This window comes from Pomacea canaliculata, linkage group LG4 (assembly GCF_003073045.1).
Source record: "Pomacea canaliculata isolate SZHN2017 linkage group LG4, ASM307304v1, whole genome shotgun sequence".
Lineage (NCBI taxonomy): Eukaryota > Metazoa > Mollusca > Gastropoda > Architaenioglossa > Ampullariidae > Pomacea > Pomacea canaliculata.
In genome coordinates, this window is record NC_037593.1 from 33673227 (window position 1) to 33745315 (window position 72089).

Below are 72089 nucleotides of genomic sequence, written 5' to 3' on the forward strand. Positions count from 1 at the left end.
GCTGTAGAACCCACACCTACTCGTGACGTGTGCAATACGAACAGATCCAATCACCCTGAGTTCCTGAGCGTTCACAAAACAGATCCTCAGGTGTGAAAAGTATCGCCAGACTAAAAGAGGTAGGTAAATATATTTGTGGCTATTTAAATATTCTTAAATGTTGACACATGCCCCCACACAATGTAGCAGTTACATATCGGGAACTATGTCACTGCCTGACTAACCCTTTTGTGTGGAAAATATCTGAGTATAAATTAGGGCGTGGATGTCTTTTCTAGTTTTCAGTCTCTCTTATATAGATATAGATATTAGATATAGATATAGATATAGATATAGATATAGATATAGATATAGATATAGATATACATAGCAATGAAATAAAGTGAATTTGAGCATTATTTGTACCATAAAGAAATGTTCTAGAACAGGGGTGGGCAATTAATTTTCCCAAGGGCCGCATGAGGAGTATTGGATGGTTTTAGAGGGCCGGACTAATATAGTTAACTCAGTTTTACCCAATACTGTATAATGTAGTATATATACTATCCTTCGCCAGCGGGCTGGCCGGTCAGAGACAGGAGGCGGGCCGATCCGGCCCACGGGCGGGCCTTTGCCCAGGTCTGTTCTAGAAGGTTGATAGGACAACATCATGTTACCATTGTTGGAACAAGACCAATTATCTATTAACATCTCTTACAAATCTTAGTGTCTACTAATGTACTAAAGTCTACATTACTGGTGTGGTGTGACGTGTTAGGTACTGGCGGGGGTGGGGTGTGGTGTGTGACGTGTACATGCTTGCGGGGGGTGGGTAGACCGCACAGTGAGGGGTTGTGAGGAGTCTCAGAAGCTGCAGCAGTGCGGGCGACTGCTCACCCTCCCGAGCCGTTACCTGTTCGTCCCCTGTAATCATAGCGCCTCTGACGTCAGTGTGACGTCAGTGTGATACTTTTGAAGTGTGCCGCTGGCAAGGTGGGAAAACCGCTGTTCCAAATATAGAAGGCTACCTGCGGACTTGCCGAGCTGACAAAGTCCACGGCCATTGGGCTCGCAGGTAAAAACGAAGTTTCACAGGTCAAGTCAGGTCACTTCCGCCCTCTTCCTCCACCATCCACCCGCCTCTCACGTGAACCTCTGGCAACTCACCTTGCACTCACATCCCCAAGACGCTGACCGTCATATTCTGTCCCCCCAAACCCCCACATCTCCCCACATCTCCCCACATGTCCCCATCACCTTCACACTTAGCAGCAGCTTCCCTCGCTCTCTGTGACCCGACTACCGGAGTGCAGCTGTTGACGTGGCACGAGGAGTGTTTGTTGTACACCGTCTACTCTCCTCCCTCCTTCCATCAAGTGTAGTCGCTACTGGCTACACGTGCACACAGCGCCTCTCGGCCTCAGTTGTGCGCAGCGCGTGCGAACCCTGGGCCCGGGGCTGGGCGCCACCAGCTGTGGGCGGGGCGGTGATGTTGTCTGGCAGTTGCTTGGCTGCTGACTTGTCTACACACGCGGTGGTGATGTCGTCAGCAAGCAGTCGCTCTCGCCACTCGCCTCATCAGCCCCCCCACCTGCCGCGGCCCCACCCCCACGTCCAGCTGTGCGCCCCATCCCGCCCACGTGTAAGGAGGGGGGGAAGCAAAAAATTGTGGCTTCACGTCCAACAGCCAACACTAGCCGATTCTCCGTCTCCAGGCGCTGAGCTGCGCCCGCCTGCACTCGACGCACCTTTCTCGGCCTGTGTATGTTTTGCTGTAGACTGCACGTGCGAGGATGTTTGCAAGTCGCACTGGGTGGGCTGCAGTAACTAAGCCGCCTCGCCACCCGACTGCCACGTATGGTGTCGTCAGTCGCTGGATTTGTTTTCACCTGTAGAGCTGCCGACTGTGAAATTCCACGAAGACGGTTGTGGTGGTGCTACTGCTGCACCTGTACCTGCAGCACCCTCTGTGAATGGTCCACAGGTGTTCACAATGAACGAGGCCGCCTGTCAGGTACGTGTGCTACCCAGCTTCTTTGCCTGCCTTACGTGCGTTCGTGTGTGTGTTTCTCTCTCTGTGTATGTATGTGTGTTCTATCTATGTGTACATGTACAGTGTGTATGTGTACAGTGTGTGTATAGTGTGTACAGTGTGTATGTGTACAGTGTGTGTATAGTGTGTACAGTGTGTATGTGTACAGTGTGTGTATAGTGTGTACAGTGTGTATGTGCAAGTGTGTTCTGTCTATGTGTGTACAGTGTGTATGTACAGTGTGTGTAAGTGTGTTCTGTCTATGTGTATGTGTGTAGTGTATGTACAAGTCTGTGTACAGTGTATACTGACTGTGTACATTGTGTACATGTACATTGTGTATACAGTGTGTGTACAGTGTGTATACAGTGTGTACGCGTGTGTGTGCTCTGTGTGTGTGTTTGTATGTGAGAGAGAGGCTGAGGCGATGTGTGTTCCAGTGTTACTCGCCTGAAAGCAGCGACGACAACTGAAAGCACGTGAGAACTCGGGGAACGACTACAAGAGTTTGTTTTCACGTGGATGCGACTGTCCACACAGTCGAGTTTGTTTGTTTGTTTGTTTGTTTGTTTGTTTGTTTGTTTGTTTGTCCTGCTGACAGCTGGCTGCACTAAGTACTTACAGTATCATGTGGTCGCCATGACGTCACCCACACACCTGCCGAGCTGACATCACAGACAGCTGACAGTGAAGTGACGCACGACGGTAGAATATTCTGGATGTGTGCACCCTGGATACACCAAGCTCTCCTCATTCCCACCTTCCAGTAGGTCTGCCTTCCCGAGATGCCGCCGTCATAATGCGCCCTCTGTCTTCACAACAACACGGGATGTGTGTATGTACAATAATAATGTCGGTCCTGTGACAGGCAAGTGAGGCACAAGAGGACATGACTGTCATGGCTTCCTGTCAAACAGGTTGACACATTTGTGTACAGTGTACACCGTTGTCATGCCAATGACCTGTGGGTTCACGCGATGCAGGCTATGACCGCGCAGTTTGCTGTGAGTGAGCAGTACAAGGGGACTGTGAGGTGTCACAAGGGGACTGTGAGGGTGTCACTAGGGGACTGTGAGGTGTCACTAGAGGACTATGAGGTGTCACTAGGGGACTGTGATGTGTCACTAGAGGACTGTGATGTGTCACTAGGGGACTGTGATGTGTCACTAGAGGACTGTGATGTGTCACTAGGGGACTGTGATGTGTCACTAGGGACTGTGAGGGTGTCATTAGAGGACTGTGAGGTGTCACAAGGGGACTGATGTGTCACAAGGGGACTGTGAGGATGTCACTAGGGGACTGTGAGGATGTCGCAACAAAGCATTGTACAGACGCAGGTGTCATCAGTCAATGAGGAGACAGCGCCATCTGTTGGACACGTGTGTTAACATATCACCAGCCCCCTTCATGCATACTCTCATAGGCGTAACCTTTCTCTGGAGGTCAGGGGTCAATGAATGCACCCAGCAGTGACACCATCATGGAGAGCATGCTTACAGTTGATTGTCTGTTGACTTTGCTTTGTAAAGTAGGAAAACAGCTTTTTCACTCCCTGCTTTCTTCCACAGACCTCAGTCGTCCTCTGTGTTTGTAGCCAGGTGGTGATGAGGTGAGGTGTGAGGTGTGAGGTGTGATACGTCACAGGTTACTGGCCACACGGTTTACAGTCGTCCGGTCACACTAACTCCTGCTCACTCGTTATTCTGAACTGTGAACTCTGGGGAGCAAGTCACCGAGCTTCAGTCTACAGATTATTTTCTTTTCTGCAAACGTAATGTACTACACATACACACACATAGTAAAGTAGTAAAGAGACTTAGTGGTATCATGAGTGGTTCACAGTGCCAAAAGCATATCAGGTGAATGCTAAAGTCCAGCCTCTCCTTTCGTGACTTCCCCTCTTACATACTTTCTTACATACACACAAACATCTGAGAGATGGACTATGCTGATTGAAAAGGTCAAGTTCCGCGACCCTACATCTCAGGTCAGGGTTTGTGAGGGCAGTGAGTGAGTGAGGGCAGTGAGTGAGTGAAGGCAGTGAGTGAGGGCAGTGAGTGAGTGAATGAGGGCAGTGAGTGAGGGCAGTGAGTGAGTGAGTGAGTGAGGGCAGTGAGTGAGGGCAGTGAGTGAGTGGAGGCAGTGAGTGAGTGAGGGCAGTGAGTGAGTGAAGGCAGTGAGTGAGGGCAGTGAGTGATGAGTGAGTGAGGGCAGTGAGTGAGTGAGTGAGGGCAGTGAGTGAGGGCTAGTGAGTGAGTGAGTGAGTGAGTGAGTGAGTGAGTGAGTGAGTGAGTGAGTGAGTGAGTGAGGGCAGTGAGGGCAGTGAGTGAGGGCAGTGAGTGAGGGCAGTGGTGAGGTGTGAGAGCCCCACTTACCTCGGGGCAGTGAGTGAGTGATGTGAGTGAGTGAGTGAGTGAGTGAGGGCAGTGAGTGAGGTGTCAGAGCCCCACTTACCTCGGGGCAGTGAGTGAGTGAGTGAGTGACGGCAGTGAGTGAGTGAGTGAGGTCAGTGGGTGAGTGAGTGAGTGAGGGCAGTAAGTGAGGTGTCAGAGCCTCACTTACCTCGCGGCAGTGAGTGAGTGAGTGAGAGTACACACAGGAATGCCGGGTGGCCGACCTGTGGCTCTCAGCCCCAAGAGGTGAAGACCCGAGCCATCAGCCACTTCCCTGTGCACCAGCAAACAAAACCGTTAAGTCAGACATGGCGGGTGGGGGATGGGAGCTGAGTGGGATGACTGCTCCTGACAGCAGCTCTTTGTGGCCTCACCAGGCTGTCACGTGCGCGGGCTTTATGGCTGATCGGATGGCTGATCGGACACGTGGGGGGAGATGGAGGAGGTTGCCTATCGACGGCGTGTGAAGGCCGCCGTTGTTGTGACTCACAGAAGTTGGGCAGACGCCGCTGTGGCTCCAGCAACAGTTGGCCTCCAAGCCGATGATGCTGAACTTTCACGACAGGACTCGCTGACGGCGGCCATGGCGGTAAACGCTGGTCCTGAACATCCCATGTCTGCTCACCTCCTGAGCTCGCATCACTGACCTGGTGGGGTGGGGGAGGTGAGTACAAAGGTGAGAGGTTGACTAGCCCCCCGTCTTCTGCCTCCTGTGTGCGCGCGCATGCCGACACTAGTGACGTGGCTACTAAATATAGCACCAAGGCCACTGACTGTAGTGTAGACCTTCGTCTACCCGCATATCCACCCTGTCGCAGCTTCTACTTTGGTGTGGGGATGTCAGGATAGTGTTGTCAACAACAGCAGGTGTGATGTGTGGAAGTCGTAGCGGTCTCAACGTGGCGCATCTGTGTGTTGTGAACCTGTGAACCCTGTGAACCTCTGACTCCGGAAATGATTCTGTGGAGCCTGGTGCATTTTATTCTGGCTAACAAAATTAGCGTTTATTCTGGGGTTGTACTGGTCTCTGTTTTCATATTTCTTTCTTCACATTTTTTTGTATGTAACAACACGCTTTTATGACAAACAACTGCAGTCACCTGTCACCTGAGTCCTGCCTTCCTCTCGTGCGCAAACAAACAAACAAACGAGAAACTTGTTGACTAACAAACAGCGGCTGGTCTGGTCGAACTGTATAGAGTGTAATAGGTCACGTGTGTGGTGGTACTGTATAGAGTGTGGTAAGGTCACGTGCTCCTTGTTGCAGGTCCCATGGTTGTGGGGAGGATGGAGCGAGCTGGGTGCGGGCGCTGTGGCGCTGTGTGTGATGTACTGGCTGCTGCTGTCCTACCCACTGACACTGGCTCTCACCTGCCTGGGCACGCTGCTCATCACCGTCCTCATCTACCTCAAGGTAAGACTTGTTGATTGTCCTCATCTACCTCAAGGTAACCCCCACCCTTCTATCATTGTCCTCACTGACCACAAAGTCAATGCTTCTCCTCGTCATTTCCTCTCCTTTGCTTGTCTTTGTTCCTTCATCTGCTTCTCTCTGTCTTCCTTCTGTTAGCACCCTTCTAGCTTCGTTACCACCCGATGTCTCCCTCCCCAGTCCTCAAGGAGAGCCGGCCACGCCCTCTAACCCCACGCCCTCTAACCCCACGCCCTCTAACCCCAGGTGTTGTGTCCACAGAGACTACTGCGGGCCCGCGAGTGTCCTGCGCGCCTCACCTGCCGAGACTCGGCGCTGGCCCGTCACGTGGGGGCCCACTGTCCCACCTTTCGCCGCATCCTGCGCCTGCCAGCCTGGGCCCGCAACTGTCACGTGCAGAGTTGTCTGGGCCTGCTTGCCTGCCGCCAGGGGGCGCACTTTGCGCGCGAGTACCTACAGCTGCACGACGGAGGGCTGCTGGCCCTGGACTGGGCGGTGGGCAGTCAGTACGTCTCGCCTGCTCACCCGCTGCTGCTGCTGCTGCCGGACCTGACAGGAAGTGCCGTGCAGCTGTCGGCGCTGTGCTGCCAGGCCTTGACCTTGGGGATGAGGGCAGTCGTGATCAACAGACGCGGACAGGCGGTAGCATTGTCAGCACCCCAAAGCTACCTGGTTATGGAGACACCTCTGACCTCCGTGAGGTCATTGGGTACTGCAACGCACCCACCAGAGAGCCGCCCTTTGCGCTGTCGGGGTGGGGACCGGGGAGACGCGCTTCTGTCTTACCTGGGGCAGTTCGGCTCCTCCGCCAGGCTGTCGGCCGCCGTGTGCATCTCCCCATCATACAACGCGGCTGACACGCTCCACGGCCTCCCACACCCTACCTGCAGCTCTACCTGTCCCACCTTGAAACAGGCGGTGCTCAGCAACGCCCCAGGTGTTCGGCCCCCTGGTGCAGCGGGCGCGAGGCGCGTGGTCCGTGAAGGAGTTCGACCAGAAAGTGGTCAGCACGTGCGCCGGTTACAATGACCTGGAGGACTTTGGGAGGACAACGAACCGCTGCGGGAGGCCGACGAGGTCAGCGCCCCCGTGCTGTGCGTGTCCAGCCTCGACGACCCGGTGTGTCGCCCCCAGCACATCCCCTACGACCTCTTTCCGCGCGCTGCCCAACTTCTTCTGCTGATCTGCCCCACGGGGGCCACGCGGGCTTCCGACAGGGGCTGGGCGGCCTGTCCTGGGCCGAAGCCGCCGCCATGGACTTTGTGCAGGCCATGCTCAGCTTTCAGCCATGCACGTGCTACGTGCCAACGGCGTTCACGTGGGCCACGCAGACCAACGACTTGCTGGACTGGACGCCGGACCCCTGACCCTCGACCTAATGACCTTAGAGCCTGAAGACACGAGTCGACTTCCTCGGACGCTGCCTGCGGAGTGGCACGGGTGACGTGCGTGCTGGTGACGTGAGGCTGTGTGACGTGACTGCTTCAGCAGCGTGAGTGACCTGCCTGTGACCTCACACTAACTTGGAGGGTAACGGAGGGTGAGTACCTGGAATGATTTGGGACTCCCCCCACCCTGAGTACGGTGCGCCATACCCTGAGAGACCTTCACCTGTGACCCCGACGCCCACCACCTGGACAAGAAGAGGGACAGGATGGACACGCAGGACCTGCCACATAGACTGCAGTGGTCACGTGACGGGACGCCAGGACCTTGACTGTGATGGCGACAAGCAAGTCATTGACCTCTGTGTCACTGTCATGTCACGAAGTTGAATGTCATATGTTAATTGGAGGTGTAGAGGATGTTGACAGACGACTTCCTACTTCTGGGAGGAGCCTGCTGCCTCGCTCTGGTGGTCAAGGTCGTCAGAAAGGTCTTGAGGTCAAGGTCGTCAACAGCGAGAAGGACGAGACGAATGAGAAAAGGTGTGACACTGTAGGGAGTCTGAGTGTGAGTGTCAGCTAGGATGTACTAGCCAGTGACTATGTCAGCTAGGATGTACTAGTCAGTGACTATGTCAGCTAGGATGTACTAGTCAGTGACTATGTCAGCTAGGACCTACTAGCCAGTGACTATGTCAGCTATGTCAGCTAGCATGTACTAGTCAGTGACTATGTCAGCTATAATGTACTAGTCAGTGACTATGTCAGCTAGGATGTACTAGTCAGTGACTATGTCAGCTAGGATGTACTAGTCAGTGACTATGTCAGCTAGGATGTACCAGTCAGTGACTATGTCAGCTAGGATGTACTAGTCAGTGACTATGTCAGCTAGGATGTACCAGTCAGTGACTATGTCAGCTAGGATGTACTAGCCAGTGACTATGTCAGCTAGGATGTACTAGTCAGTGACTATGTCAGCTAGGATGTACCAGTCAGTGACTATGTCAGCTAGGATGTACTAGTCAGTGACTATGTCAGCTAGGATGTACCAGTCAGTGACTATGTCAGCTAGGATGTACTAGTCAGTGACTATGTCAGCTAGGATGTACCAGTCAGTGACTATGTCAGCTAGGATGTACTAGTCAGTGACTATGTCAGCTAGGATGTACTAGTCAGTGACTATGTACTAGACAGTGTGTGGATGTACTAGCTCTCTGCTCGCCAGGATGTGTAGAGCCACTCGTGTGTCTGCTGCAGGATACACATTGTGTACAGACTAGGATCTCGTGCATCCCAAACAATAAATAACAACATAAATAAACTATTAACATCTTATCACAAGTACAACTCATGACTCGTCTGTTTGCTGTCCTCGTTATTGTCAATGTGCGAGTGACTGCGCATGTCTGCATACTCACTGACATGAGCTTTCGGCAGACACTGTGACATGAACGTCTGGCAGACACTGTGACATGACAGACACTGTGACATGAACGTCTGTTTGTTGTCAAAAAGCGCAAGAAATCAACTGTTTGCTGTGTCATACGGGTATGTACATCTCTTGTATGTGGGCGAGGTGGTGGGAGGGCGAAGTGGGGGACTGTGTGCGCATGCGCTGTGCAATGGAAACTTCCTGACGGAAGAGCTCTAGGGTCGTGACACTGTTATGAGCATGACATGGGGTTGCGTCGTCACGTGGTATGTGTCTCATGTCTGTCCTCGTCAGTCAGTTCTGGGCGTCACCCGCAAGTCAGCACGTCACCGTTGTTGACACGGTGATGACGTCTGTTGAGTACGTCACTCTAATGAACATGGCGGGTGTAACGTTGACACGTGTGTGGTCAACCTGTCTGTGCGTCACTCAACTCGATTCACTTGAATGCAGCACGTCACTACTGTGTCATAGCTTCACGAGACTGGAGCAGAGAGCTTAGAGAGAGAGAGGGTGCATTCCTTCTTTGTCCTTACTTGTTTGAAAAGTAGAGACGCAGTTGCGTCCCTTCGCTGCGTGATGCTACGCACAGTTGCTACTAGCAACCACTACTAAACAAAGTCGTCGCTAGCAGTGTTTATCTTTGGAGTAAATGTCTAGGTGTTTGCGATATGAAATGTCTTTTATCTGAGAACAGATTTTGTGTCTTTTATTGATGAGAATTGCTTAGATGAGGGTAGTTTGGGAGAGTTTTAATACATGTATGACAGCTGACTATATTTAGAAAGGATAACTTTTATAAATTCAAACAGCACATCCATGAGCACAAATTTGCATTTATTTAAAATCCATAAAATTCTAATTTATGAATATGAGAAAAGCAGTTAAATACAGACTTATACATAAATATACACATGCCACATTCAGAAGACTTGCTCACATACTGAGACATAGAGATTTCTGTTTACATACAAGCATGGGCAATAAATTCTCACACAAATCATAATAATCATAATTAATAACAAATCATGATACTGCTAATAATAATAATGTATATATTTATGTACATTCATATCCCTTATTGTAAGAACATTGGTTGACAATTTAAAGATAACAGCTATGCTTACTATGAAATATACAGCAAGCAGATACTCAAAAGGGATCATTCACACATGTACTTTAAATAAAGATTTATAACATTTTCTTTCACACTGTTTGAAAACAATTGTAAATTACTTTAGCTTAAAAGCTACAAATGATGAAACTTAAACATTTTCTGATTTCTTTTTGTTCCTTTTTCAAAAAAGACACAGAGCTATCTTTAAGAGAAGAATGAAGATGAACATTAATAAATTAATTAATCACTCTTCCTTTCAGATCACACGCACCATGTGGACAACAGAGGTCAATGCTTTTTAGCTCTTCCCACAGAAGTGGAATCAACTGAGATTTAACTTTTTTCCCAGGAATTAACTGGTCAATATTTTGACAATAGGCACACTCTAATATCTTAACTGTCTCTGAAGACTTTTTTGGGGGGTTGGACAGTTGTACTGACTTTCCTCGAAATGATCCGAGCAGAGAGAGTATCCTTGTCTATACACATCAGATGGTGTAAGATGGTCAACATCTTTCCTTCTCGTAAAGTTCATCCATATTTTCCACCTGTTGTAATAATTTTTTCCAATATTAATAACAAATATTTTTATAACACCAGTGACGAATGCCTTAAATGAAAATACTATAACAAATTTAAATAGGTTTGTAATCAGATAAGTGAGAATTCATCACACAGTTTCACAGTATAATCAGTAAAGTCCTTTTAATAATCACAGAAATCAAGCAAACATTTTGTAGTAGACTGCTCTCAACTACAGTACACTTATGGATCGTAATTTGAGAATAAATTTGTAGCTTACCTCTCTTCGTCCTTTGGGAAACTGTGGAAACGTTTTTCTTTTGAGGTTGATTTAAATCTGACATTCTGACAGTTTATTGCAGAACAATTTGGCCACCTTGCCTCAGACCATCGCCTTGTGCCAGTTGTTTCTTAGCATCACGTTACGAAAGATAACTCTAACCAACGGGTTTTCCCTGCGGTCACGAGTGAACCCTCTCTTTATCTAAGTTCTGTGACTGGAGTCGGGTCACGAACCGCGTGCGACTTAACTTCTGTCACGCATGCGCACACCATCTTGTAACCTGTCCTTTGATGGTGTTGAAGGAAAGTCTTAAGACTTTATTAACCGTGCGTACAATGGAGTACCCTTGAGGTTAACACCGGGGAGACGGACAATATGGCCGACGTGACATTTCTCCTGTGACATGTTGACGTCATTAACCGTCAAGGTTTGTTTGTTTATTGGTGTTTTATGCCGTGCCAGCAACTAGGGCTATATCACGGCAATAAAAGTAATTTTAAGTTTAAAGGTTTCGAGGTAAATCTTCTCCAGTCATTTATCTTTAAAAACAAACCAACATAGTGAGTGAACAGTGAACAAGATGTGAAAGAAAAATGAAGTGTAAGAAGGGTGGTGAAGCTTAAAAAGTCATGACCAACACACCAGAAATCAAGTGAGAAATATCAGAATGTAAAAACTTAAATTTGTTGAAATAGTCCTATCCTTTTTAAAAAGGCAAAGACTGCTGCCGATGGGACGGACCTAAATAAGAGAGATAGAGAATTTGCTGTAAGAAACTGTCGTCGGATGGTCCGGAGCTCTGGACAGATAATCAAAAGGTGTAATACATTAAAATTTCTCTTACACCAGGGGCAGCCTGGTGGTAGTTCACCTCGCAAGAGGTGTCCTTGCGTGGCATATGTGTGTCCTATCTTTAGTCTTGTAAGGACCACCTCCTCCCGCCTTGTGGTATGGCACAAGGGTGGGCTGTCAGAAAGACAGGGAAGAGTGGCGAATAATTTATTTTGACGGAGGGTGTTCCAGAGGTCTTGCCATAAAGTCAGTATGTAGCTTGAAAGTAAAGTTTTGCAGTCAGATGAGATGAGAAATTGTATTTTACCAGGGGACTGACATGCAGCCTTAGCAGCCTGGTCTGCTAGAACATTGCCTGGAATGCCAGAATGGCTAGGAGTCCAACTAAAGACAATGTCCTTATTTCGTTGGATAAGTGCTGCATGAATTTTATGAATCTTGACAAGGGGGTGGTCAGAATCATTTGAAATAAGAGCTTGGAGTGCAGAGAGGGAGTCTGAAATTATCAGAAAGTTGTGCTCCGAAGAGCGGTGAGCATGCTGCAAGGCAAGCAAGATGGCATAGAGTTCTGCTGTAGCGGCTTCTAAGCCGCAAACCTGTTTGGCAAAGTCCTTCCTGTAGTCCAGCGATACGTCACGACACCACAAGGCCTCGCGTGACGTCACGAGATCATGTGTAGGCTCACCCTGACTCTCACCACACCAGGAAGTCGATGACAGGGCAACACTTTAGTTTCTAGTGAAAGAAATAAAATATGTCAACGATGGAGGTTTTTGAGCCTGAGCACACGCACGTGACAAAGGTGTGACCTCTCATGACCTACATTTGTCATGTGACTTTCCGATGACGAGGAAGCCGCTGAAAGTGTTGAGGGGGATACAGCCCAGCGTCCTTCTGGGTAAAATAACTTTGAACGGCTGCCGTGGACAGACAGGTGTGGGCTTGTGGGACAGCAAGCTTCTGACAGACAATACCGCCCGACAGATGGCGCTTGCTGCACTGGGCGTGTGACGTCGACTGCTGAGGGTGGCGCTGCATGTGTGCCCCACACTTTGTCCTCAGGCTGTTAGCTGTCGAGGGACAGTATCTCACGGGACCAATGATTGTATAACTTTGCTACAGCCATTGTCAGCAGCTACACAGTTGGAATGTCAGACATGTTACAGCTGACGGCCTGCCTCACCTTGCTATACTCCTCCTCCCTGCAAGCTAGTCGCTGGTCACGTGACCAATGTCCATCAGCTGGGCGCCGGGCACTGAGCGGTCTAACATCAAGCCGTGGAGACCAACATTGGGACTGGCAGTAGGGTCCGAGTTGTTGCCCATTGCACGAGGCCCGTGCCAACAGCTGGGATTATATATGTATAAAGATTATACTGAGGCTGACCGGGTGACACACCTGCTGACTGTTGTGTGTTTACTGTCTGCAGCAACAGGTGATACAACATGCTGCTCGCTGCACGACTCTCACCACAAGTCCACAACTACTGACAACGTAGACGTGGTGACCACACCGCAGCCACTGTATGGCCATCAGCAGCAGCACCACAGTTTTACCTGTACCGGGCGGTCCGGTGACAAAGAGTGTGGGAGGCGCCGTGTGTAGCAGGTGAACTTGCTCCGGGAAGAGTGTGATGACAGCAGTATAGCACTCTCCTGTCCACCACACGGCCTGACCCAGGGTCTTGACACTCACACGTGGAGGACATGTGCATGGCACACTCACTGTTGTCGCCGGACCACACAATCTACTCAAATCAATAAAAAATGAAGTTCAGATTCTTCTTTAAGTCGTTAACATTGAAATAAAATCTTTGTGAGCACCTGTAGATAAGCAACCAGCTATAGAATGTATTGTGAAATCAATTACTCTTTCCTTTTTGCCTTTCTTTTTTATTGTTTCCACGAAACATTCGTCGTTGCTGTTTTAAAGATTTAAATTAAAGGGTTCTGTCGTCTTAATGACCCAAACTAAGATATACTGATACAGTTGTTTACAAGGACAGTAAGAGCTGTTGACATTTCAATACTTAGTCACTACAGCAAAGAGTACAACAACTCAGGATGAAACTTTGCACATTGTAGAATGTAAAATACATGCAAACAGCTGGCACTGTTAGGGTTACTAGAAGATAAATAATATAACCTGATAAAAGTGATAGAAATGATATTTTTATTACAGTGACATACATTAAAAATCATGTAACTGTGTTTAATTAAGCAACCAAGTCCTGTGCACCCTACACAAGACAGACCTCGGGACTGTTTGCAATGTTTACTGATATTCTACTGAACACGACAGACATGTAAGGTGCTTCCTTCACTTGAGGCTAAAGACACATCGACAGTCGACATTATCTTTTTCTCCTACTGTGTCAAGAACACCATGTTGTCAGGAGAATTAGAGTATCAAGTATTAAACTACAACTGACCATTGCGGGACACCACATCCCAAGACAAAGGCATGTAAGTATATTGCATTCACACACAGTCTGGGTTCGGTCCATGAGACAGGATCACTAGTAGGACAAAGCAACAGGAATACCAGAAGAGTGCTGAAGTCTGTGTGTAGGTATACAATAATCTACAGTATCAAATGCAGCTGACAAGTGTAACAACCAGAAATTGTTTTGCCGCCATATTAAAGATGAAGACAGTTTAGAAGGGTTTCGGGTATCTCTTGTGAAAACTACCCTGGGACTCCAGTGCATGTCTATGAGGGAGGTATGCAGTGTCTACACCGTCCAGTCTGGGGTTCACTCGTGTCTTAGAACTGGAACCGCAGTATGAGTGGCCTACCTGTGTTCTCATAAGGTGATTAACTTACCTGTAGACTTCCTTTGACTACTCGCACCGACAGACCAACATGGAGCGCATGTAGCCAGTCCTCTAGCCAATTAAACACACCTGGCAGTTCACATCTCAGTCACCATGTTTGTACATATTGTAATTTCTCTGTCTGCCTTTAATCGCTTGTTTCAAATTTATGTATTTTTTAAATTTCTGCCACGTAGTCCGAGAGCTCGATGTCAAACAACATAACTCTTGCTTTTTCTGTTGCCCTCATCAATAAAGATTGTCATTTATCTACACATGTAGGCTATAAATAGGACGATCTCAGTTATTGCAGTTTCCCGAAAATGGAGAAGAAATTGTCTTTCCTGTCTCCGGGCTCGTTTGCTGTTCAAGATAACTAAAGCAGTTCATTTTATTTGAAAGCAAAGGACAGTTGAAGAGGTTTTGCCTCTTAATTTGTAGAAATTGACTTTGTAAAGTGTGAAATACATGCATTCAGGTAAGATTTATTTGGTCAAGAGTATGTTTGGTAGTTGATTGTTGTATTTGTTGTTGTAAGCAACATGTTGCCGCCATTTGCCATGGGTAGGGCGCAGCTCCTTTATCTTTATCATTCTGATCACCGACACTTGTGAACAATGTCTGTAGGTTGTTGTCCCATTGACAGAAGCAGGACAACAAGGACTGCAAACCCTTCACGCTCATGACTTTCAGTCTCTCACAAGCTGCAGTGTTCAACCATCCACATGTTCCTACTTGAACATATCCCATAATAGTGCACGGTACTCGCTTTTTAATCATTATACGCTGCCTTATTATAACAAAAAATTATTACATTTAAAAAAATTCCTAAGGCAGATATGTTATTTCTGTTTGTTTTGGTTGTGCATTCTTTAGTAAACACTTTCCATTGTCTCTTAAGAAAGAACACCTGTCCATACAAACTAAAAGATAATTAGTGTTGTCTGCAATCGTTTCCTACTTTTAAGTTTCTTTTGTAAACTGAAGAAATTTAAAGACGGCCTACTAAGATGGAGTAGTTATGATTATTTGTTTGATCAGCAAGAGAAAAGTGTTTCTCTCTCTGTCTTGATATTTACAAAATATAGTCTGAAGTTTATGTTACATTTGTTCATCTGATTGTCTTGGTGTGTACACAATTATTATTATGTTACCGGTGTGTTTGTGTTTGTGTGTGTGTGTGTGCATACATTAGGTTAGCTTGTTTCATGTTAAGAACTTTATTATTTTATCTTGTTATGCTCTTTGCATTAGGACACATTAGTGATTTCTATTGGTTAGGTGTGTCGTACGCCGAGCGAGCTCTTGATTGTCTTTGTCACCCGGGGTAGAAATCTTTGAAGCATTGTGTTCCGGCCACTTGACGAGCTCCAGACACTTCAGCTCGTGTCTCTTCACCATCTGAGTTGCTATGGTAGCACCATTATATTCTGTGTAACATGCCAGGCCTCTTCCTCTTGCGATTGTCAGTAAGACGACACACCGTACATGTTATCAACCAGGTCAAAGGTTATCTGTCAGGGCCACACTTCAAAACTGCGAATGATAACCGAAGGTGGAACATGGAGTGCACGCTGGACAACTTCACTGATGTTTGAAATACTTTCCTTCAACTAAACACTAGTCCTCCCTGCTGTAGAACATTAGAGAATGTTCTTGTTCTAGAAATCCACAGTGATGTTGCTAAATGATGACAGGTGTGTTTATGAACTCCCCTATAATCTCAGTGAATGTTTACAAACATGTTTAATGAACTCTGATCAGTGTGTAAGGGAAGCTAAGTGATGGCAGATGTGTTTATTTAACTCGCCTATAATCTCAGTGAATGCTTACAAACATGTTTAATGGACTGTGATCAGTGTGTCAGGGAAGCGTGTGTACACGGCACGACACCCTGTCGAAGACTGTCCTTCCAGGCACCTTGGAGGGTGGCCGGCATCCGTTGGCCAGAGGAAGAACCGACTAACGAACCTCTGAGTTTCTTTCTTCCTGTGAATCAAAGTCACGTGTTTGTAGAGGAAGCAAGTAGAAGTGAGATAAACATGAAGACCAGTACAACAACTGCACACCTCAGTAAACTTCAGCAAAGGACGGGTTTGGTTGTACAGGTTACAGAAATATTCTTTACTTGAAAACTGTATAGTAAGAGTAAAGAGTGTGTGACGAGTGAAGAAAAAGATATAAAGGAATCAAAAGATGGAAAAAGTGAGTAAACACAGACAGACAGACAGACAGACAGACAGACAGACAGAGTGTCACGAACTTCCCGCGGACATGCGCACTCTTTCAAATAAACAACAGGAGATGGCTTCAGTTTAGGACAAATACTTATTAAGCAAAGCGTCACGTGACATTTTAGAATACAACACAGCGAGGCAGTGCAGGCAACAGTCCCTCCAGAGTTCAGTGGGGACAAAAAACTAGCAACCTCCCTCTTGAATATTGTAACAGAAAGTTTGTAGTGGAAGTTGCACACAGAGAATACACAGGTGTGTCACCAGGTGTGTGTCGCCATTTTGCTAGCGCCTTGAAGTTAGAGCTCTTCAGTGTGGAACAAATATTAAAATAGTTTATTTGTTTGTACAATTGAGTTATAGATGTGATGTATCAACTACCGTTATCATTAGTTTAAAGGGGAGATAACAGTGAGTACATAGTGATGTTATTACATTTAGTCAAAGCGGCAAATACCAACAATACTACTAATAATACTACTGATAATACTACTTATAATACTACTTATAATACTACTGATAATACTACTTATAATACTACTGATAATACTACTTATAATACTACTGATAATACTACTTATAATACTACTTATAATACTACTTATAATACTACTGATAATACTACTTATAATACTACTTATAATACTACTGATAATACTACTTATAATACTACTGATAATACTACTTATAATACTGCTGATAATACTACTGATAATACTACTGATAATACTACTGATAATACTACTATAATACTACTTATAATACTACTGATAATACTACTGATAATACTACTGATAATACTACTGATAATACTACTGATAATACTACTTATAATACTACTGATAATACTACTGATAATACTACTTATAATACTACTTATAATACTGCTTATAATACTACTGATAATACTACTGATAATACTGCTTATAATACTGCTTATAATACTAGTGATAATACTGCTTATAATACTAGTGATAATACTACTTATAATACTGCTTATAATACTACTTATAATACTACTGATAATACTACTTATAATACTGCTTATAATACTACTTATAATACTACTTAGAACACTACTTATAATACTACTGATAATACTACTGATAATACTACTTATAATACTGCTTATAATACTACTTATAATACTACTGATAATACTACTTATAATACTACTTCTTATAATACTACTTATAATACTACTGATAATACTACTGATAATACTAGTTATAATACTACTTATAATACTACTTATAATACTACTGATAATACTACTTATAATACTACTTATACTTTTAATTGCTTTTATGAAAATATCTGTTCATTCTTGGCAATAGTTTTATTTGTTTTTACGAAAAGTAAGCTTCGCTCATAAGTTTGTGAAAATGTCAATGTTCGTTTAAATAAAGCAAACTGCAGGACACGGTAATATACTCAAAGTAAACAATTACAGTACAGTAAGTAGTCTGCACTAGGGTCAGATGCTAGACTTTTGCGAGAGGTTAATGTACACTGAGCTCACATGGAACCTGTAGTGAACAGTGAACAGTGGACTGGCGGTGTAAGCAGTGAGTACAGGAGACAAGATGGTGTTAGTCCCGTGGCTTTATCTTCATCTCCGAGAACGTCACGCGGCCGATGTTAGCCCAGGTCATGAACCTTCTATCAGGGCTGTTGAGGTTAGCCTTGCTGCTACAGTCACTCTGATTGTACCACCAGCCGCCCTTAATAGATGTCTCACAGCTCTTCTTGTGTCCGTCATAGGTATAAAATAACTGTTTATCGCCAATCAACCCATCTCCTGTAAACACAAACACACACACTTGTATACTAGTAGACACACAAAGTCCTAAGCACAAATATATCATCACTACAACACATCTATACAAACTTTTGTTATTAAATGTGTTATTTCTGTGTTGTTCATCATAACAAAGCCAAACACCACGCAACACAAATACAAAAAGAGTTTTTTAAAAATTCCTAATGATGCTTCACCCAGCATATCATCAAGAGCATAAGAGATAAGAGAACAGTTGTTAAACAGAAGAATGTCTCAGCTAAAATATGTACAAATGAATGAGTATAACTAACTCTCCCCTGTGGGACCCCGGGGTATGCTTGCCTAGCAAGCATTGTAAGAATGGTACACGGACGTTTCGCCAACGTATGTTTCGTCGACGGAGGTTTCGGCGCGGGGCCCTCAGCCGACGGACGTTTTGTCGACGAATATTTCGACATTTCACACGGACCTTTAGCCGAAGTCAAGTGTGTGACGCCCCTTAGCTCACACAGTTCTCTCGTCATTGTATCAATGTATCAGTGAACTCTCTCTCACTATCCCTCCTCATGTGAACCGTTAGCTCACACATTTCTCTCGCCATTGTATCAAAGTTTTTTCTCAAAGCTGTTGCGCATAATGTGTGACAATCAAAGTGAACTGTCTGTGAAGTCTGTGTGTAAACTTTGTTTGAAATAAAGAATTGTTGTGTAATCTAGTAGTTACTTTCATTCTTTGAGAAGTAAGTAAGGTCTCTCTCTCTCTCTCTCTGACATAATGCGACGAAACGTCCGCACACAGTAAGAACAGGGTCCCTGCCGTCCAGCCAGGCATGTCGTAAGAGGCGACTAAGGTGGACACCTCACCTAGCGGTACAGTAGGTTGTAAAAAAATGTAAAAAAATCATGTTACAGAAACTAAAACCAGAGAAATCGTCACAGATGGCGGAGGTAATGAAGCACACCAGGAGACTGGACTAATGACGGACGACAGCCAAACCCGAAAGGGAGCTGGCGCCCCGACAGTGGATTTACTGAAGCCGAGGCAAAAGTTGAGGGTGGGGTGCTGGAACATCCAGACCTTGTACCAGACTGGCAGGATGCTCCAATTAGTCAAGGAGTTTGACAACTACAACTTGGACATCCTGGGAGTCAGTGAGGTCAGATGGACCGGCACGGGAAAGAGGAGACTAGCGTCAGGACATACCATCTTGTTCTCAGGAAGATCAGACGCTCAGCACTCTCAAGGAGTAGCTCTACTCCTCAACAAGAAAACGGAAAAGGCACTGCTGGAATGGAAGCCTTATGGACCCAGGCTTTTGAGAGCAAGATTCCATTCCAAGTACACCAAGCTGACAGTGCTAGCCTGCTATGCACCAACAGAAGACTCCGAGGCAGAAGACAAGGATGCTTTTTACGATCAGCTCCAGGCAGCCTCAGAAAGCGTTCCAGCCCACGACATGTTGCTCATCGTCGGCGATCTCAATGCCAAGGTGGGAAGTGACAACACCTGCAGGGAGCATGTCATGGGCAAGCATGGAATTGGTACCATCAATGACAACGGAGAGAGACTGGCAGACTTTTGTGAAGAAAACAACTTACTGATTGGAGGCAACTCTTCCAACACAAACACATCCACAAGGCAACGTGGACATCACGTGTTGTCACACCGCCACCTATACATGCAGGAAAAAACAAATGCCTTCTCAGAAACAACTGGAAACCTTGGCTTGAAGGTCAGCACACATAAAACTAACAGAATGAGAGTGAACGACAGAGTCCAAGACAGCATCAAACTAAATGGAGAAGAGATTGAGGAAGTTGACAGTTTCTCCTATCTTGGGTCCAAAATGTCAAACACCGGGGATGTGGAGGTGGAGATTCGAGCCCGACTGGCGAAAGCCAGCCAGGCCTTCGCCTCACTCAGGAGCACATGGAAGGCAACAAACATCAGCCAGAAGATCAAGCTGAGAATCTTCAAGTCAAATGTGATCAGCACCCTCCTTTACGGATCAGAATCTTGGAAGATGACCAAAACCATCAGTAACAAGCTTGATGTCTTCCAAAACAGATGCCTCAGGCGCATACTTAACATCTTTTGGCCAAACACCATCACCAACGAAGAACACCGAAGAACTGAACCGAGTCCATCACCACGCAGTTCAACGAAGGCGTTGGCGATGGATTGGAATGTGCTCCGCCAGCAGACAGCAGACCTCTCCACAGTCGCCCTACGATAGACTCCAGACGGCCGAAGAAAACGAGGCCGCACAAAGGAAACTTGGAGAAGAACAGTGGAAAGGGAGATGAAAGGAAAGGGCTGGACATGGGGTCACCTGGAGCAGGTTTCAGCCGATCGACATCGGTGGTGGACTCTGGTTGAGGCCTTGTGTGCAACCTGATGCACAAAGAGGAATAGAGAGATAGATAATTATCTCTAAAATGACTGTAAAGTTTACAATAGGATATAAAAAGTTCATCCTAACCTTTAGAATGAAAGTAAACAAGAAAGTATAGAGAGAAAGTATAGAGAGGAAAGTATAGAAGTAGACATGTTGATCCTAAGGTCATGGAGAATGTAGTAAGGTCATTTCCTTCCCATCATTACCCTCGGGTGGACTACTGCCAGCATCGTCCCTTCCTGTTCCTAGTTCACTTGTCTTCGTGACAACATCTGTCAGTAGCAATCAGCAAAACAACAGCAAAGTGTGGTGTCTGTTCTGTTTACCGACCACAAGATCCATAGAGTGAGGCTCGGCATGGGCCCTGACGATTGTCTTCAGATTATTAGCTTATCTGTTTCTTTTCATGTTTCATTTTCATTGCTTATATTTCTGGACCTGATGTTTATTGCCAAGTGTGACAAATGTACAAAGAAATCAACAAATAATGGATTTCAGACCAGAGGGTCCACACTAATCTCTTACTTAGTGTAAGCTACATAGAGTGCACACACTAAATTCTTACTTAATGTAAGCTACATAGAGTGCACACACTAATCTCGTACTTAGTGTAAGTTACATAGAGTGCACACAGTAATCTCTTACTTAGTGTAAGCTACATAGAGTGCACACACTACTAGTGTAGCTCTATGACACAGTAGTGTAAGCTAGCATAGAGTGCACACACTAATCTTTACTTAGTGTAAGCTACATAGAGTGCACACACTAATCTTTTACTTAGTGTAAGCTACATAGAGTGCACACACTAATCTCTTACTTAGTGTAAGCTACATACAGTGCACACACTAATCTCTTACTTAGTGTAAGCTACATACAGTGTAAGCCACACTAATCTCTTACTTAGTGTAACTATACAGTGCACACACTAATCTCTTACTTAGTGTAAGCTACATACAGTGCACACACTAATCTCTTACTTAGTGTAAGCTACATAGAGTGCACACACAATCTGTGTAAGTACACACACTAATCTCTTACTTAGTGTAAGCTACATACAGTGCACACACTAATCTCTTACTAGTGTAAGCTACATACAGTGCACACACTAATCTCGTACTTAGTGTAAGCTACATACAAGTGCACACTAAGTGTAAGCTACATACAGTGCACACACTAATCTCTACTTAGTGTAAGCTACATAGAGTGCACACACTAATCTCTTACTTATGTAAGCTACATACAGTGCACACACTAATCTCTTACTTAGTGTAAGCTACATACAGTGCACACACTAATCTCTTACTTAGTGTAAGCTACATACAGTGCACACACTAATCTCTTACTTAGTGTAAGCTACATACAGTGCACACACTAATCTCTTACTTAGTGTAAGCTACATAGAGTGCACACACTAATCTCTTACTTAGTGTAAGCTACATAGAGTGCACACACTAATCTCTTACTTAGTGTAAGCTACATAGAGTGCACACCACTAATCTCGTACTTAGTGTAAGTTACATACACTAGTGTAGTACATACAGTGCACACACTAATCTCTTACTTAGTGTAGCTACATAGAGTGCACACACTAATCTCTTACTTAGTGTAAGCTACATACAGTGCACACAATCTAATCTCTTACTTAGTGTAAGCTACATAGTGCACACACTAATCTGTACTCTAGTGTAAGCTACATACAGTGCACACACTAATTCTCTTACTTAGTGTAAGCTACATAGAGTGCACACACTAATCTCTTAAGTGTAAGCTACATACAGTGCACACACTAATCTCTTACTTAGTGTAAGGCTACATACAGTGCACACACTAATCTATTTACTTAGTGTACTACATACAGTGCACACCACTAATCTCTCGTACTTAGTGTAAGCTACATAGAGTGCACACACTAATCTCTTACTTAGTGTAAGCTACATAGAGTGCACACACTAATCTCTTACTTAGTGTAAGCTACATACAGTGCACACACTAATCTCTTACTTAGTGTAAGCTACATACAGTGCACACACTAATCTCTTACTTAGTGTAAGCTACATACAGTGCACACACTAATCTCGTACTTAGTGTAAGCTACATACAGTGCACACACTAATCTCTTACTTAGTGTAAGCTACATACAGTGCACACACTAATCTCTTACTTAGTGTAAGCTACATACAGTGCACACACTAATCTCTTACTTAAGTGTAAGCTACATCACAGTGCACACACTAATCTCTTACTTAGTGTAAGCTAATGCATACAGTGCACACACTAATCTCTTACTTAGTGTAAGCTACATACAGTGCACACACTAATCTCGTTTACTTAGTGTAAGCTACATAGAGTGGCACACACTAATCTCGTACTTAGTGTAAGTTAATCTCGCTGTAAGCTACATACAGTGCACACACTAATAATCTCTTACTTAGTGTAGCTACATAGAGTGCACACACTTAATCTACTTAGTGTAAGCTACATAGAGTGCACACACTAATCTCTTACTTAGTGTAAGCTACATACAGTGCACACACTAATCTCTTAGTGTAAGCTACATAGAGTGCACACACTAATCTCTTAGTGTAAGTTACATAGAGTGCACACACTAATCTCTTATTTAGTGTAAGCTACATACAGTGCACACACTAATCTCTTACTTAGTGTAAGCTACATACAGTGCACACACTAATCTCTTACTTAGTGTAAGCTACATACAGTGCACACACTAATCTCGTACTTAGTGTAAGCTACATAGAGTGTACACACACTAATCTCTTAGTGTAGCTTAGTGTAAAGCTACATAGAGTGCAGTGCACACACTAATCTCTTACTTAGTGTAAGCTACATACAGTGCACACACTAATCTCTTACTTAGTGTAAGCTACATAGAGTGCACACACTAATCTTACTTTAGTGTAAGCTACACAGTGCACACACTAATCTCTTACTTAGTGTAAGCTACATACAGTGCACACACAATCTTCTTATTAGTGTAAGCTACATATAGTGCTGGCTCGTGTAAGCTACATAGAGTGCACACACTAATGTCTTACTTAGTGTAAGCTACATAGAGTGCACACACTAATCTCTTATTAGTGTAAGCTACATACAGTGCACACACTAATCTCTTACTTTAGTGTACTACATATGCACACACTAATCTCTTACTTAGTGTAAGCTACATTAGAGTGCACACACTATCTCGTAGTGTAAGCTGTGTAAGCTACATAGAGATGCAGTGCACACACTAATCTCTATTAGTGTAGCTAATTCATAGAGTGCACACACTAATCTCTTACTTAGTGTAAGCTACATACAGTGACAACACTAATCTCACTTAGTGTAAGCTACAGAGTGCACACACTAATCTCTTACTTAGTGTAAGCTACATACAGTGCACACACTAATCTCTTACAGTGTAAGCTACATACAGTGCACACACTAATCTCTTACTTAGTGTAACTACATACAGTGCACACACTAATCTTTACTTAGTGTAAGCTACATAGAGTGCACACACTAATCTCTTACTTAGTGTAAGCTACATAGAGGCACACACTAATCTCTTACTTAGTGTAAGCTACATACAGTGCACACACTAATCTCTTAGATTGTAAAGCTGCACACACTAATCTCGTTACTTAGGTAAGCTACATACAGTGCACACACTAATCTCTACTTAGTGTAAGCTACATACAGTGCACACACTAATCTCTTACTTAGGTAAGACATAGAGTAGTCTGTACTTAGTAAGCTACATATGCACACACTAATCTCTTTGTCCGTGCACACAAGGTTTAGCACTATATGAGCATGACTTTGCTGAATGATGTGTTATACTAGACAATAATGTTTTATATCTGTGTTATTGCCATGGGCGTAACAACTGCATCAACATGCAAACATTTTCTTGGATGTATGTAGGTTTGTGTTTTACTTATGTTAGAGTTTTAATCACACTATAAGCCATGATAAGCCACGGGGGGTATAATTGTCACTCCCAACCGACCGTGTGACATCACGTGACAACACGAGCCCTCTCGTCAGCTAATCAGTTCTATTTTTTTTTTTTGTTGGTTGTTATTTGTTGGATGGAAGATATATCAGAATTTCTATTCCACCACGTGGTTTGCACCCAAGCCAAAGGTGAAAGGTCACACTGCCCTGGTAGGTCAAAGTGTGAGAAATTTCTTCCATATAGTTAGAACGGGACTGGTGTGGCATTGTGGGGCTGGACAGGTCAAAGGTCATGACTTGGGGAGACAACAAACGACATGGGACAATAATCTCTGCTACAGTGGGAGAGGATGCCAGAGACAGAGATGGATGATACAGTCGTGGTCCTCCTCGTGGGATAAAGATATTGTTGTAGCTGTCGTTACCAACGACTGCATGTCTCGGTGCACTCGCCATTCTCAGTCCTGTAGCGCTCAAATGATTTCAAAATTTCAGACACAAAAAATAAGTTTTCTAAAATGTAAAAGCCACACAAATGAAGTTGACAGTAGTGATACACATTTGCCACCTTGCCACGAAACGAGTCTCAAGTCGCACAGAGCAGATCGGTACTCCAGGTCTATTCCGGTCAACTGGAGTGCAGCCTGACTTCTTGAAAGTTTTGTCACTTGTCCTAGTATTTTGGTATGTCAGTGCCCGGACCATCTGCAGACATGACAGTTCTCTGCTTCATTTTGTTCTCATTTCCTACTTACAATCTAGTAGATAATGTTTGAGTATTGTGCTGTTGGTGAGTGTGCATGCTGAGTAGATTGCAGTAACAGTTGTTGTAACATTTCTGTTTAGTTTGCTAACAGGTCAAGGTTCTAATAGCACACACATATTCATGTCTATGTATTTTTATTACCTGAAATGATGTAGCTTGCCGTATGTTATCATCATGCAAACTTTAGCACAGTGTCAACAATTAAAGTATCCGATGCTAGGGAGACACATGGGTTTGCTGAAAATCTTTGAACCCGCTTTTGTCACTAAGGCGACCAGCGTACTTCCACATTTGTAATACATATAACTCAACTTTACGACGAGAAGAATAACTTTGTATCAAATAAAGAGCTAAACCCTGTACATTTGGAAAATATCCAATTTGTGAAATCTCAGATTTCCGACTTGACTCATTTCGTCGTGGCGGCTCACATTTGACAATAATTATTAATAATTTGAATGCAGTCAAAGCCTGACAGACTCAACACGGATTAAAAACAACACAATGAGTACAGCTCACTAAACACGATTGTACATAATGAAATTACTCTTTAAACAAGTCTGGTCACTACAGCCCTGAAGAAAACGGTCAGAAGCTCCTAAGAACACACACAAACACACACACACGCACACGCACACGCGCACAAACGCACGCGCGCACAAACGCACGGCGCCACAAAACGCACGCGCGCACAAACGCACTCGCACAAACGCACACACGCACACACACGCACGCACGCACGCACACACGCACACACGCACACAACACACACACACACAACACACACACACACACACACACACACACACACACACACACACACACACGACACACACACACACACACACACCACACCACAACACACACACACACACACACACACACACACACACACACACACACACACACACCACACACACACACACACACACACACACACACACACACACACACACACACACACACACACACACACACACACACACACACACAACATTTCCAGACAAGAAAGAAACCCGCGGAAATCTCTGTTCCTTTCTCCGTTTCCCTGATCATCACACCTGTTGTTTCAAGTTACATCAAAGGAAACGCAGGCGATAGGAGGCGCTGTCACCTCGCACACATGCACACAAAGCTACACACTCACAAATGTAGTCATCCACTTATTTTTTAAGCAGCCAGACAGGCAGCCTGCCAGCTAACGTGCGTCTCACTCTTTCTTACTGTTGAGTGGTCAGTACGTACCTGCGTCACCCGAGTAGTAGTACAAGCGATCATTAAGTCCGAATAATTCCTCAAAGCACAAAAAGAAATCCGTGTATTGTGCCCAGTAGCGTCTCCCGGACTCAGCCACCAGGTCCACTCTCAAGTTCGTAAGACCTCCACGCACTGACAGGTCGTCAATCGCGCCTAGGCCTGAGACAAGACAAGGCAATGACCTCATGTCAACAGACAAGTCCAGCAGTGAAATATTTGTGTTGATCTTGCTCAAGTTCTCATGAACACAGACATGTCGCTGGTCATTACCTGTCCTATGATGTTATAAACATGTTGACATTATTGCTAGACTTCAGATGATAAAAAGGTAAATCACAAACTGAGTTTTCAGCTCTGTTGTTATTACTACCAATAATAAAGTGTATTCTCCATGTAAGTACGAGGTCCATGCGCTGTATACAAACAATAACAAATGTACAGTCATCCTTACAGAAACAATGGGATAAACATCAGAAAGCTTACATCAACAGAAACTGTACAACAGATAACACTAGCACTGGGAGAAAAATTAATTACTGGGTAGAGCTGTACTCCTGATTTGAAAATATATTTCTGAAAGAGAAAGGTTTTAAGTAAGTATTTGAAGGCTTCAGATGTCGGCACAAGGCGAGGAGAGGGAGGACATGTCAAGTAGTGTGACCTGAGTAGGAAACTGAGAGTTTGCCGGTCTAGTGTAGGACACAGAGAAGAAGCAACACAGACTAGGTGGTAAGGTGTCAGTACAGACACACAGACTAGGTGGTAATGTGTCAGTACACACAGACACACAGACTAGGTGGTAAGGTGTCAGTACACAGACACACAGACTAGGTGGTAAGGTGTCAGTACACAGACATACAGACTAGGTGGTAAGGTGTCAGTACACACAGACTAGGTGGTAAGGTGTCAGTACACAGACATACAGACTAGGTGGTAAGGTGTCAGTACACAGACACACACAGGTGCAAAGTCAGATATATAGAGTTGTATTTACACACAAAGCGATATAGCTTTAAAATGGTATGAGACTATGGTCATGACACATATACACAGGTGGTTATAAGACCATTCTCACAGACTTAATGTAGACTAATATAGATAAATAGACAGGTTGACGGACATTTTTACACCCTATATCGATATCCTATAAACAACAACAAACCACATGATATGCCACAGTGATGTATTTCCTCGCAACCTTCGTGTTTCTTTCTATTTGAGACTTTGGCAACTGAGACACTACATGATCATCAGCCTTCCATTTATTCCATTACTAGCATCATCATTATCACAGCAAACAAAGCATGCTAGGAAACAGTACACAAAATAGTGAGCAATAAGCATCCTAGGACAAAATTATAATAGAACAACAGAAACAGCAACCTGTGTATTGACCAGTGTACATCACACAAACAACACAATAAAACACAATACTGACTACAGCCTGACTTTGAATGTAAAACAAATGTTGAGGTTACAGTTATGCAGGAGGAGGGATAATGCCAGAGAATGCAAGAGATATGTCAGCATCTTACCCAGCCAGAAGTCTCCAGAGATGTCACCAAAACCGTTTATATATTCTGTCCTGCTCCGGTTGAAGTCAACTGTGAAGTCGCGACGTCTCTGGAACACCTGCACGTGACACAAGTTCACAGGTCGTTACTATGGTAACAAAGCGCAGCATGTCGACAGGATTCAGCTCTAATTACAGTTTAATGAGTTGACAAAGGATGAGTGATAATTGATAAAATATAACAGCTTGTGACTTTATTAGCTGTGATCATGATTATAATGTCAACACTTGACGGTTACAATAGACTATGTGAACATGATGTAATAGTATATAGTGTAGTATATAGTGTAGTATACAGTGTAGTATATAGAGTAGTATAGAGTGTAGTATAGAGTGTAGTATATAGTGTAGTATAGAGTGTAGTATACAATGGAGTAGAAAGTGTAGTATATAGTGTAGTATAGAGTGTATTATATAGTGTGTGTAGTATATAGTGAGTGTAGTATACAGTGTAGTATATAGTGTAGTATAGAGTGTATTATATAGTGTGTGTAGTATATAGTGAGTGTAGTATACAGTGTAGTATATAGTGTAGTATAGAGTGTATTATATAGTGTGTGTAGTATATAGTGAGTGTAGTCTATAGTCTGTGTAGTCTATAGTGTAGTATACAGTGTAGTATATAGTGTAGAATATAGTGTAGTATATAGTGTAGTAGTATATAGTGAGTGTAGTATATAGTATACAGTGTAGTATATAGTGTACTATATAGTGTAGTATACAGTGTAGTATATAGTGTACTATATAGTGTAGTATACAGTGTAGTATGTAGTGTAGTATACAGTGTAGTATATAGTGTAGTATACAGTGTAGTATGTAGTGTACTATACAGTGTAGTATGTAGTGTAGTATACAGTGTAGTATGTAGTGTACTATACAGTGTAGTATGTAGTGTAGTATACAGTGTAGTATGTAGTGTAGTATACAGTGTAGTATGTAGTGTAGTATACAGTGTAGTATACAGTGTAGTATATAGTGACAGTCATGTGAACACAATGTACACTTTCCTGGCTGTAAATGTGTGACATCAAGTGGCTGTGATCAATTACATGGCAACATAATAAACATTACAAAAAGCATTTTTTCAACTCCTTATCAAACCTACATCGCTGACTCCTGAAGCAGGATGGATGCAAGGGTGTTAAAGGAATGCGACTACAAACAACCGACACACGCACACCAACACACTAGATGTAAGGTTGTCTACAACCACACTCAACAGCAACGGAGTCTACCAGCGAGATAGACAAACTGTTGGAAACAGAAGGTGGAGAAGATGCAACTCTCATCTGCTTCGTGTTTGAAAATGTTCAAGATATCAAGAGACAATTATTCGTGGATACTATGACTGTAAAGTATGTGACCCTGGGTATTATTGTGAGTGCGTGGTGTCGCACTGTTGTGAGCAGGAAGCTACAGTTGAGCAGTGAGAGAGGCTACTGAGTCGTACACACTGACAAACACGACCACACGTACCGTCCAGCCGCCGCCCGCAGTGTCCATATCACACCACACTGTGAGAGCTCCCTTGTAGTAATATCCATCTAGCTCAATGGTGTAGACACCACTCTTTGCTCCTTTCTCCTGCCAGTCTTTACAAGACCCTATTTGTACACAAACAAATCATTCAGCTCGTAAGTGATTGTTACAAAGGGCGAAGTGGAACTTGACACAGTGACGGAAACAATGGAAAACAAGTAGGGCAATAACCATGACAACTTCAATAGCTAATCACACAACAGTCAAGGTAAAGACTGAGTCCCTGGGCAAACAGTTTATATGTGATTACAGTACACAGTTCACACAGCACTGATACAAGACAGTGATACTTGCTGACCGCCGGTAACACTAGCCATCCCATAATTCTAGCTCTGTGTCTACGAGTATCTGACTGTCATGTGTACATATTTTATTCCTCCTCCTTAATGTCACTTCTGCTCCTGACATCTTCATAGCCACTTTCCTCCTCTAACCTTGGTACAATCAGTTTTGTTATCAAGTAAAGATAAGTGACAGTTAGTAACGACTTTCACTAGAGTAGACAACAAAGATATGGGGAGTGGCAGCTGTGATGTTCTTTCATCGACACATTCTCCCTCTGTGGTGGTCTAGTGCTTTAACCTTTAACCCAGTGTATCTGAGGTTCATTGCCATCTTACAATTATTAGAAAGGAAGAAAACCGTTAGCTCGTGGACATGAATAAACACTGAATGCTAAACTCTGTAAATCCCAAATATTATGTAAACATTGCGATGACAGTTGTTTGATGAAAATAATTACTGTAAACAACTAACTAGAGTATCTTTACTGTAAGAAACAGACAAACTGACGGTAGACAACATGTGTAGACAAGCTGAGTACTACTCATCCTTCTTACCTGCTTCTCACTACTTGCAACAACACAGCTTGCTTCTCGGGCTTCATTGAAGGTCAAAATGGCATATTGCACATCTGCCTTTGAAACAATCGCTGTGATGGGGCTCAGGGCAATCAACCCTGCTAGTCGCGACCACATCGTTTGCCATGATACGGTGTGAGGCAAAAAGTGGACTTGCAGGATCTCTGGCAGGGCATAGTGGGCTCCAGCCTCTGCTCCGCTTAGGAGAACCAGTTAGAGGAGACTGATGAGCGGTGACATTATGAAGCCGACACAGACCTCCACTGACTGGCACAGAAGGTAGAGAGACAGAGACATAACTGAACATGATGCAAAACATTTTGAACACAGAAGAGTGAAAGCAAGTTATGTGAACATTTCACTAAAGGTTATTGTGTTACTGAAAGGTTTTCAGCAAAAGGCGCGGTACGTAGTTGTTTATTTGTGATTGTTTACTGTTGTCTTGCTAGCCGCATGCCTGTCACACACTAGTTGTACAATAATTATAAAGTGGAATGTTTTCTCCATTCCTGCTGTGCTCCCCCAGTGTAGTCAGTCCATGGTCCTGATGCTAGAGTCCTGGATGTCTTGTTGTCAGTGTCAGAGCTGCAGGGCGAGCTGAGGAGGTCTGGCACTTATCTATCATTAGCGATGACAAGACATCTTCCACAGATGACAGTGTAGTTTCCTAGATAGCATTCTCTTGATAAATGTGAGATAAGTGTGACAAGATAACCACTATCCAAGTTATAAATATTTCTAGATCGTTGTACTTCAGCTAAAGATTTTAAAATAGTCACGATACTTGTTTGTTGTTTAGCTAAACCACTTGTCATTCAATGTTCATGCAACAACAACTGTATGCAAGGAGTAACAGATAGATAAAGGTTAGTTGCAAGGTGGCTTAAGTAACAATAAATAATAATAATAAATGTGTCATGTGCATAGTTCACACTCCTGCTCCTAAGTAGCCTGGTCTTAGCGATTGACAGAAGAAGGAGACACGGACAGCAAAGGAAGAGAAGGATGAAGACGACTGATGACTCATAAAACAAATGAAGGAAAGACGAGGAGAAATCAGAGAACAAGAACTAAGAATATCGGTAGTCAGCAGAGGAGGTAAGAAGCAATAAACGGAAAAAGTGGAGAAAGGAGTGGTTGAGAAAGGACAATCATGATGTGGACTGTGTGAGTATTGCTCAAGGTGAGGTGTGGCTTCAGTGCCAAGTGAACAGATTCCATGATGGACAGGTGCGGAGGTAGAATAGAAGAGTTGTATTGTGTAGCTGCTCACGAAGAAAACAAGTTCATTTGTGGACGATTGAGCTATTCTTCCATTTGTGACTTGTATTCAGTCGTAATGAAAGTGGAAGTGTGTAGTAAACACAGGAGTTTATCTCTGTCTATGTGGTGTAGTACATTGACACTCACTGCAGTAGTAACTAGATAGTCGTGGGTTCACTGTGATTCTACCTTTACACTTTCTTCCATGTCACGGATCAGTCCGTGCCTCCTTTGTTTTTCGGCAATCCCGTCTGAGTTTGGTGAAAGGAAGTAGAGGGGGGAGCGGGTAGACGTAGCCAGCCCTGTGTGTGTGTTGCCCCTCTGCCATGGACAGGCAACTGAGTAATTAGTTGACGGATGTAGAGGTCGTGAACCCACGTGAGTTTCGGACCTCACGTGCGGCAGGAAGAATGTGAGAAAAAGCATGCATGAGTGAGTGAAATGTTCACCAAATCGGTAGGGTTTGAGAAAAGTATTGAGTCGGGCATTCCCGTACGAGTTGTCAACTAAGACAGACGAATGTAATTTGAGATAAAGAGAGTGCGGAATCAGTATAATTCCTTGCCTAGACAAGGTATGTAAAGTGATGTTTTAATATCTTTGTCTACCTCCATGTGATGTAATAATATGTGGTTGTTGAGATATTAATTAGCCCCATATGAATATTTAAAAGAATATAAGCGTTTCAGGAATTACCGGCGAGGAGGAAGTGCCGGAAAGAGGAATTATCGATAAAGAGAGATTCCGAAAGCAGCCGCCAAGACGGGTGATACCGGTACATGTTGTTGTGTTATTGGTTTGTGGGTATTAGAGGTGGCATTCAACAAACTGTCCAGTTATACAACACACAAGAGACAGCTTCATGTCGGCTCCCGCCCAAGTATATTTTAAACTCAACCGGAACTAAACCTTTTACTGATTTGTACATTTTGGGAATAAGGCCAACTCTTGCCTTATGTCACATCTCCCTTTCTTTAAAATGGACATTGTTTCAATATAACTTAATTAACATTAATTTTAATATTCTTGAATTTCCTATTCAAGTCTATGTGCGTTTGATTCGAGTCAATCATTTACAAGTCAAGTCTCTGTGGGATCTTGATGGTGCGACCACTCTTGGTAGTCTTGACAGGCTGGTCTGGAGGAGCGATGACTTTGGACGCTGGCAACTTCCTGGCTGCGGCTCCTGGACATGGCTCTGGATTGGTAACAGGAACGTCTGGATCATCTGAGTGTGTATCAGACAAGGGGTCGGGATCCTCTTCGGACTTTGGGTTTGTTGGAATAAGGGACGACAGAGTCTTTGGGATAGGTCTGGGATTCTCGGGATTGGGATCTCTGGGAATCAAGAGACGGCGGTTGCGTCGTTGGCGACCGTAGGGAGTCTCTACCTCATATGACCTGTTGGGCAGAGACTTGATGATTGTCCCTGGTGTCTGGGTTGGCTTCACCCAAACTGGCTGACCTGGTTCCAACTCAGCGGCTGATCTGGCACGGTGTGCCTCTGTCGAAGTTCTGTTTATGTTTCAACTTCTGCATCTCGTCTTTCTTATGAAAGTCCTTCCTTTCTTTTTTCCTTTTCCTTTTTCTCGGAAAAACTGAGATGGTATTGTGGGGACCATGGTGCGTAGTCTTCTCCCGAACAACAGTTCTGCTGGACTGAGACCTTGCTGAAGTGGGCGTAGCGCGATATGTGAGAATCGCTAAATAAGGATCATCTGCCTTCTCAGGATTGATTTCACGGTTTGAACGGCGCGTTCGGCTTCGCCATTCGCTTGTGGATAGTACGGGCTGCTTGTTGTGTGAGTGAACTCGTAATGTTGAGCGAACGTTTGGAACTGCTTGCTGGAGAACTGCGGGCCGTTGTCTGAGATGACGATTTGTGGAATTCCATGGCGGGAAAATATGCTCTTAAACATGGTTGATGACTGTTTCCGCCGAAGTATTCTTTAGGTGTGCCAACTCAATATAACGTGAATAATAGTCCACCACCAGTAAGTACTGTTCTTTTTTTTAGTTCAAAGATGTCCATGCCAACTTTCTGCCAAGGGAATGCTGGTGTGACAGAGGGAATGAGTGGCTCAGGAGGAATTGGCCTCTCCTTGATGCAAATTGTGGCACTTCTGTACCATGGACTCTATCTGCTTAGAAAGCTTTGGCCACCAAAACGCTCTCTCTGGCCAAGGCACGACATTTTTACGATGCCTTGATGTCCAATGTGAAGTCTGTGGAGAATGTCTGTTCTCAGTACTTCAGGGATGATCAGTCTTGATCTGTAGAGAAGAAGTCCATCATGTTCTGTGACTTCTGAACGTACTGTCCAAAATGCTTTCAGTTCTTCATGTTCTGGACTAGAACGTGGCCATCCATTGTGGAGATAATACAGCACTGTCTTACAAACAGTATCTCTTGCAGTCTCGTTCTTGATTTCTTCAATGCGTTTTTCACTGGCTGGCAAGCTCTGAATCACTTGCTTGATGAAGATCTGTTCTTCTTCACTTCTCTCATCTGTCGGAGTGTTTCTTGCTGGGGCTCGTGAGAGTGTGTCAGCAGTCACGAGATTCTTGCCTTTTGTGTAGACAATGTTGTACTTGAACCTCATCAGGCGCATCCGGAATCTCTGAATTCTCGGAGGTAGATCTTCAAGGTTCTTTGTTTTCAGTAGAGCCAATAGTGGCTTGTGGTCAGTTTCGATTGTCAGATCACGAAGTCCTGTGATGTAGTCACAGAACTTTTCACACGCCCAAGTCACTGCGAGTGCTTCACGCTCAACTTGTGCGTACCTGCTCTCAGTTTCCGTCATACTTCTTGATGCGTAGAAAACTGGCTTGAGGTGACCATCTGACTGTTTCTGAAGTAATACTGCACCGAGACCGAAAGATGAAGCATCTGTTGAGACGACGGTCGTTTTGTCAGTACCATAGTGTGCCAACACTGGAGCTTCAGTCAGCTGTTTCTTAATTCTCTCAAACGAGGTTTCTTGAGCAGTGTCCCAACACCACTCTATGTTTTTCTTGAGCAGGTCACGTAGCGGTTTGCTGTCGTTTGCGAGGTTAGGGCCTGCAAACTTCGCAACGTGGTTAACCATTCCTAACAATCTTCTGAGATCAGAAATGTTCTCTGGCTTGGGAAAATTCTTCACAGCAGACAGTTTCTCTGGGTCGATGGCGATCCCCATCTTTCGAGATGATGTGCCCGAGAAAGGATATCTTCTCTTTGGCAAACTGGCACTTCTCATCGTTCAGGTAATGCCCGCTTCTTGAAGTGTCGACATCACTTTCTTCAAGTAACGATCATGTTCTTGCTTTTTCTTACCGAAAATGAGCAGGTCGTCAATGTCACAAATCACATTTTCATGGTTCGCCAGAAGTTGAGACATTCGTCGTTGAAATACTTCTGGCCCTGAACTTATCCGAAGGGTAAGCGTGTATAACAGTACCTTCCAAAAGGTGTAATGAAGGTTGTTAACTCCTGACTTCCTTCATCCAGTGGAAGTTGATGGAAACCCTTTTTGCAATCAAGCTTTGTGAACATTTTTGCTCCTGACAGCTGGGCTAACAGTTCATCTGTTGACGGCAACGGGTAGTTCTCTGCGAACTGCTTCATTTAGTTTGCTCAGATCGACGCAGATTCTGACTCTCTCGTCGCTCTTGGGCACCACTACTATTGGGGCGCACCAATCACTGGGCTTGGTGACTGTGCGAATCACTCCCTGTTCTTCAAGTTGATCCAATTCTGCCTTGACTTTCTGTTTCAAGGGCAAAGGTAAGCGTCTTGGAGCTGCTACTGCATATGGAACAGCTTGTTCTTTCAGACGAATCTTGTAAGGATCTTGTAGACTTCCTAGTCCTCTGAAGAGTTTTGGGAATTCTTCCTTGTACTGTTTTTCCTGATCGTCTATAACTGTGTTGATTCTCTCAATCAACTTCAACGCTGTAATGGCTGGTCGACCTAGCAATGGTTCTTCAAGTGTTTTTACGACATACACATCTTGCAGTGTAGAGACATTCTTGTATGTCAGTTTTGCCTTGAACATGCCTTCCACAGCTATCTCAACACGACCTGGACCATACAGTTTTTGCGCACTTTCTGCAATGGTCGCTTGGCTGCTGGAACTGCGGTCTGAGGTACGACGGTAACATCACTCCGGTGTCAAGCTTAAATACATTCTCTGTGTCTTCCACAGGAGACTGACTTTCCAAGGATCTGTTGTCACACTGCCCACAATCATACCCATGTAAGCTTCTTCGTCTTCTTCTTCCCTTCCACTGTGTGAATCTTAGAAGAACCTGAAGAAGCGACAGACTGCAGCGTAGTGACCAATCTTGGAACATTTTCTGCATTTAGCGTTCTTTGCAGGACACCATCTCTGTTGTGGGAACCTTTTCCGCATCGAGAGCATGGCTTAGTCTCTGGTTTTCCCCGAAGGCCTGGCTTCGTACCGCAACGAATTTTTTCGCTGACCTTTCTGAATCTTGTTGATGGTTTTCTCAACTGTACTCTCGCTGTTGCTTGCCAACATCGAGTGTGCTTGAGTCTTGGACGTCTCATGAGCTCTGCAAATTTCTATTGCTTCTGGAAGCTTGAGTGTTTTCTCTGCAACAATTTTTCACGCATAGTGTCATCTTGAACACCGATCACAAGTCTGTCACGAATCATGCGGTCAACATCCTTGAAATCACATCGATTTTGCTAACTTGCGTAAAACTGTGACGTAAGTATCAACTGACTCATCCTTGTTTTGGTTTCGGCTATGAAACTTGTAGCTCTCATACACCTCATGTGTGCTACCCAAACAAAAGTCGTTGAACTTGTCGATGACAGTCTCGATATCTTTGTCGTTCTCCCCTTCTGCAAAGGACAATCCTTCGTAGATTTCTTGTGCGTCCTCACCAATGCAAGCTAATAGAACTGCACAACGATAAGCTGAATCTTCTTTATCAAGGCGCGTAGCTACCTCATAGTTCTGCCACTGACGAAGAATTTTTTCCAATTTACTTCAATGTTAGAAAGACAAATCAGCTTTGAGGGAATCGGAACGTTGCAGTGAAGTGTTGTCTCTGATGTGTCTCTGCCATCTTGCGAGAAATGTCACTTTGCGAACTGACGGCGCAATATTTCAAAATGAGAAAAACGTGCCCACCTGAAAGTTTCTGGAGAAATCACACAGCTAGCACTTTGCTGCTCACTTCTGACACCATGTTGTGTTATTGGTTTGTGGGTATTAGAGGTGGCATTCAACAAACTGTCCAGTTATACAACACACAGGAGACAGCTTCATGTCGGCTCCCGCCCAAGTATATTTTAAACTCAACCGGAACTAAACCTTTTACTGATTTGTACATTTTGGGAATAAGGCCAACTCTTGCCTTATGTCACACATGTGTGAGTACAGACAACGGAATTGGTGCTGGGAGTTGCTTGCCAAGGAAAGGAGGTTATGTGGAGGGACGAGTAAGGAGGACCCGCCAAAACGGATCTCTAACGACCGGAGGGCCTGGGAGCCTGGTATCGTCTACCAGCATGTGTGTTATTTTTCATGAGATACGTCCAGTGTTGTGTGAGGGGAGTTGTTCGCAGGAGGAACATTCCTAACGCTGAGGATCGAGAGAGAGTATCTACATCAAGTGGCAGATGACAGGACTGGAAAGAGTAAGCTACACGAGGAGAAGTAAGTGAGGATGTTTACCAAAGGACAAACTAGTTGTGTATTCGCCAGTGACGTCTGCCACCTTCTCAGACAGTAAGTTGAACTATTTTGTTAACAGAAGGAGAGACTTGCGTCTACTTAAAAGGAACTTTAGAGAGATTATAAGTTACTCTTCGTGTGTGTGAAAGTGAAAGACTCTGTGACATTTTTGAATGTATTAACGTGCTTAGAAAAGTTGTAGTTGGATTTTGTTAGCAGTTTAAGAAACTGCAGAAGACCTGCCTGCGAGCGGTCTTGGATTAAGTTAACAGTTTCATTGAGTGTGCTGTGTTCATTGTAGTTGTGTGCGGTGTGTATGTTGGACGTTTTGTGTGTATATTAAACGGACGTCCTGAGCTGAGGTGATCTCGTATTGTTTTCGTATTCTTAAAGAATGCGCACGTCCGACATCAGTCGTGACATTTCCTACAGAACTAACAACTATCAAAGTAATTAGCACAATAGCAATGTTATAATCCATGTAATTTCACTCCTTTGTTGTATATCCTCACTAAATGTATTAATCAAGCTCTTTTGTATTCAAAATGTTTGTAGAAGGTATGGCGCTGTGAAGTTTGCTGTGAAAAAATGTGTTTGTAGTCTTATGTAGGCGACTAACAGATGGTAGAAATATACAGACAACATATTTTTCAACATTGTTGCCATTGTTTACGCGCGGTTTCGCGGGTATGATTTTGTTCATTGACAAGGGGATCGTGCTATGGAATTAACTAGAACCACAGCGCAGGACACGTGACGCAGACTTTTAGCAGTTGGTAGAGTTGCACAGTCGGCCTGCACATCTCTAACATCATGTTAGTATACCAATAACAAGTTTGTCAAGCTTTTCACATACAGACCTTTGAAAATCAAACGGTGAGGCAAAGCTTGTCAGTCAGTGTTTTGCAACCTGCCCGCCTTGCAGGCTTCCACAGTGAGTCCATCCTGGCTACCAATGAGTTTGCACGTAGAGCGCTGTTCAGGATAGTCTGTGAAGCTGTCCTGCATGTCGTCTGGGCTTACAAGCTATTGTAAACAACTGTGGTAAGCACTATTTACACACTGTTTAAGTTGAAGTTTATATTGTCTACATTTACACGCATTTTCCAACAACATCCATAATCAAGTGAATACATTGAAAATTTGTTTTCGGCCCACGTGTTGTCTTTCATCATTTCTTCCTTTATTCTCCCATCTAACATGCGGCTTATGTTGTTTTACAATTTATCTTTAAGAATGCGAAAAATCTTGTATAAAGCTCTTCCGTCCCTAACTGTAACAAGCCGACAACAAGTGGAGTTTTGTTGCTGTCAATCACATCCACAGAACCATTGTTGTACTCACTGTTTAGTACACGTGTCCTGTGTGGGTGTAGAAGTGCCCGGGTTCACAGCCGACACTTGCGCTTTAGCATGCGGCGTGGGTGCACATCGCAGTCGTCGATCTGTCGTGCAGCTTGTGTTTGCCACTTCTTAGCTCGCAGGGAAACCTACAAGACAGTCACACTTGCTGAACCGCCGGTAACACTAGCCATCCCATAATTCTAGCTCTAGTCTTACCAGTATCTGACTGCCACGTGTACATATCTTATTCCTCCTCCTTAAATGTCATACTTCTGCCTTTCACTTCATAGCCACTTCTCCTCTAACCTTTACAATCAGTGTTTGTTATAAAGTAATAAAGTGACAGTAACGACTTGTCACTAGAGTAGACAACAAAGATATGTGGTAGTGGCAGCTTGGAATGTTCTTCATCGACACATTCCCCTCTGTGGTGCTCTAGTGTATTAACCTTAAAGTGATTTTAATGTATCTGAGGTTAACTGCATCTTACAATTATTAGAAAGGAAGAAAACCGTTCGCTCCGTGACATGAATAAACACTGAATGCTAAAACTGTGTAAATCCGAAATATTATTGTAAACATTGAGATGACAGTTTTTGATTTAAAATAATTACTGATAAACAACTTACTAGAGTATCTTTTACTGTAAGAAACAGACAATACTGATGGGTCAGACAACGTGTGGGGACAAGCTGAGTACTACTCATGAGTACCTTCTACTGCCTTCTCACTTACTTGCAACAACATACACTCCTTCTTTGCGCCTTGATTGAACATGAATGGCCTGGACGGCATAAACATCGTCCTTGACAAACAATCGCTGTTTGTGTCAGGATCAAAGTTCGATCCTGCTTTTACACAAACATAGTTGTACCAGGTTTTACGTTGAGGCAAAAGTGGACTTGCAGGATTTCTCTGGTAGTGGGGTCCAGCCTTCACTCTGTGGTTAGGAGACCAGTCGGGTTTTGAGAATGACGAGATGATGACGGTGACCATGAAGCCGACACAGACCTCCACTGGCTGGCACAGAAGGTAGAGAGACAGAGACATAAGTGAAGCATGATGTAAAACATTTTGGAAACAAAGAAGAGTGAAAGCAAGTTATGTTGAACATTTCACTAAAGGTTATTCTGTTACTGTGAAAGATTTTCAGCAAAAGGGCGCGGTACGTAGTTGTTTATTTGTGATGTGTGTTACTGTTGTCTTGCTAGCAGCATGCCTGGTCACACACTAGTTTGACAATAAGTATAAAGTGGAATTGTTTTCTCCATTCCTGCTGTGCTCCCCCAGTGTTGTCAGTTCCATGGTCCTGATGCTAGAGTCTGGATGTCTTGTTTCAGTGTCAGAGCTGCAGGGCGAGCTAGGGAGGTCTGGCACTTATCTATCATTAGCGATGACAAGACATCTTCCACAGATGACAGAGTAGTTTCTAGATAGCATTCACTTTGAATAAATATGAGATAAGTGTGACATCGGATAAACCACTATCCAAGTTCTACATATTTTCTAGATCGTTGTATCTGAGCTAAAGACTTTAAAAATAGTCACGATACTTGTTTGTTGTTTACCTTATGAATCACTTGTCATTCAATGTTCATTTTGCAACAACATCTGTAATGCAATTAGTACCGCAGATAGATAAAGGTTAGTTTTGCAAGGTGGATTAAGTAACAATAAATAATTATAATAGGTTTAGCTGCACACAAAGACTGTAACATTGTTCTATTCCGGGACCTGAAGAAGTCAAAGTAAGTCACTGTGTGGGAGGGCTGAGTACCGACAGACTGTGCAGGTAGCGAATTGATATTAGAGCACGGTTCATACTTTTGTTATATTTATGTCTTTATGCCAGTTCACCTGCATACTGTTTGAGCATCATTTCAGGCCAGTACACCGAAGAAAACAAGTTCATTGTGGTAGCGATTGAGCTATTCTTCCATTTGTGACTTGTATTCAGTCGTAATGAAGTGGAAGTGTGTAGTAAACACAGGAGTTTATCTCTGTCTATGTGGTGTAGTATTCACTCACTGCAGTAGTAACTTTAGATATGTCGTGGTTCAGTGTGTATTCTACCTTTACACTTTCTTCCTACAGAAACTAACAACTATCAAAAGTTAATTAGCACATTAGCAATGTTATAATCATGTAATTTCACTCACTTTGTTGTATCCTAACTAAATGTATTAATCACCTTTTGTATTCAAAATGTTTGTAGATTATGGCGCGTGAAGTTTGCTGTGAAAATGTGTTTGTAGTCTTTATGTAGGCGACTACAGATGGTAGAAATACACAGACAACATATTTCAACAGTGTTGCCATTGTTTACAGGTTTCCGTTGATTTTGTTGACAAAGCGTGCTATTAATAGAACACAGCGCAGGACACGTGACGCAGACTTTAGCAGTTGTAGAGTGCACAGTCACCTGCCATCTCTAACACCATGTTAGTATACCAATGTTTCAAGCTTTTCCACATACAGACCTTTGAAATCAAAGGTGAGGCAACGCTTGTCAGTCTGGCACCTGTCCTTGCAGGCTTCCACAGTGAGTCCATCCGGGCTACCAATGAGGTTTGCACGTAGAGCGCTGTCAGGATAGTCTGTGAAGCTGTCCTGCATGTCGTCTGGGCTACAAGCTGATGTAAACAACTGTGGTCAGCAACTATTTACAGACTGTTTAAGTTGAAGTTAATTGTTCTACATTTACACGCATTTCCAACAACATCCATAATCAAGTGAATACATTGAAAATTTGTTTTCGTGTTTTCATTCATCCTTTCTTCCTTTTGTTCAGTCTATCTAAATGCGGCTATGTTGTTTTACAATTTATTTCTTTAAGAATGCGAAAATCATAGAAAAAGCTCTTCCGTCCCTGACTGTAACAAGCCGACACAAAGTGGAGTTTGTTGCTGTCAATCACACCACAGAACCATTGTCTACTCACTGTTAGTACCACGTGTCCTGTGTGGTGTAGAAATACCCGGGTTCACACCTACAGACACGTTTGTAGCACGTGACGTAGGGCGCATCGCAGTCGTCGTCAGTAGAGCATCCTACATTGTGCCAAGTCTTTGGCGGACATTCAGTGCCTTGGCAACTAGAATTTGTACTTTTGATAATTCTTAATAAATCATTGTTATTAATTATTTATTTTATATATATATTATTTATAGCACATCAGACATCACATGATACATCAAGTAAGACATTAAATGTTAACATACATAAAAACAAACAGAGAGACAGGGCGCTCCGGGAAGTGAAGCCAGCAGTGTGAGACAATAGACTATGGTGAAGCATGTCACTAAAACAACAATTCTTATTTAAATGTTTGTCATTATTTACATATTATTTAGACGACTAACAAACGATCAGTGTTTCAGTTTGTTATTGACTACATAAAAAGCTGATTGTTAAACCTTTGTCATGTATTGTAAGCCAAAAGTCAAGAAGAGTCAACACGGTTTACCTTCCTGTCGCCTTCGTGAACACGAAAGGAGCGAGTGAGAGTAGAAATATAAAGAATCGCAGCATGTATCCACCTGTTAAGCACATGCAACAACGAGAAGTTTCGTGAGTCTTTCTCGTGTAATATTTCTTTATTATATTAATTTAAATCAGAAAAATATTTACGACTTAGAATATAAAAAATTCATAATAAAATAATTTTCAAGTATCACTCGTACAAACATACACAAAAGGAAGCGATCCCTCAAAGCTTAAGACTAAAACTAGGTTAGTGTGTCTGGCATGCATGAAGACAGAAAGTACAAAAGACACAGTGTCAAAGGTGACAACAAATAGCAATCAACAAAGGTTTATAGGAAAGACAGCCTATTCAAGTGATAGGAAGCTAATAAATAAGAGAAAAGGTCAGTAATGTAACTTGTTACAACACAGTAGGTATGCTTCTCCCTTTGATACATTATTTCATAAAGAGTGTACAGACAAAAAGTGACTAGCAGTGTCTAAGAAAGTGTAGAAAGAAGAAAATACAGGAAGACAGAACAGCTTATAGCAGAGAAAGAAAAGCTGATAGAACTCTGCTAACAGTAAAGAAACAAACTACAAACCTTTAAAAATCAAGTCTCTAGAAAATGCAGTCAACAAACCAAAGGAGTTCTGGGAGGTGATGAGGAGATACAGAAGACAGCCTGTAGTGGACCAAATCAGTGAAGAGGGTGGGTAAAGCACTTCCAAACAATATTAAATAAAGGGATGATGGATGTGGATGGTCAAGATAACCCTTGTGAGAGTACCAGTAGTCCAATGCACCTGTATGTCCAACCTGTGGACAATCAGATCACAGAAAAGGTCAAAGAGGCAATTAGTTAAAAAACTGTTAATCAGCAGGCCCAGATGGTATTGTCAATAATATATTAGACGCTGCATTCCCTGTTATTACTCCCTTGCTAAACTGTTCAATGCTATGACCCAAGGAATGAACTCAGTCTATTACTATCCCACTATACAACAAAGGTGACAACAACCAGTCAGGTAACTACCGAGGTATCTCTCTTACTAATACATTTAGGAAAAGCCTTTACATGCTCTCTAAATAAAATATTAACACAGTGGGCAGAAAGCAGCCAATTCAATGACAATGACAATGGTAATTCCTTATTAATGAGAGGTAAAATAAGTAAGAAAATGCATTTTCCATTTAGCCTCCACCCTTTACAGGGAAAGAACTAACTGAAGTAATTGTAAGTATTATGAGATTAAGGTAAGGTAAGTGGAAACTGAATATGTACAAAAGTGGTGGTCACAAAAAAACATATATTTACAAGATTTCCTAGACTTAGGAGGTATCTCTAGAGGCCTCATCTAATTTTCTTGAATGTGCTGAGGTAGGAGTTCATGAAGTTCAATTGCCTAAGATGGAGAGGGAGGCTGTTCCAGAGTATTTCATATTTTATTTAAAAATGTCTAGAGTCTAGAAATGGAAAGAGTAAGTTTTGAAGAAGTTGTAGTGTTCTTGGAGGAAAATAGTAAAGACAGTGTATGATACTGTTTACCCGTCAGTATTCTGTACATGAAACTGCATCTGTTTCTGAGAGGAAGGACGCTTGACAGGAACAAAGAAACACAAGCAGGTTTGTGTCGGTTTATCCTATTTTCACACTGTGTGCGGCAGTAGAGAACCAGTTATCCCAGAATATCGAGCTACACGTAGCACTGATAGACTGTCAGAAAGCCGACAATAATGTGTAACAAGCAATACTACTACCCGAGCTATCACAACCACGTATGCAGAGTAAATTATAGAGGATAATAAAAAGCCTGTACCAAGTGTCACAGACAGAAATCAAGGCCTTTGTACAAGAAAACATTGTAAAGTCGCCAAGAATCACGCACTGACCCACGTGGCTTGTGATAGTGTCCGGCGGTCATCCGCTCACTCTAACAGAACCGGGAGCCTGTCCTGTCTCAACAGACCCTAGTGGTCGCCACCCGGCTACTGAACCTGCACCAGCCCCACGGATTTCTACTGGCTGCTGGTGGTCACTCCTGACTGCTGTGTCCACTCACAGTACCCGCCTTACAGTCCACCCCTAGTCTCGTGGTCACACCTGGCTGCTGTGTCCACTCACAGTACCCGCCTTGCAGTCCACCCCTAGTCTGTGGTCACTCCTGGCTGCTGTGTCCACTCACAGTACCCGCCTTACAGTCCACCCCTAGTCTAGTGGTCACACCTGGCTGCTGTGTCCACTCACAGTACCCGCCTTACAGTCCACCCCTAGTCTAGTGGTCACTCCTGGCTGCTGTGTCCACTCACAGTACCCGCCTTGCAGTCCACCCCTAGTCTGTGGTCACTCCTGGCTGCTGTGTCCACTCACAGTACCCGCCTTACAGTCCACCCCTAGTCTAGTGGTCACACCTGGCTGCTGTGTCACTCACAGTACCCGCCTGTCCACCCTAGTCTAGTGGTCACTCCTGGCTGCTGTGTCCACTCACAGTACCCGCCTTGCAGTCCACCCCTAGTCTCGTGGTCACTCCTTGCCCAGACTTCCTCTCACCTGTCACAACCACCCGCTCCTCTCAGCGTCTCGGGTAGATGCCCCAAGGGACGTTACGCTGTGGGGTTCGCTACATTGTCCCCAGGGGGCGGGAACCAATGGCCAGCGCCCACAACACCCACGTGACTACAGCGCGTGAAGGCTTTTCGCCCAAACTGCGGACTGGGTGGGGAGGGGCCATGAACACAAACATGGCTGACACGCCACAGAGAGAAAAGGAAGGGTAAGATTAATGATAAGTATGTGAACTTATACAGAAAGTATTCAAGAAAATAATGGAGCCTGTAATCAGTGCAGTGAAATGTGTTATTAGACTAGGTGTTGACAAACTATAATTAGTATTCTTGGGAAAAAATGGTGTCAGGTATTTTTTCAATGACAAGCAGATGCTGACAAGAAAATCACAAAGATATCAAGACATAGCTATAAGGCTATCAGGAGAGAGCTAAGATGGCGTCTGACATAACCAAACATTTCATCAGACGTCAGCTCGCTGCTGTCATCTTCCCGTGATGCCGTGCGTGTGCACGTCAGACAACGCACTGTCTGCTCGTCACCGTTGTAACGACTAGAGGGGAGATCATCTTGTGAAGAATAATAAAGAGAGGAAGATGCCTTCTTGTGCCTCTTTGGTTTTGTATATTCTCTTGTAGCAGGGTTAGATGCGATTCTTCCCCCAGGTAAACTTAAAACATATTTGTACAAATTGTTGCTGCGGTCACGTTTTGTTCATAACAGTGGCCAGACGGCCGCAATGAGCGTGGTCACCACAGTCTCGGGCAGTCTTTCTGAGGATAGCTTGCTCAGCAGCATTTTCAGTTTGTCACACTTCAAGCTATAATCGTCTAGTGTTTGCTGCCGGCGAAGTATAAAGTCTTCACTCCTCATCCACGTCGGTTGCTGACGTGGCCTTGTGGACGCTCGAGGGGCGTGGAGTGGTGACGGGGGAGGGGTAGCCACCGTACGTTGCGTAGCCCCCTCCTCATCTCTCCTTCCATCCTGCACACCTGGCACTTCACTGTCGTTGTCGGCAGGCAGTGGAGGCAGCGTGGCGACTTCTGGATCTGGGGCAGGGACATGACTGGGTGGTTCCGCCTCATTGTCGTCCCTTGCTGGCTCTTCTTGGTCACTGTCATCCCTCGCCAGCGGCTGTCCTCTTGACCTGGTGGTTGGCGGCCGCGTATGCACGACCACAGAGCTAGACGTGTCACTGTCGCTCTCATTTTCACCGGCGGATGACTGTGCACTAGATGTGTCGTCCTTTGTGAACGGCCGGCGTAGTTTTTGTTGCCCCCGATAAAGCGAGTGATCCCTCGCCCCTTCTGGTTGATGCGCCTCCTGTAATACTCCGCCCACTGGTAACAACATGTTGCGGTGAAGAGTCCGTTTTCTTCCTGCGCCGTCCTCTCTCCGTACGACGTACACGGGTATGGCGCTGTTCGGGTGGCTCAGTACACTGTACACCTCGTTCTCCCAGCGGTCCGCCAGTTTGTGTTTGCCGTCAAAGGCAACAGCTTTCACCAGCACACGGTCGCCCACTTCTATCGTGGCTGCCCTTGCCTTGGAATCGTAGCCACTTTTCTGTCGCTCGCTTGCCTTGGTGGAGGCTGCAGCTGCCAGATGGAAAGACTCTGTCAGTCGTTTCTTCAGACTGTCGACATACTTAGTGAGGGGTTCCCTCCCTTGATCGTTGCTATCGACGCCAAATAGAAGATCGACAGGGAGACGCGGGTCACGGCCAAACATCAAGGAATAAGGGGAGAAGCCGGTCGACTCGTGGCGAGTGCAGTTGTATGCGTGCACGAGACTGGCCACGTGACTTTTCCAGTCCAGCAACGTGCGATTGAATCTTTCGCACATTCCATTCCCCATGGGGTGGTAGGGGGTGGTGCGCGATTTACTGCACCCGATGATCTGGCACAGTTCCCTTATGATGCGGCTCTCAAAGTTGGCTCCCTGGTCAGAATGTAGTCGCTTCGGCACCCCGTAATGAACGATGAAATTATTAACGAGGGCGTCGGCTGTTGTTTTTGCCGTCATTGATGACTAGAATATGTTGGTATCCTCCTTTGGATGTTTCTAGGGACAGATAATCCATACACACCAGCTCCAATGGCTCCGTAGTAACTATGGAGACGAGCGGTGCCCGCTCGGTGCCCAGTGTTTCCCGGCGCACACAGCGGGGACATTTCTTGATCCAGTCCTCCACGTCGGCTGTCATGCCAGGCCAGAAGAAGCGATCTCTGATAAGACTGAGGGTCCTATCTCGGCCAGGATGTCCGGCGTCGTTGTGGAGGCACTCGAGGACAGTGCGTATGTAGCGCGATGGTACTACGAGCTGTTCTTTCTCTTGCTCACCGACCGTTACTCGCCGGTGCAGCACACCCTTTTTCATCGTTAGCTTATTGAATTCTTGTTGCAGAGCACGATGGGGGCCATTCGGTTGCCGTTCTTGGCGAGGTCCTTTTCTTTGCTCTATTGCCGTTATCCACTCACTCAGCACCGGGTCTTGCAACTGAGCTTGTCTGATGTCACTGCATGATAGCGCGCGCAAACCCTGCCCTGCAGCGAAGCTTTCTTCCACTACAGTGGCGGAGCATGCTATGCATTCGGCATATGCGGGTGTTTGCAACGAGCCGCATATTGCTTTAACCGATTCCTTGCCAATGTAGCCGCCGGGGCTCTGTGATTGCTGGCCTTCTACAGCAGGCAGTCTCGACAGTGCGTCTGCGTCTGCGTTGCTCTTCCCTGGCCGGTACGTGATGTCAAAATCATATGATGCCAACGATGCCAGCCACCGGTGACCGGTGGCATCTAGCCTTGCTGACGTCAGCACGTAGGTCATGGGGTTGTTGTCAGTCAACACAGAGAAACTGTGACCATATAAGTAGTCGTGGAATTTCTCTGTGACAGCCCACTTGAGCGCGAGAAATTCTAGCTTGTGCGCCGGGTAGTTCCGCTCCGAACGGCTCAGTCCCCTGCTTGCAAAACACACCACCCGTTTCTGATTGTCTTGCACCTGGTACAGCACTGCTCCCAACCCGTGAATGCTGGCGTCGGTGTGCAGTTCAAACGACTGCGCGTAGTCTGGAAATGCCAGCACTGGAGGTGACGACAAGCAATCCTTCAGTTTCCTGAACGCCTCTTCTTCTCTTGTGCCCCATACCCATTGGACGGATTTATTGGCTTTTGCACCTTTACCTCCCTTCTTTTTCCCTTTCAGCACGTCCGGCAGCAAGTCGGTGAGGGGCTTGGCGATTGCCGAAAACCGTCTCACGAAACGCCTATAGTAACCTGCGAATCCCAGAAACTGTCGTACCTCCTCAGGTGTCCTGGGCACTGGCCAGTTTTTCACCTTCTCACATTTTTCAGGATCCGTCTCGACACCAGCCGCTCACACGATATGTCCCACATATTTCACTCGATCCTGCGCGAATGTGCACTTCTTGGGGTTCAATTTCAACCCACAATCCCGTAGTCTGTCTAGCACTCTCTCCACTCTTTCCAGATGCTCATCAAACGTACTGGAAAACACAATGATGTCATCGAGAAACACCAGGCATACGTGAAGATGTAGGTCCCCCAAACACTCTTCCATGAGGCGTTGATATGTGGCCGGTGCATTTGCCAGCCTTGCTTTCCAGCGCCTGTCTTGTGTGCTGGTCCCTCGGCCTCCTGCTCTGCCTGTCTTAAGCTGCGAAATAGAGCGTCCACATCTGTCTCCATTTCGAACTTGTAGGCAGTTCGATCCTTTAGGGGTTGCCGTAGTCCTCCCCACAGTCTGCAGCGCAGCGTCTCGCTGTATGCGCGTCTTTCTATCAGGCGCGCACTCAGGGCTTGTGTCAGGATGTCTTCTATGCGACACCGCCACTGCGTCACATTCTCCCCGGCCTCCTGGCGCGCAGTGTAGAAGGACCCCAGTAGGTCTTGGTCACACACCACGAGACCAAAAATACTGTCAAATTTCTGCAACAGCTCGTTCAATGTCGCGTGCGGGCCCAGACGCATGGCCACCCTGGCCGCCTCGCATCTCAAAGAACGGCGGACAGCCTCCAACACTACAGCGTCTGTATACCTCCCCCGCAAACACATCAGTCCATACCTCCACAGGTCCATCGCTGTGTCGTTCTTGCCTCCGGAGAATGGCGACAGTCGCGGTGGCTGTGGTCCTCTGGCAATCAGCGGCGCAGTCTCCACTCCATCCCTTGTCGCAGCGTACCCTGTCGCCCATTGCTGTAGGTCGGCAGCGGTGTCTGCTGTTGGCTTCACTTCCAAATTCCTAAAGGCCTCCAACACTCGCTTCTCTTCTTCTGTCAATTCCATCGTCTCTGGCGGCACTAAGCTGACTTGATTTGTTCAGTTTCGCCCAGTGCCCCACATTGGGCGCCAAAAATGTAACAGGGTTAGATGCGATTCTTCCCCCAGTCTCTCCACAACACCAAACACAACACTGTCGTGGGTTCTAGATGGTTTTAATCCTACGCCAGTCGATATTCCTGGCAGTGGCGAAACTATTTACCTCGCACTAGCGCTCTTGGTCGGATGGGCTCCTACCTCTGCACTGTCTCCTCACGAACTGTCCACTCCCTCTTCCCACGGCCTTTACGCTCCACTCCCCCCAAACACATCCGCGCACCTACACCCTGTCTGTCGCTAGTCGCACCCTCCCGCTCTCCTTCGGTCACAGGGTCGTCACCCGGCCACTGACCACCTACCCCACTCGCCACTCTGTACCTTCACTGTGTGCGTGCGATCTTCCATCCTACTTCTATCCGATGTCGCACCCTACCATACTCTTATATTTTCTCTCCATCTATTGGTTTTGTTTCTTTGCAATCTAAGATTACACTGTATCCCAGCAACAACGAGAAGACTGCTGCTGCCTCCTGCTGCTGGTGGATTCCTACATCCTCACCAACCGCCCTAACGACATGTCGCCTGCCTTCTTTCAACACAGACAAGCTTCCAGTGGGTTTGGAAATAACAAAAATACTCCAAACTATTATCACAACTAGTCAATGAAGGACGATGCTCTCGGTACTTAACAACAAGAAGGAAACATGGACAGCATACGAGGGACAAGAAAGAAAGTGAATAACGTATGAACTAGTAAATAATAAATAACAATACTAATGTTGAATAAAAACAAGTACAGAAAAGAAATACATTTTATCTTTCTGCAGCTCAGTCCAACAGGTAGAGTCCACAAAGCCGTCACACACGAGCAAGAAAGGAGCAGAGAGCTCTTCAATCAAGTGTATTTATTGGTACCCGGACGTTTCGCCGCCGGACGTTTCGGCGCGGGGCACTTCATTTCGGCATTTCACACGGACCTTTAGCCGAAGTCAAGTGTGTGACGCCCCTTAGCTCACACATTTCTCTCGCCATTGTATCAATGTATCAGTGAACTCTCTCTCACCTCCTCATGTCAACCGTTAGCTCACACATTTCTCTCGCCATTGTATCAATGTTTTTTCTCAAAGCTGTTGCGCATAATCTGTGACAATCAAAGTGAACTGTCTGTGAAGTCTGTGTGTAAACTTTGTTTGAAATAAAGAATTATTGTGTAATCTAGTAGTTACTTTCATTCTTTGAGAAGTAAGTAAGGTCTCTCTCTCTCTGACATAATGCGGCGAAACGTCCGTCGGCAAAACGTCCGCACACGTATTTATTACAGATTATCCTGGAACTGACCCGAGCTGTGTGTGTAGATAGACGATGACAAACTAAATGGTTGATGCACAGTGGCTGACATCTCACATGACCATGACCCTACAGCCAGGTGGGGTCAGATCATCAGGTAAACGTGCAATGTATAACACAACAAACAATAGTCAATATAGCACAGTGGTGATGGTGGACAAAGGATTCTTGTCACGTGACGCTGATTGTCCTACTAACAACCTCTTATCTCCCCTGTCAACAGCTGCTGACTGCGGCATGAAAATGAGGAAAATATTCAGAGCATGTAGATCACGTGACTCTTGATGATCTGGACTGTTTTGACATCTCACCAAGCGTCGCTCGACAGTTCCTACCTGTCATCGATGTTGTCAGGTGTGAGAGGGCAAAGCGGTTTACGCCGAGGCAGCAGCTAAGACCACGTGGCGGCAAAACTAACGACACATGCAGAAAAAGAGCCGCGACCCCGAGACGAGACCTGAACCCAGTAAAGCTGCTTCTCCCTGTATTGGTGACTGGTGCTAAGTAGCCACGGGTCTCGTGTCAAGTACAGAGTTTGGACAGAAACAGTAAATTAATAAGTAGTCAAGTAGGCACAATGTCCTCCATGTCAGCGTGCTTGACAAGGTCGGGTGGCTGCGACCTTTGTCTTTACAGCAGGACGAGCATCTCCGACTGCATCAATAAGTAGTAACAGTTGCCATCTCCACACCTGACAGTCTACACGAGGTTTCAGGTGTGGATGACTTGCTGGCGACCTCTTGTAACTATTTCCATTTGCTCAGGTAACAGACGATCTTTGACGGGGATATGCCGTGTACATGTACTAACCGAACTTAATATTGGAGAAGCTTAATGACAGAAATAACTTACTTTACTATAAACACAGAGTGAGTTAAATATCTCATCCATAGGTCAAACATCAAATGACAAAAATGTCTTCAGGTCGACGATAGAGTCTCTAATATAAATCCTCTTCACATAAAACCAGCGGACTAAGTAAATTCACCTTGAGAGCGAAGACAGTTACTAAAATAACTGACATTTACATCAAAACAATGTGAGTACAATAATTAACCGCAGATTAAACACATCATGATTAAAATAACTCACCCAGAGATGATCTTTGTGAGAAAGCTGTTAGTGGCAGGATGTCGCGAGGAAAGCAGCGTCTGAGACGAGGAGAGGTTGACAACTGCTGGTAGTCAGCACGTGTGGAGAGGGAGATATACCAGGAGCGAGTGAAGAACCAACGACAGCAGCGATGCTGGCAACATGAGCGTGCAAGCCCCTCCCCCACACATACATGATGTACAGGAATGACAGCAGCGATGCTCACATGAGTATCCAAGCCCCTCCCCACACATACCTAAAGTACAGGAGGCTCCAATGCATGAAGCTCACGTGTCTACAGGTCAGTGAGGTCAGGCAGCGGGTCAGGTGTCAACAGAAGTGGACGACAGTGAAAACCTCATCACCGGAGAACGCAATGGACTGGCAACCTGCCAACAGAAAATACCGGAGTGAATTCCGTTCTCCACGTACTGACCACTAAATCACACAAACAAACACACAAACACACACATCATGAAGCCTTGACACAGACACACAAACATGAGCGTGAATACACGTCTTACATCCCAGCAACACGCAAGGTACGGACACACGGACACACAGACACACATATATAGAGAAGCACGCACACAAATGTATAAAAACACATTTCCTCCCTCAGTTACTCTCTCTCTCTCACACACAAACACACAAAGACAGGGTACAGTCAGGATATGACAATGGTGTCCAAGTGTCTGAGACACAGAGCTCTGGCAGCAAGCTGTGGGTGAGGACAGAGAACATCTCATGAAGCTCATCCTTACTTCTGTAGTTTACACAATGGTTGTGGTGTTGTTGTGTAGCCAGGTGTCTCAGGTGTGAAACACAAACTGTACGGCAGCTTAGTATGACATTTATTAGATATTTACAGACATTGCTTGTGTACACATCTTATTTACTCTCTTTATTTATATTTACATTGTTATCACAAGAGGAACCATGTTAAAATAACGAACATACAGGACAACCGAATTTGTTTTGTACGTTAAATTAATATTCATTCGTTCGTTCACACCAAACCTTCTATAAATACTTCATTTGTCATTTTTAAAATCAACTTGCTGGTACATGTACAGGTGCATGACCTGTCTGTCAACAAGTCTTTGAGGTCAGGCAGCGAGCAAGGTGTCAACAGACAACAGGACCGACATCCCACCACCACGTGCATTGGCAGCGAGACAAGAATTCACTCACATACCACACAGATGCATGACTTGTCTGTCAACAAGTCTTTGAGGTCAGGCAGCCAGCCAGGTGTCAACAGACAAGTTAACAGCACCGACATCCCACCACCACGTGAGGTCAAAGTGCACTGGGCAGCGTGACAAAAATTCACTCACATACCACACAGATGCATGACTTCTCGGTGTCAACAAGTCTTTGAGGTCAGGCAGCCAGCCAGGTGTCAACAGACAACAGCACCGACAACATCAGACCACCATGTGAGGTCAAAGGACACTGGGCAGCGTGACAAGAATTCACTCACATACTGTATGTATTGCATCGTCTTCTCCAGCCCACTGAGTGATGATAGACACTGAATGAATAAACACACACACACACGTGCGTGCACGCGAGCACAGGCACAACTACATACACATGATCCAAACACACGACGCTCCCATGCATGAAGTACTTGTGTGTGTGTTTGTGTGTGTGTTTGTGTGTGTGTGTTTGTGTGTGTGTGTGTGTGTGTTTGTGTGTTTATGGAGGGTATTTGTGTGTTTATGATTTTGTTCTTGATTTTTTTTTCTCCTACTCTGTACAGTGAAAAGAAGCCAAACATATTGATACTTTCTCTACATTGTCCTTCTTATGTCTTGGTATGAATGATAGAGGACAGCGAGAAAAACGCTGTCACCTCTTAGAGTTCATTCAGGGGAAGCGATTTCACAATGTAATAAACTGGGGAGTTACTGCCCCTGACTTTCTATGCCCGAACTTTGCTTCCCGTGAAAGAAAGAAAATGAATAGAGCCATCGAGTGAAGCAATTTTATTCTTGTGTTCGCTCCATGCAACACGACGTTTTGTTGTTATCCTTGAAACCTGTTGGAGCGTGACGTAGTGTAACGGTCGTGATGAGCGGGTGTCGTGACGTCACTTGTATCCGGGGCAACGTGTGTGAGACTATTTGTGTGATAAATAAACACGTTAGAAACAGTCTTGTGAAGAAGACAGTGTGTTAGTCACGTGTGTCTGTAACTTTTAATTACAATGATGTTTCGTCATTGTTTTTAAAGGGATGCTCAAGGTTTGTGATCAGGCTGTGTGACGGTCAACCGTTTCAAAACTATATTTAGTTTCAATTACAGAGCACGAGAGCAACTCAGGAGAAATAAAGGATTCGTTTCTCACTATTTACCACTTATTAGCACTATTTCAGTCGCCGATGTTTATAAAAATTGAAAAAATCCAGTGAAGTCGACTCTTGTGTCCTTCCGCCGAGTAACCGCGATAGCTTCACGAGATGGAAAACTAAAATTGTCTCCTTGTGACGTCAGTCTCCTTATGACGTCAGTCTCATTGTGACGTCAGTCTCCTTATGACGTCAGTCTCATTGTGACGTCAGTCTCTGACATGCAGTGTCTGTGGTCATTGGCAAGATTTTGTTAGATTAGTGATATCCAGACTAATCTACAATCAAGATGGCTTGCAGCATAACACGTCCCACTCTCTGGGCTCCCAAAGCTTGTTCGTACTGGGATCGAGTCTTTCTACGGGTACGACCCACTCCACTTGTAAGGCTCTGTCTGTCGGAAACTGACGAAAAGAAACTTTTGACTCTTTTCCCATCTTTTCGTGGCAGTCGGGTGCAGCACATTCTCGAGGCATGGTTCTCACCATGGAAACCACACGTCATAGGGTCACGTGACGGAGGACGAGACTTCGTGGAAGCAAAAAACGAGTCCCGTGTCATTTCTCTCATTAAACACAACATTCTACTAAAAACCTTCAACGTTGTCCACATGAACACACATATAAATAGACGAGATTCAAATGTATCTACTCTTTACACGATTCTAAGCAGTTTTATTTTGCCTTTAGAATTCCTTTAATCCTTGTGTTTGTCAGTGTGTGTGCTCAATTTTTGAGAATTCGCTTTCAATGCCAACAGACGATGTCACGACAACAACAACCGTCCCCCTAACTGTCGCAGGGCACAATAACCACCCTAACCCCTACCTGCCTGCGAGACGTGTTGATGGTGTGTGTGTGTGGGGTGGGGGGCACGTCGTGGGTAGATGGAGGTGTGGGGAGGAAATAGTCGAATAACTGCTTGGATTCCCCCTCCATGAGCACTTAACACTGTAAAATCGAGGTTCACTTCCCTTTTCTGTGGTTTGAGGTTGAATGAAAAAACTTGTGCAGTGTCTGTTGCTTCTGTCTTTTTGTAAAACTTGGGTTACACGACATCACATTATCATTGGAACATGTTTAGGCTGTTATCGCACTATCGCACTATCGCACTATCACTACCTCACTACTAATCACTACTAGTCATTGCTCTTAATCTTCTTTGGAGCCGTGATTGAGGATTATCTTCTTAAACTAAAGCACACAAATCACTAAGTAAGAAGGATGCGCACAGATAAGGATCGTAACTGTGTCGCGAGCGCGAATGATGACGTGCTGGTCGGTCACGTGATGTTCGCTATCCGAGACACATTTTTAACCAAATTTTAGTTCGTTATCCGAAATATTCGTTATCCGAGGCGTTCGCTAACCGAGGTTCTACTGTATATACAAAATATTACTAACCCTAACCATTATAATATAATACTATATACAAAATATCACTAACCCTACCCTCTAGCCACTATACAGAGTATGTGACGACAGACTACATATTACTATATTATATACATAATATCACTAACCCTACCCTCTGGCCACTATACAGAGCATGTGATGACAGACTACAGGACCATCAGGACAGCTGTTGTCGCAGGCTGAGTCTGTCTTGTAGACAGGTGTCTCTGTATTCTCGCTATGGTGCCAACCGGTTGGATAGCAGCAGGGTCCTTCATTCTAACACTAGACCTAGTTTTTCGGGCATTTACTAACTTGCAAGTTGATATGGTAGCCTTACATCATTGACTTTTTAACCTGGAAAATGTAAACTAGGATGGTAGAATCAGATTCATAATTTAAATGTGAGTAGAGCGCAACAGTGACAGCTTGCACGTGACTTGCCGCGAAGTGACAGGTCCTTCTAGGAACAGTAGAGAAAGTTCTGTTACTGAAAATGGATGTGACTCTTTCTCCTTCCTTTTCACTATTTTCTCCCTCTTCTACAAAGACCTCGCTTGCCGTCAGGTGGCAGGACCAGTACAAAGCGGGGAGGCCGCAAAGTCGGTGGATTCCAATTTGTTTCCTTCCCCCCTTCTCTGCACTTTACAATTGTAGATGGCCGGTCCTGCTCGCTTGATCATCACAAGGTTCCCCCTTCTCCCCGTCCTTCCCCCTTCTCCCGGATTCCTGTTTGCCGCACGCTGACAAGTGACAGGGAAAAAATTTAGTTGATTTTGGCTTTGATAGCCTTTTTAATTTAAATCCGGAAGAACCAATAGTTTTGTCCCATACAAGCCTCAGAAAACCTGTTTTCTATTGGCCCACCTGCTTCAACCCACAGGGGGAAGGGAGTCCACGATAGATGTCAGACCTTTTGGGAGATAGTCTGTGCCTAACCTGTCATTCCCTAAAAGGAAAACTATTCCAGTTTGATTAACTGCCAGCATTATTTTTAGCTTTTGACTGTAGCCCAAACTACAAATCGTTTTGAAAGGGTGACTGCAGAAATCACGTGACGCACGTGTGGCTCTGTGGTTGGTTCATGTGACTAGAGCCTCACGGACATAGCAAGAGGTCCACGAGTGCCTGCGAGACATCAAGGTCTCTGCCTCTAGTCTGATGACTCACTCGAGATTGATATTTGTGTTTGATGTTGTCAACACTTCTGTCTGTATGTATTATTACAGGTCAAGTCACGTGACATGCGGCACGTCTACACTCTCCCCGGACACGTGCAAGCGATCACACGCACGCACACACCCGCGCACTTTACACCCTGAACGTACGGACACACACGAGACATCTGTGCACTCAGGACAAAATAATAATAATAATAATAATAATCATCATCTCATCATCATCATCATCATCATCGACATCATCATCATCATCATCACAGATGTATACAGACTCAGCTCAAACACTAGCGAGGTGACATGAAGTACACAACAGAAGACAAAGATGGTCAATGATGAGGGAGAGGAAGTAGCACTAACACTATCGGCAGGATAGACTAATCAAGAGACAAAGAAGGAGGAAGGGGGAGAGTCCATGACTTTTCATGTTGTACATGAATCACTTCCCACATTCTATAAAAGTGATGTCCACCATTACAGACATGTTGTGCTGGGGATGATGACAATGGAACCAGTTGGTTGTTGTGCTGAACAACATTATCAGACATTATACAAAATACACTTGCTATAATTTCATTAACAAGTGTTACTGTAAAAGTCAGGTGGTGGGTAATGAAGACCTTCAATCCCATGTTGGCCCCTAAGAAGCAATTAGCATCTACATTCCATGTATGTGGTCAAAGTTCAAAGGTGAAGGCAGCCACTAGTCTTGCAGGAAACGATCCTGTCTTTGTGTGTCCACAGTGTCCTGCTTCTGTTGAGGGAGAGATGCTCTCACCTTTCTTATTCCTCCACTGCTGCATTCAACATTCATCTCTTAATAATCGTCTCAAGCTTTGTCACACAACACTTCCATTGGCTGTGTGTTGAATGTCTGTGTGTGTGTGTGTGTTGAATGTGTGTGTGTGTGTGTGTGTGTGTGTGTGTGTGTGTGTTTTGAATGTCTGTCTGTGTGTGTGTGTGTGTGTGTGTGTGTGTGTGTGTGTGTGTGTGTGTGTGTGTGTGTTGAATGTCTGTGTGTGTGTGTGTGTTTTGAATGCGCTGTGCGCACATGTACACGTGTATGTTTGTATGGTAGATGAGTAGGTAGACCCGTCAGTAGGTTTGAGTGCACTGTATGCATGATGGACGGATAGACAGACAAGTAGATAGCATCGAATACTTTTCACTTTCCGTTGACGTAAAGCGCCCTCTGTCGACACCTCCCGTTGGCACCTCCTTGTTCCCCCGTCTCCATGTTCTACCCCTCACCCTCCCTTGGGTGCGGACAGGGTAGCCTTGTGACATCTACCTTTAGGTTTTGCTTGGACGATGTCGCCTGGCCTTGACCACCACGTGCTCTGCAGGTTAATGACGTCAGACTGTCGCCCGGATGTTTTCTGATTGGTCCAGGGAGGGAGGAGGTTCTGATCACGTTGAACCGTCGCGATGAGGGGGCGGAGTCCTGCTCGGCTGTAACCAATAGCTACACAGCTACACGAACTGTTTTTGGTTGTGTGACACTGCGGTTACAGCGAGCACCCGGATGTACGCGGGTTGGACAGCACTTTCCTGTAACCGTCAACTAGCCACAACAGGCCGCAGTCATGATGTCTTAGTTAATTAGTTACACCCCTGGCGTACAACTGTACCCAAAAGTTAATTACAATGTTTATTTGTCGAGAACTTTATCTTGTTTTAGGAGAGTTTTGCTCATCCAAGTCTCATTCATCCATTTTAGCAGGATGTGACCAAGCAGTGTCCATGGTTGATTTCAATCAGTCCTTCAAATCATGATGTGTAACATTGGTCTACATACAACTAGTCAAGGTAATTTATTCAGTAATGCCAATACAACAATACTTACTAATTATATTAGTCATAGTTCTGACAGCGGAGCAGCCCAGCAAACACACCATGATTGGTCCAAGCTTGGTGCTTCATTGGTCTGCCTTGGTACCAATATTGGCTCTTCCTTGGCTACAATGTAGGACCAAGCTGCGAAATGATAGTTGGGCCACTATTAGCCAAAACTTGGCTAAGTCTTGGTCGAATCTTGGCACCAATGTATGGCCCATCTTATCCCAATATTGTACTAGTCTATATAACAATTGGCCGATCGTCCATTGCCCACAAGATTCCAAGGAAACCCCACACTTAACCCACATTGCCCCAATGATGATTTTGATGTCTTACATGGATCATAGGACACCTTGATTTATGGACTGCTCTGTATAGTTCTGTGTGTAGTGTGTGTAGTGTGTGTGTAGTGTGTGTGGTGTGTGTGGTGTGTGTAGTGTGTGTGTGTAGTATGGTATGTGTATGTGTGTAGGTTTGTGTAGGTGTGTAGTGTGTTGTGTGTGTGGTGTGTGTAGTGTGTGTGTGTAGTATGGTATGTGTATGTGTGTAGGTTTGTGTAGGTGTGTAGTGTGTGTTGTGTGTGTAGTGTGTGTGTGTAGTATGGTATGTGTATGTGTGTAGGTTTGTGTAGGTGTGTAGTGTGTATGTGTGTAGGTGTGTAGTGTGTGTGTGGTGTGTGTGTGGTGTGTGTATGTGTGTGTGTGTGTGTGTGCGTGTGTGTGTGTGAACAATACACCTTCAATATGACAGAACTGTACGTTTAAAGATTACCATGTCTACTACAAGGCTAGTGTTGAAGTGTTGACGAGTGTTGCCGTCCACACAACAGAGAAAGATCACTGTCATGTCTAGAAACGATACTTCAGTGGATATTCACTGCCACTGTTGTACGGAAGGTGACGAGCAGGTTGACAGAAAAACTTGGGGCTGAACACAGGAAGGATGAGAACAAGGTCGACTAACCCACATGAAGACCATCATTAAGGCTTCGACTTCTGTTTTGTCGAAGTGACTTTTCTAAAATACTGCGAACGAGTGAACGTTGGTAACAACTGTTGTACGAGTTGTATTCTTGGTCTGACAGCGATAATTCACAGCGATTTCAATGACCACAACATACTAGTCCACACAACACCAGACTTGCCATCACAAACACACGTGTGCGGCCTGCTGCACTTTGGCGACTCAACACAATCTTTGTTTGTCTTTGAGGTTGCTATAGCAATGGCTTACATGATACTCACAACTCCTGAAGGATGGAGCTGTGACTAAATGGCTGGTCACGTGTTGGCAGGTTACCTTTCCCAGGTACGTCACACCTGAAGGCTCATTGTCACACTGAGGATGAGTGACTGTAGACACGTGCATGTATCCAGACATCGCTGTGGTGTCAACTGTGTGTGAGTGTCCATGGTGTACAAGTAGCCTTTAAAGCAACATCACCTCTTTTGGATCTGTTTCGCTTCTTTTGAATGTCATCAAATTTGTTACTTTCTACACCTGCCACACTATTTCAAATATAGCTTTTGCTCCTTTTACTGTATTTTGCTCGCTGCTGTAGACTTGAACCACACAACTCGCTACAAATGTATTAACACCTATGTGGAGTGGCGATAATACACCATGGTTCTAACTCTGCAGGTGTTTTTCTAACTCTGTGGTGTTTCCCTTCCCCTTGTTGGAGAATGACATTTAATGATGCCTGCTATAGTTTGCTAGTTATCATTAATGTTTATATCCGAATTCATTTTTTGTTTACTTAGGTTCAGCTGACGAAAGCAGAAGTAAACATTCTGCCATTTGTGATACGTGGTCGGTTTACCCAGACCTTCATCTCACTGACTCCGACCAACCAGTCTACCTTGGTCCACGCTCGCAAGGTTTGGCCTCACCTGCTCCACCTGTGGCAGGAACCTGTAGAAACTATAGTTTTTAAAACATTAATTTGATGGGCATGATAAACGTTTTAAAAACATTTTCTGCAAACATTTTTAAAACGTTTTATGATACATTTGAAAACGTTTTATGTAAACATTTTAAAACGTTTGCATGCTATCTGGGTACACTGAGTACCTGGAGACAAATCGTTTTGAGAAAAAACATTACATTTTCGTGTAATTAGCTGCTACCAGCTGATCAGAAACAATTGGAATAAACTGACTAGGACTAGACAATTAAACAGAGCTAGCTGTACAAGGGATGCAACTCTCTCAAACGTTCTCTAACTGCGGAGAGAGAGATTGTCTGTACCTGTCTACAATGGAAGTCAGTCTGTATCACCGTAACAGTCTATGACAACCGTTCAGAATGTAAACAGACAGATCAGACAGGTTCACTCCACGTGAAAAACAATTGTTGATTACTGAGCTCAGCCAGAGCCTAGGTGTAAACACGAGTCAGTCCACTACATACTGATATCTGATGACTGTTGTAACTATCCTGCTACCTACTATAGTCTGATATCTGATGACTATTGTAACTATCCTGCTACCTACTATAGGCTGATATCTTATGACTATTGTAACCATCCAGCTGCCTACTATAGGCTGATATCTTATGACTATTGTAACTATCCTGCTACCTACTATAGGCTGATATCTGATGACTATTGTAACTATCCTGCTACCTACTATAGGCTGATATCTGATGACTATTGTAACTATCCTGCTACCTACTATAGGCTGATATCTGATGACTATTGTAACTATCCTGCTACCTACTATAGGCTGATATCTGATGACTATTGTAACTATCCTGCTACCTACTATAGGCTGATATCTGATGACTATTGTAACCATCCAGCTGCCTACTATAGTCTGATATCTGATGACTATTCTATCCTGCTACCTACTATAGGCTGACATCTGATGACTATTCTAATGACTATTCTAATCATCCAGCTACCTACTATAGGCTGATATCTGATGACTATTGTAACCATCCTCTACCTGCTACAGTGATCGTCATGCCGATGCTAATTTATCTATGATGGAACTGCCATATCAAAGTAAGCAATGGACTGATGCTTGTATGATTGCAATGGTTAACTTGAAGAAAAGAAATATGAAATAGTGTTGTAGCATTACATTAAAGTACATTTAGGGCGTTACATTTTAAATTGCATGCATTGTAATTTCTATTGGAAATGAAATTGGAAAGATTAAATTTATCTCCTTCATCCTTATTTAAACCACCTGCTTCACAATCGCGGTGAACTATAATTTTAAAATAAATTGTTATATATGAGGCTTCTATACAAAGTCTTGACTACTTTAATAATCTATACATACTGTAAACAGTGTGCTGATGAGCAATATGGCTAGTAGTACTATAGTAGTTACACTACTTGAGACTGTGACTGGGATAAACGACAGAACGTGAGTCTCAGCTTGAACAAAACTTATTTCTGCAGGTCAACCATCACTATAGACATGCTGTTTGTGTCAATGTGTCAACCATCACTGTAGACATGCTGTTTGTGTCAATGTGTCAACCATCACTGTAGACATGCTGTTTGTGTCAATGTGTCAACCATCACTATAGACATGCTGTTTGTGTCAATGTGTCAACCATCACTGTAGACATGCTGTTTGTGTCAACCATCACTATAAATATGCTGCTTGTGTCAATGTGTCAACCATCACTATAGCCATGACGTGCACGTCAACCGTGACTGTATTTATATATAGCTATACAGCTATTGTATGTACCCCAAATACTGAGTGTTGTCGTCGTTTACCTGTTGTTACAACAGTTTATCGGTGAAGGACAAGAGCAGCTTGTATCGTACTGTATTCACTTGCTACAAAGTCATCGGGACAATCCAGTTGCTGTGGTAGTCAAACTGTGTAAACAGGCAGATACTTGTCAAAGTCTGAAATTCCTCCTGTTGACAGACATGTCCTGTCAAGAGAATTCTTTGAACTTTGTTGTGGCGGCAATTCTGGTGTCCGTCACTTAATCCCGACACTTCATCCCCAGGCACTTAATCCTTTATAAAGCATTATGTAATGCTTCTGTCAAAGCATTGAATTCGAATACGTCATCCCCACACACTTATTCCTGTATAGAGCAATGTGTGATGTGTGATTTTCTAATCACTGATTCTTTTATAAAGCGTTGTTAATGCCTGTATAACACGAACAAACAACTCTGTGGAGGGTTGGCATCACGCCTTCAATCTCTCTTCTCCTGTCATCACCCAACGATGTGGACATTCCTTGATGGTCTTCGTAAGGACTGTCAGCTACACAAGATGTCTGTTCTACACAATCATCGCCGGCCACAGAGAAGCGTCCAAAGAGGAAATACGCTGAGTAGCAACAATGTAGAGAGATATGAGTCAATGGATCGTCTTCTGTACTCCGATCATTAGCTTACCTGTCATATTGATTAACAACAATTACCTTGCGAACACTTAAGAACATTTTCATATCATATTGTTGAAGAACATTAAATTACTAGCTTATATGAACTTTAACTAATGTTGTAGATGTTCAAATGACGTTGAAGTTAAAAGCATGATTTGAATTTGAATTTCAATTACATTTTTTGCTGACTTCATAATTTTTTATAGTTAAGGATTTAGTTTAGGGATTAAAAGTGTCTGGGGATGAAAAGTGCTTAGGATTAAAAGTCTAGGGGATTAAGTGTCGGGGAATTAAGTGTCGGGCATGAAGTGTCTGGGGATTAAGTGACTGGGAACCGGCAATTCTATTACCTGCACGCAGGACCGATAGACTGAACTTACTCACTCTGCCATGAACGGAGTGACAAAGTCGTTGTCCACAACATCTACAGGTGTATGTCACACACTGACACCATCAGTAGCTCCACTGCATAAGCAACAAAGTCATCTGTCTCTGTCCATCATAGCAGACGCATAATCCAAAAGATTTTGCGATGAAATAAACTGGAGAGATTTTTTCTTGTACTAAAATGAACCGAACCATGTATTGTGTTCTCTTATTCTTAGACGAACATTTTGTGTTAGAAATGGAGATGAGGTATTTACACACAAACAACTCACCTATTACAACTTAAGTTGAATGTTGTTTTTTTTTCTCTGTCGACAGAACAAGCTTCAGAGATAACGGAGAAGAATTATTTACTTTCACAAGATAACAAATCACACTATTTACTGTGAGACAATAGGGAAAACAAGAAACGATAATTTTGTGTCAGACAATAGGATACAAACTATTTACTGTCAGGCGACTATTGGAAACTAATAATTTACTGACTAGAGAAAGGAACTATTTTTTGCCAGACAACAGGATATAACCATTTAGCGCCATCTCTTGTGCTAGTGGGCCTCTCATTTTCTTGATTTTTTATTGTTTTTTCATAACAAAAAACTGTAGTTTATCAAAACTTCTGTTACTACATTGAGAAAGGTGAAAGTTGAAAGGTAAAGGAAGTAATGATTTGATCCCTCCTTCCACACGCCGCCGCTAGATGGAGCGTATCATGTGCATCACGTGCTCCTAGGAGATTCTCTTAACAGTAAAAATATTTCAATACACGACAGCGTTAGTTATACAAGTGTCTTAAACTGTTTGTTGGCTGTTATTTAAAACCCTTTGTAACCTTACTGTCAGGGATATGGAAGACTGTGTTAACATGAAAAACGCAGAAATACGAGGACTGCATGAACTGTCCATTCCTGAGTCACGTGATGTGAGGACGGCAGACGTCTTCATCCTCAGCCAGCATCGCCATCACAGCAGCAACTGGTTGTCACACTTGACTCCAGGGTCAAGCTATTTCCAGCTCTCAAAACCTGCGATAATGTCGCGGGTGTGTCATGACAGACATGTCCATCGTCGCCTCCAATGACCAGTCATCAAGGAGTAGTGTCCCCTGACGCGACAGAAATGACGTCCCTTGAGCTGTGAGTAGCAGGCGTTAGAATCACAGGGCACAACAACAATCAACAATACATAATACAGTTACACCCGGTGTAGCAGGCAGACCTGAATACCTGATTCCGACTAGCAAATGATGTGCATTCATTCGCACACACTAGCGTTCACACACTGCAGGGTTGAAACAAGGAAGGACAACCTACATCTCTTGGTGTTTCATATAACTACACGTACACGTCCTTTGTGGAAGAGTCCCCCATTTCTGCTTATTTTGTTTACATGCAAACAGAGGCTACAACCACACACATTACTAGTAATTGTGGCAGATCAGTCTGATTTAAATGGTCGCTCAGGCCAAAGTAGGCGAGATGAGGGTGACTGTCACTCAGCCAGATTTCAGTCAATGTCACCAAAGAAGTATCCATGTGTAACAGCAAGTTTTTTGCTTTCCAGCTTTTTGGGTAGAATAACTCTATGACGGAATACCGCCATGTCGATCACACACACACGTAGCGAGAGAGAAAAAGAAGGAGGAAAAGCTCACGGTGCTAGTACAACTGGAATTCAATCTTTATCGAGGAGTCGTCCGCCATATTGACAAGTGCTGAGAACGTGAACACGTGACGTGTCAGCAGCAGCTAGTAGATGTGACTATTGAGGTGGTACAAACAACTCGCCAGGCGACCGGTGTTTTAAAGGCTGAAAAATTTTCTTGCAGAGCGATTCGGTGACACAACAGTTTGCGTCTGTGACGGTTGGCTGTCCTGGGTTCACCTCTCGTCTTGGGCAGCCTGTTCTTTCTCTGCATGTGAACAGAGCTGGCTGTCTTCCCATGATACAGCCATAGTTCAAGACGTAGTAACTTGATCGGTGTACAACACCCATTCCCTCCGTTATTCTCTCTGTTATAGTATTACTACTGACACCTATACTACCAACTATTGTCCTACCTGTTGTACCCTATAATGACTGTAGTGCTGCTAGTGTCGCAATTGCCACGACTCACAGAACAGAAACAAAAATTTCTTCTACTTCTTTTAACTTTGTTTTTATTCTGTGACGTAATCTTTCTTACAGGTACGAACGTTACCTGACTTACTCTATGGTGTGTGGGTCGGGACACTGAAAGAAGACATTTTGACGCAAGAAATGCCAGCATACAATGGGATGTAACTCCGCTACCCTGAGCGCCACAGTTTCTTATGAAGTAGCCTCCCTTGACCAATGCCATATACATGGAAACCGGTTTTCGTCAATAATCCGTCGGAAAACAATCGGCGAAATCCGAAATCGACGAAAACCGAGGCAATTATTTATATATATATTTTTTAGGCCCTTCGCCCCTCCTGGGGCATAGGCCATCGACTACAGCCTTAACTGTTGTCGATGTTTTGATAGCAAGGATTTGTTTTACGGGGTGAGGGTGCTGGCCCCACGCCCAACCCTCCTCCTTTTTCAGCCGGGCTTGGGACCGTCCTTGGCGGAGCGCAGCCAGCCCTGTAAACAGATGCCACGTGCCGAGAAAGAACAGCATGCCCGAGACGAGAAATGAACTCAGGGCAGCCAACCTTCACTGTATTGGTGACCAGGGATGGGGAGTAGCTGTAGCCTAGCTACAGCTACTGTAGCCGGCTACAAATTTTGTAGCTTGTAGCTTAGCCGGCTACAAATTTTAAAAAAGTAGCTTGTAGCCGTAGCTACATTTTAGAAAGTAGCTGTAGCTTGGCTACATGTTGGCTACTTTCACGACTGTAGCACTCTAGTAGTGTACGAAGTATAATGTCTTTGGGTTGTAGATTTGCATCTATATTCCAGAATGTTCAGCACGGCAGCAATGTAAAAGATAGAATGTCTTTGTGCGAGGGAGGAAATGATGTTCAACAATGTAGCAATGTTCACAGTAAAAATGTCTTGTCTTTGCGCGAGGGAGGAAATGATGTTCAACAATGTAGCGATGTTCAAAAATGTCTTTATTGCGACGAAATAGAATGTCTGTGCTAGAATGTTCGAGGGGAGGGAGAATAAATAGCAGGGCTGACAGTGGTGTGGGACCTTTGTGAATTGGAGAGAGAGAGAAGTTAGGCCAGCTGCTGAGAAAAAGATACTGAATTAAAGAAAACTTCAGTGTGGAATTCAATCTCTGTGTTATTTCTGGTACGACAGCCCACTCTACGTAGCCATTTGACGTGTTGGTTACACGACCATTCGTCGACAGCGTGTCAGCAAGACGACGACAGCCACTGCTGTCACTGCTCGGTGTCTTGACAGCCAGACACCACGTGTCTCGCACGCTCAGTAACCGCAAGTACTGTGTCGTCCACGTGGCGGGAGCGATTTGAAAAACGAAGATGGACGTACCCATCAATTTCCAGCCTTATTTGAAATTTTTTACATTTTGCGAAGCCACAAAATGTGGGTATAGTTTCAAATGCAAGAATTGTTGAGAGATAGTTCAGTCTGGCAGGACTTATCATGACAAAAGCTGCGCACTAGGGGGACAGACAGCAACTTCGAGGCCAAAGTTCTGGTCAAATTCAATTCCATGAAGGACTAAAAGAATGTAGATTTGTTTTAAGGTTACCGGTACACTTAAAAAATTAAAATCCATATTTTAAATATCTTTAAGGGTTTTTAAATATAGAGTAACAAAATAACATAAATATAGCACTTTAAAACTGTTTTTGAGTACCAAAAGTGAAAATTGTGACTTTAATCAACGATTTTGTTTCAAAACGTACAAGCATTTAAAAAACAAATTTACACAATACCATAAGTCATATACCAAAGGTTTTGAATTTTTTGTAAACTAGAGGCACTGATAAGAAAACTGATGCATAAGGCGTTTTGATATCTCAAGATTTCTAGGAGATATAAAAGATCAGACATGGTACCCCCCGACTCAGTGTGAATGTGGCAATTAAATATTTAGAAAATATTTAGAAAAATGTTAATTTTATCAAAAGTAATGTTTATAACATATTCTCCAATGCATCACTTTGTAGCTTATGCATTTCTAAACAAAATTGCAAAATGTTACTGCTGTAGCACAAGCCAATCTTGAGAAATATGTTTTTATAGTTTATGACTGGATGTCAAAAACGACAAACAGAGAAATTCAAGCTTAAAGATTTAAAATAAATATATCTTGTATCAGATCATTTTTGAAAAATATATTTCAGTGTTTATATGCTACATTTGACATCCTACTATATAATTAAAGCCTATTCTAGTATGCCAGGACTATACTTTTCACCCTATCAGCTTTTGGAAACAATTAGTTTGTGTTCCTTTCTTTGTTTTCAGTGTCAGTGTTAGAAAAAAAATGCCTTATGATCTGCTTGCCTAAATTAGATTAAGCAGTGTTTTACTTATATTCCATGCAAACTCATTTATTTCAATGGTCTGCTGTTCATTGTCACAGTATTGATAAGAGGTTGACATTTTTCATCACCACATAACCTAACTTATTGAAAATTCCACCAGGTACCTGATACTTAAGCATCTGTAATTAGTTTTCATTTCTAAGTAATAGGGAACAAATAGTTATAGAAAACAAATGCTTATCGGAAAACTTATATAATTTCTTTTGTCACTAAAACAGGATGAGGAAAAAGATCCAGAAATGTTTAATATAATCGTAAAATACGTGTACTTATTGTGTGAAAAAGGCCGGGGGAGGAAGGGTGCAAGGAATGAATGAAAGCATTTATGGATTCACTAAATAAAATTGTCGGTATATCGCAGTTCTCCGTTTCATTATTATAATAAAAACTTTGTAAAGCAAGTAATAGTGTTTTGTGTGTATGTTTGATGTTTGTGTATGTTGCTACAGCCAGCTGGCTACAGCTAACTTGTTATAACATCAGGCTTTTAAAAGTAGCCAAAAGAAGCTGGCAACATTTTAAAAGTAGCCCAAAGTAGCTGGCTACTTTTTGCAAAATTGTAGCTGTAGTGTAGCCGGCTACATTTTGAAAAAAAGTAGCTGTAGCCTAGCCGGCTACAAATTAAAAGTAGCTTGCCCATCCCTGTTGGTGACAGGCGCTAGCAGCGCTAACCGTTGCGCCACCGGACCGCTTAATTATTTTTATATGAATCAATGTAAATCCGATTAATTCATCCTGAACACTCCAAAACACATTTTGAATAAAATAGGGTGTTTAGTACTAAAACCAATAGGACATTAATAGAAAATAAATATAAAAGACTAATGTAAACACTGCTGACTCTGGAACATTTGTTTTGTTCGCACGATGGAACTGAAAGGAAAGGGTGAACTTTATTAGCAAGGGAAACACTTGACAGAGACAGTGACATGTGAACACATGTGGTCTCACGTTGTAACGTGCGTTGTTTATTTTGAAACTGTAAAACGCAAAACAAACACATGAGACTGAATACTGTACACGCTGTAATCACTGACATGTAACTGTAGTATCAGCACGCACAGTCAATAAAAAGGAAGGACAGAAATACTGGGTAGCAATGCAATCGTTTGGCTAGACGCGCGGGGTGTTGCTCACACAACGACAAACATGGAGAACGCGTGGGTCTGTTGTCGCTACATTAGATGGAGTTGACTAGCGGTTAGTCGTCACGTGAGACAATCACAGGTTGTGACGTACACTTTGACATGGAGTCAAGACGGGCTGAAACATCATCATACAGACAGACGACGACTTTTCTCTCCAGACCGCGAGCACTACCTGAAGTGACCACCCACACCACGTGACTGCGGGCCGTCACCACGTCCTCAATATTGTAATCCTTCATCACTCGCACTGCAATATGAGCTTGATCAGTAAAGAGCCTCCATCATACCCGAGTCGTCAGTAAGGTCACGTGACGAGAATCACACCAGCACGTCTGTCCACTGTTGTGCCGCCACTGTTGGAGGCGACGGTCGTGCCTGTTGTCGTAACATTCTCTGTTAACATTCAAAGACAGTTTCTTCTGTTGGTCATGTGTCGGAGATACAGCGTACATACTGACCGACACTGGGATATAATCAGTTGATCACATAACATGACAGACACGCGTGACTAACATACTGTCATCTTCACAAGACTGTTTCTCACCTGGTTGTTATTCATCACACCGTTAACTGTCGACAGACGTTACACTACACAATACCCACACCTACCCGTAATACCAACACGGAGACTGTGTAGGAAGCTGACCACATCACGACCGCACGTGACACAGTCAACTGGCCCGTGACCTGTGTGACCCTGACCTCGGTGTTACAGTCGTGTGACACCTCGCTCTCTGTACAAGACTGGACTCAGCAATGTATTCGTGCCGCTCGACTTCCCTGACGACGGTCGGTGGAGAGCGGAGGGGTCTATTCCACTTGTCAGTCGGCGGTGGGTCTCCATGGTAACAACTTGCCACCACCGATGGAGATGAGGAACTTGTGTCAGCAGCTTGTCGCAGAAAGTCTTGAAGTGTTGTGACCTGTCAGTCATGGGTGTTACATAGGCAGAAATGCACGTGTTACACTGTCCTCTGTCCCTGACATGTGTTTATGTTTGTGTGGTGTGTGATGTCATCACACTTTGTAAATGACGTCATGATAATGACACGTGTTGCTACATAATCTGTGTCACAGCCGATTTAAGAGGACACATCTAGTTTTACCTGCATCACAACATCTCCATCAGGTGTCTCACCAACGTAGAAATTATCACCTGCTAAACACCTGGTGGTGATTATGATCGATGAGTGCGACATCTACCTGTGTGTCGATTATCACATCACACGCTGCTGTACCACTCACATCCAGTCAGACCCCACTTCATCAACGATGTGCAGTTCGTATTTTATTTGTAAAGAACTTGCCAGGGGCAGTCCTGCGGTGCAACAGTTCACACCTGACACAGGGAGGATTAGCAGCACTGGGTTCAGATCTCGTCTCAGGCACGCTGTTCTTTCTCTGTCGGAAAGTGTATTGCTACTTTTAAACAGATGATGTTTCACATCTCTACTTTTAGTCAAAGAAAAATATATATGTATATTGTACATTGCTATTTATGGAATTTTGGATTATTGTTGTACTCTTGCTTATTTTACATGTTGAATATTGTTACTCTTTAGGTTATATTAACACACCTGAGCTGACGCGACCAGGTAAGGTATGTGCAGTAAGCTAATTCAGCGTTCGTAATTATGTATATACTAGAGGCTGTAGAACCACACCTACTCGTGACGTGTGCAATACGAACAGATCCAATCACCCTGAGTTCCTGAGCGTTCACAAAACAGATCCTCAGGTGAAAAGTATCGCAGACTAAAAGAGGTAGGTAAATATATTTGTGGCTATTTAAATATTCTTAAATGTTGACACATGCCCCCCACAATGTAGCAGTTACATATCGGGAACTATGTCACTGCTGACTAAGCCCTTTTGTGTGGAAAATATCTGAGTATAAATAGGGCGTGGATGTCTTTTCTAGTTTTTCAGTCTCTCTTTATAGATATAGATATAGATATAGATATAGATATAGATATAGATATAGATATAGATATAGATATAGATATACATAGCAATGAAATAAAGTGAATTTGAGCATTATTGTACCATAAAGAAATGTTCTAGAACAGGGGTGGGCAATTAATTTTCCCAAGGGGCCGCATGAGAGATTGGGATGGTTTTAGAGGGCCGGACTAATATAGTTAACTCAGTTTTACCCAATACTGTATATGTAGTATATATACTATCCCTTCGCCAGCGGGCTGGCCGGTCAGAGACAGGAGGCGGGCCGGATCCGGCCCACGGGCGGGCCTTTGCCCAGGTCTGTTCTAGAAGGTTGATAGGACAACATCATGTTACCATTGTTGGAACAAGACCAATTATCTATTAACATCTCTTACAAATCTAGTGTCTACTAATGTACTAATGTCTACATACTGGTGTGGTGTGACGTGTTAGGTACTGGCGGGGGTGGGTGGTGTGGTGTGACGTGTTACATGCTTGCGGGGGGTGGGTGAGACCGCACAGTGAGGGGTTGTGAGGAGTCTCAGAAGCTGCCAGCAGTGCGGGCGACTGCTCACCCTCCCGAGCCGTTACCTGTTCGTCCCCTGTAATCATAGCGCCCTCTGACGTCAGTGTGACGTCAGTGTGATACTTTTGAAGTGTGCCGCTGGCAAGGTGGGAAAACCGCTGTTCCAAATATAGAAGGCTACCTGCGGACTTGCCGAGCTGACAAAGTCCACGGCCCATTGGGCTCGCAGGTAAAAACGAAGTTTCACAGGTCAAGTCAGGTCACTTCCGCCCTCTTCCTCCACCATCCACCCGCCTCTCCGTGAACCTCTGGCAACTCACCTTGGCACTCACATCCCCAAGACGCTGACCGGTCATATTCTGTCCCCCCCAAACCCCCACATCTCCCCACATCTCCCCACATGTCCCATCACCTTCACACTTAGCAGCAGCTTCCCTCGCTCTCTGTGACCGACTACCGGAGTGCAGCTGTTGACGTGGCACGAGGAGTGTTTGTTGTACACCGTCTACTCTCCTCCCTCCTTCCAGCAAGTGTAGTCGCTACTGGCTACCACGTGCACACAGCGGCCCTCTCGGCCCTCAGTTGTGCGCAGCGCGTGCGAACCCTGGGCCCGGGGCTGGCGGCGCCACCAGCTGTGGGGCGGGCGTGATGTTGTCTGGCAGTTGCTTGGCTGCTGACTTGTCTACACACGCGGTGGTGGATGTCGTCAGCAACAGTCGCTCTCGCCACTCGCCTCATCAGCCCCCCACCTGCCGCGGCCCCACCCCCACGTCCAGCTGTGCGCCCCATCCGCCC

General features: G+C 44.2%; 1 protein-coding gene and 1 long non-coding RNA gene across 2 annotated transcripts; both read right to left on the reverse strand.

The window, feature by feature from the left end:
• Positions 1-17654: 17654 nt before the first annotated feature.
• On the reverse strand, positions 17655-30668 carry LOC112562518 (ficolin-1-A-like). The gene is made up of 5 exons (XM_025235799.1): positions 30545-30668; positions 29629-29756; positions 28115-28211; positions 26568-26738; positions 17655-18219 (listed from the first exon to the last, which is right to left on the reverse strand). Exons 1-5 carry the CDS (start codon positions 30666-30668, stop codon positions 18011-18013), a joined length of 729 nt encoding a protein of 242 aa, XP_025091584.1. The 3' UTR covers positions 17655-18010.
• A 91-nt stretch (positions 30669-30759) lies between these two features.
• Positions 30760-42382, reverse strand: LOC112562934. Its single transcript, XR_003098944.1, has 4 exons — positions 42313-42382; positions 41788-41940; positions 41327-41479; positions 30760-30818 (listed from the first exon to the last, which is right to left on the reverse strand). It is a non-coding gene; the product is annotated as an uncharacterized LOC112562934 (long non-coding RNA).
• Positions 42383-72089: the final 29707 nt, after the last annotated feature.

Coding starts and splice junctions, on each gene's coding strand:
- LOC112562518 (XM_025235799.1), bottom strand. CDS start 30,668: ATGTGGTCGCGACTAGCAGGGTTGATTGCCCTGAGCCCCATCACAGCG. Junction 28,212..29,628: donor CTGCGGGCGGCGGCTGGACG/GTACGTGTGGTC, acceptor TGTCACGTGCAG/GTGTTCCAGAGACGTCGCGA. Junction 18,220..26,567: donor CTACTACTCGGGTGACGCAG/GTACGTACTGAC, acceptor TTGTGTTTACAG/GAGATGGGTTGATTGGCGAT.